The 72,089-nt window shown below is 46.4% G+C and overlaps 1 pseudogene; it reads left to right on the forward strand.

Moving 5' to 3' along the window:
• Positions 1-36,792: 36,792 nt before the first annotated feature.
• Positions 36,793-40,294, forward strand: LOC119279545 (annotated as a pseudogene).
• The last annotated feature ends 31,795 nt before the right edge of the window (positions 40,295-72,089 follow it).

Below are 72,089 nucleotides of genomic sequence, written 5' to 3' on the forward strand. Positions count from 1 at the left end.
TCGGGGAAATGTCACGCGATGAATACCGGAGTCCTGCTAGCCCGCTACAGCCCGGTTCACCGGAGTCCTGTTAGCCCAGTGCTACAGCCTGGATTCACTCGTTGATGACCGACACGTTCGATGCTGGGTCATGGATGCCTGTCCCTGTAAGTTAGTGCCACTTTGGGTTTACGACTAGCCATGTCAGCCCGGGCTCTTTATCATATGGATGCTAGCGACACCATCATATACGTGTGCCAAAATGCGCAAACGGTCCCGGGCAAAGGTAAGGCGACACCCGTGGGGATACCGTGCGTGAGGCCGCAAAGTGATATGAGGCGTTACATGCTAGATCGATGTGGCATTGAGTCGGGGTCCTGACAGCGCTGGTATCAGAGCCTGACTGCCTGTAGGATTACCAAGCCAAACCGGTCGAAGTTGAGTCTAGAAAATCTTTAGTTATGTAAGGGAATTAATTGTGGGTTGGAACGTAAGGCTCTTTTTACTCCTTATACCTCATGACCTTCTGATCTGAGTCGTCCTATCTTTCCGACGGGATTAAGGAACTAGGCTTCTTTTCCGTCTATCAGGATCACGTGTTACTACTCCGTAGTCCCCTAGGATTGGTTGATCAGAGTCATACCCCAGTTTTCGAGTACTTCCGGTGTAGTCTGTTTAGTACTATCTCAGAACCTTGAGTGATGATGATGAGTATGTTACCACCCCATTTCTAGTAGAATGTCTCATTCTGAGCATTTTACTGCCGTTATGCTGCCGGAATTTCCCTAGGAGTTCGAGATATACTAACTCCTTGTCCTACATTCTACAGTCTATAGTTAATGTTGATTTCATCCCTGGGTTTCGTTTCTCAGGATGTCATCAAGTTCTATTGCTCGTAGCCAGAACCACGGAGATGGTAGGGATGAGGATCCTCCCGACCAGCCTTCGTTGACAGAGTTCATGCTAGAGATGGAGAGGAACAAGCGTGAGTCTAACCGTTTGCTGGCACGTATCGAGGAGAACACTGCACATCAGTCCAATAAGTCTGCGACCATTCGTGACTTCATTCGCTTGCACCCACCTACCTTTCATCATTCCATCGAGCCACTCGATGCAGATGACTGGCTCCGTAGCATCACTCATAAGCTGCTCTCCGCGAGCGTAGCTGAAGATGACAAGGTCACTTATGCCACATACCACCTGGAAGGTCCTGCTAGTCTTTGGTGGCAGAACTATGAGGCTTTGCTTCCAGCTGGCCAGATTCCTACCTGGAAGGATTTCACTAAGGCTTTTCACGAGCATCACATACCCCAGGCCCTCATTGATCGCAAGAGAGAAGAGTTCTGTAGTCTCACCCAGAATAAGATGGCTGTTGATGCTTACAGCAGAGAGTTCGAGAACCTCGCCCGCTATGCCACAGAAGAAGTGTCCACGGACGCTAAGAAGCAGGCTAGGTTCCGAAAGGGTCTCAACCCCAAGTTGCGCCGTGATCTCCACCTGCATCATTGTGATACATTCCAAGCCCTTGTGAACAAGGCCATCAATGCAGAGACAGCTCAGCTCACTTACGAGGAGTCTCGTAAGCACAACCGTGATTTGGGATCCTCCTCTGGCTCTAGTTCTCAGAAGCGCCGGATTTGGGTTCCAAACTCTGCTCTTCCTTCCGGATATACACCGAGGCCATCCTATGTGGTGCCTCCTCCAGCTCAGTCGTATGTTCCACCCCTGCCTACTGGTAGACTGTTTGTCAGTGCGGGTCCACGTCCAACCTCAGGGACTGGCTTCACATGCGGGAAGCCAGGACACTATGCACGTGACTGCTCTCAGACTAGTTATGCTCCACCCAAGGCCGAGAAGACTGTTGGCTGTATTAAGCCATCACGCAAGATGATCAGTGTCAAGTCAGTTCCCACTGAACGTGGACGTGTGCATCACGTCTCAGCTAAAGACGCTCATGATGATCCAGATGTCGTTCTTGGTACACTCCTTGTCAATTGTCACCCGGCATCAGTTCTATTCGATACTGGAGCATCTCACTCCTTCATTTCTGAAGGCTATGCTCGTTTGCACGACATGTCATTTTGTGATATGCCAACTCCGCTTGAAATCCAAACCCCAGGGTCTAGATGGCAGACCACCAGAATCAGCCATGGTAACGAAATCCTTGTTGATAGACTTGTATTCCTTGCATCACTTGTAGCCCTCAAGTCCTCAGATATTAACATCATCTTGGGTATGGACTGGATGACAGCTCATCATGCCAAGATTGATTGTTACACAAGATCTGTTCAGCTTACACACCCATCTGGCAAGATAGTCACCGTCTCCACTAGAGTTGCAAAGCGTCAGCTCTATTCTCTTAATGCCAGCCCTCTTCCAGACCTTGAAGATATCCCGGTAGTCCGTGACTTTCCGGATGTCTTTCCAGAGGAACTGCCAGGTGTTCCACCTGACAGAGATGTAGAGTTTGTCATAGATCTTATCCCAGGAACAGCTCCAATCTCCCGGAGACCTTACAAGATGGCACCCTTAGAACTAGCCGAGCTTAAGAAACAACTCGATGAGTCCTTGCAAAAAGGTTTCATCTGTCCTAGTTCTTCTCCTTGGGCTTGCCCCGTCCTCTTTGTTAAGAAGAAAGACGGTACGGACCGGATGGCTGTAGATTATCGTCCCGTTAATTTGGTCACGATAAAGAACAAGTATCCGCTCCCCAGGATCAACGACCTGTATGATCAGCTCGCTGGATCCTCAGTCTTTTCCAAGATGGATTTGAGGTTAGGATACCACCAAATCAAAATCAGAAACGGGGACATTCCCAAGACAGCTTTTGTCACTCGTTATGGCCAGTACGAGTACACCGTCATGTCCTTTGGTCTAACTAACGCTCCAGCTACATTCTCCCGCCTGATGAACTCGATCTTCATGGAGTACTTAGATAAGTTCGTTGTGGTTTACCTCGATGACATTCTTATTTACTCGAAGAACGAGGAAGAGCATGCCGAACATCTTAGACTTGTTTTAGAAAAACTCATAGAGCACCGCCTTTATGCCAAGTTCTCCAAGTGTGAATTTTGGTTGCCAGAAGTGACCTACCTAGGCCACGTAATCTCTGGTAAGGGCATTGCTGTCAATCTCGAGAGAGTCAAGGCCGTTCTCGATTGGACTCCACCTGAAACAGTCAAACAAGTTAGGAGTTTCCTTGGGCTAGCCAGTTATTGTCGCCGCTTCGTTGAAAACTTCTCCAAAGTAGCCAAACCCCTCACGGAACTTCTCAAGAAAGATAAAAAGTTCGAGTGGTCCCCACAGTGTGAGTACAGTTTTCAGGAACTGAAAAGACGCCTGACTTCTGCTCCCATACTTGTGCCACCGGATTTCACTAAAGACTTTATTATCTACTGCGACGCCTCACGACAGGGACTAGGTTGCATTCTTATGCAGGATCGTCATGTGATTGCCTATGCATCTCGACAGTTGCATCCACATGAGGAGAATTATCCTACACATGATCTAGAGCTTGCAGCCGTAGTCTATGCACTCAAGACCTGGCGACATTACCTTCTTGGTAAACGTTGCGAGATCTACACCGATCACCAGAGTCTCAAGTATATCTTCACCCAACCGGATCTGAACCTTAGGCAAAGACGTTGGTTGGAGTTGATCACAGATTATGATCTAGGGATTACCTACACCCCAGGCAAGGCCAATGTCATGGCTGATGCTCTAAGCTGTAAATCCTATTGCAACAATCTCATGTTGCAGCAAGGCCAACCACTTCTCCATGAGGAATTCTGTAAGCTTAATCTTCACATAGCTCCTCGCGGATTTCTTTCTACCTTGGTGGCGAAACCTACCCTTGTGGATCTTATCATAGAAGCCCAGAAGCATGATACGGGGATTACCCGGATCAAGAGAAACATTAAGAAGGGAGTTGGTGGAGGTTTCTCTATGGATGATCGTGGTGTTGTTTTCTTTGAGAATCGCTTGGTGGTTCCCAAGAAGCAACATCTTCGGCAGTTGATTCTTAAGGAGGCGCATGAATCTCCTCTCACGATTCATCCCGGTAGCACTAAGATGTATCAGGACCTACGCCAGAGGTTCTGGTGGACTAGGATGAAGAGAGAAATCGCTCAGTTTATTGCTAACTGTGACGTTTGCCGTCGCATTAAGGCAGAGCATCAAAGACCTGCTAGCACCCTTCAGCCCTTAGCTATTCCTGAATGGAAGTGGGATAAAGTTGGTATGGACTTCATCACCGGCTTTCCCAGGACCAAGAAAGGGAATAACGCTATCTTCGTAGTCGTTGATCGTCTTTCCAAAGTGGCTCACTTCCTTCCTGTTCGAGAAAATATCACTGCTAGTCAGCTTGCTGACTTATATATTTCTCGAATAGTATCACTCCATGGTGTTCCACTAGAGATCAATTCGGACCGTGGCAGTCTTTTCACTTCTCATTTCTGGGAGAGCTTCCAAACTGCCATGGGAACCCATCTTTCCTTCAGTACCGCTTTCCACCCTCAGTCGAGTGGTCAGGTGGAACGGGTCAATCAAATTCTCGAAGACATGCTCAGAGCTTGCGTTATCTCATTCGGTATGGATTGGGAGAAATGTCTTCCTTTCGCCGAGTTTGCCTATAACAATAGCTACCAATCCAGCCTCAAGAAAGCTCCTTTTGAGGTTCTCTATGGACGAAGATGTCGAACACCTTTGAACTGGTCAGAAACCGGTGAAAGACAATTCTTTGGACCGGACATGATCCAGGAGGCAGAAGAGCAAGTTCGCATCATTCGTGAGAATTTGAAAACAGCCCAGTCTCGTCAAAAGAGTCAGTATGATCGTCATCATAAGGATATGACTTATGAAGTTGGCAAAAAGGCTTACCTTCGGGTTACTCCTTTGAAGGGTACCCATCGTTTTGGTGTCAAGGGCAAGTTGGCTCCTCGTTACATTGGTCCTTTTCGCATTCTCGCTAAACGAGGAGAGGTTGCCTACCAGTTGGAACTACCCCCATATCTTTCTCGAGTTCATGATGTCTTCCACGTCTCTCAACTCAGGCGTTGCTTCTCGGATCCCATCCGCGGAGTGGACCACGAAACGCTTGATCTCCAAGATAACCTCACATACCGAGAGTACCCGGTTCGCATTCTTGATCAAGCAGAGCGTGTCACTCGACGTCAAAACATCAAGTTTCTCAAAGTTCAGTGGTCTCATCATTCCGAGAGAGAAGCTACTTGGGAGCGAGAAGATCGTCTTCGACTGGAGTACCCCACTTTCTTTCCGTCAACCCTTGAATCTCGGGACGAGATTTTTTCAAGTGGGGGCGAGTTGTCACATCCCTAGTCTGGTATGACCTAGACTAGCTAGTCATTTGTGCATCATGTTTAATTTTCATTTAAAATTGAAATGAGGATTGATGGAACCCTCAGAATCATTTTTGAAAATGACCCAAATAAAAATTTCTCTAAAAGGGTCCAAGAAAATGCTCATGTTGCTCTCTGAAAATATTGGACAGAGATAAAAATCAAAACAATATTTTTAGGAGCTCATGGATATTTATTTTGGCCATTTGGATTAATTCGATAAATATTTGCATTGGAAATATATTAGTTATATATATTAATATGGTCCAAAAATTATGCCATTTATACAGGAGCTCTGGAATATTATAGCTAGCTCCTGCAAAAATTGGCATAAGGTAATAAATTGTTTTAGTATGTTATTAAATCAAAACTAATGTCAGAAAAATTAGAAAACAAAAAAAATAAAAGAAGGAGAAGCTTACCTAGGGCTTCCCCCTGTGCAGCCCAGCAGCAGCAGGCCGGCCCAGCCAGCAGGCGGCCCAGCCCGCCTCCTCCTCTGTCGTCTTCGTCCTCGACAGAGGGAGGGGAGCGTGCCCGGCGCGCGCGCGCGCCACCGCGCCACGCCACCTCCCTCCCTGCCTGCCTGCCTCTCCCCTCCTCGTCTGGATGCCCCGGACGACGCCATGCAGCCACCCCGACCCCCTCGCACTCTCCCTCGCCCTCGTCCTCTCCTCTGTCTCTCTCTCTCTCTCACGGCCGAACGCCACCGACGCCACCGCTCGCCGTTGCCGCGGCCACCACCTCCCCCTCTCCCTCGCTTCGAGTCCGGTAGCCCCGCCACGTCGTCCACCACCTCTCCGTCAAGCCGTGCCCCTCCGGACGCCCCGTGGAGCCGCCGCCGTCGTCTTTTCCATCGCCGGCCGCCGTGGATCCCCATCGACGCTCCGGCCGCTTCAGTGCGTCCCCGAGCCCACTTCGACTGCCGCTGCAACCGCGGTGAGCTCCGCCACCGCTTCCCCCTCTCCGTTTAACTGCCCGCGCGCCGTAGCACCGTTCCCCACCACGGCCGAAGCCTCTCGCCACCGTCCATGTCGCCGTCGCCGTCTCGGCCTGCCTCCGCCCAAACCGAGCCTTCCATTGCGCTCCCAGTGCCACGAGGGTGCCGCCGAGCCCCTCAGGTGGCCTCCCTGTGCCCCGCAGCCCGCTCCCGCTCGAAGCCGAGCTCCGGCCGCCGCCGCGAGCTTTGCTCCGGCGAGCTCCGGCTTCCCCCGCTCCTACCACCTGCCCCACCAGATGCGCGAGAGCCCGGGCTACGCCCCGGTGCTCTCTGACGCCGCCCCCGTGGTCTGTTTCGCGGACGCCGCCGCGTCCAGAGGTCGCCGCCGACGACCTCGCCGGCCTGACGAGTGGGCCCCGTCGGCAGGTGATTAGCTTAGTGCTAATCACCGTTAACTAACCCCCCCTGACACTGACAGTGGGCCCCAGCGCCACTAACTTTTAATTAGAACTAAATTAACCCCTGTTTAACCCCCCTGTCACTGACGTGTGGACCCCACACGTCAGGTTTGACCCGGACCAGCCCAGTTGACCACTGACGTTGTGCTGACGTCATGCTGGCGCAATAATATGATTTCTGGATTTAAATTAAATCAGAAAATTCCAGAAATTATTTTAAACTTCAAAAATTCATATCAATTCAACCGTAGCTCAGATTAAAATAAATTATATATGAAAAATTATCAGAAAAATGCAATCCTTCCATCTGTACTAGTTTCATGCATGACAAACCAACTTATACATGCTGAATATGAGAAAACACATTATGGCATATATAGGAGCTTAATTTGGAAATGCATTTGAACCTTTGGTTCAAATGGACTTCAAACCAAATGATTACTAGTTGCATTAGCTCAAACAGCATCACATCTGCATGCCATGTTCATGCATCATATTGTTGCATATGATTGTGTTTTGATTGCCGACACTGTTCCTTCTCGATAGGTCCTGCTCCGGAGTCTGTTCCAGAGTGCCTATCTATGAAGCAGTGCCTTCCTTGCTGATCTACCAGGCAAGCAAACCCCCTTGTTCATTTCGATAAAACCCTACTCTCTCGCTCCTGCTCTCAGTTATTGCATTAGGACAACAACGATTCATCTGCTACTTTGTGCTGCGGTAGTTGAACCCATTCCTCTGCATGACCTGTCATTGCCACAGTAAATAGTTGAAACCCACTAGCATGTGTAGGAGTTGATTGAAGCCACTGATGTGTTCCTACCATGCTATGCCTGCTATTGCTTAGAGTTGTGTCAGGTCTGGTTCATTGGGAATGAATTGGAGTGTTACGATATATTCTGATGCTGAGAGTGAAGTGTGTGAACACGATTTGGTAAAGGTAGCGGTGAGAGGCCATGTAGGAGTACATGGTGGGTTGTCTCACTAGAACCGTCCTTAAGCACTGAGTTCTATGTATGTTGTCCAATGACTCGATACTACCACACATTGGGTTCCGGTAACTCGACCCCTCTCGACTTATTAACCAACTTGGTCTCTGTCCAGGAGTCGCAACTAGTTTCTGGTGTTTGTAGGTAGTGCTATTTTTCTACCAAGTGGCACCCGGCAGGGTGGGCTTGGGACAGACTAGGCACACGTGGCCTGGTGTACCGAGTGGCACCCGGATGGTGGGCTCGGGAACCCTATACACATCATTTGGGGCCGTAAGCGACACCCCGGCCGGATCTCCTTGCGGATGGAACCCGAATAGGCGATAAACCTGGACTAGAGTCTTGTGTGGTTAGTCAGGTCGTGGCCGACACCCTCGCCAGGCTTCCGCTTGAAGGTTGCCGAGATACATGACGTGTACATGGCGGTAAGTGGCGAGAGCGTGTGTGAAGAAGTACACCCCTGCAGGGTTAACATGATCTATTCGAATAGCCGGGTCCGCGGTTATGGACTTCTTGGATGCTTACATGGTACATAGACAACTTGAAGTGGATACTCTAAAAGGCTCAAGACAAGTGTGAGTGCTATGGATGGCCTTCTCGTAGGGAGACGGGAATGAATCCATAGTAGTGTATTGTGTGGTGATTAGTGGACTCGTGTACGTTGTCTCACCTCCAGAATTTCTGGTAGTCTTAGAACAGGATAGCCACAGAGTCAAAGCTGGCTTGCTGCAACTAAACCCCACATTACCCTCTTGATACAAATGCATGTATGATAGGATTTGATGTAAGTCTTGCTGAGTACCTTTGTACTCATGTTGCTTTATTTATGTTTTTGCAGCGGAGACTTCGGTCTTAGTAGTGTTCTCGTGGACTTCGACTAGTAGCTAGTACCTCAGCTACGGTCTTGATCGGATGTTGTAGACAGTCAGGCTCTTCAGCCTTTTTCATTTGTAGATGTCTGTACCCAGACATGTAATGCTTCCGCTTGTTGCTTGTATGCTCTGTATGATGGGTTTTGTGACCCCTGTTTGCAATAAATGCTATGATGGCTCTTCTGAGCCTTTATCTATATGATTGTTGAGTTATGCTGTGATGCCATGTTGTACAGCACATACTTGCATGTTATGCGTACGTGTAATGTGTATTGCTATGTGTGGGATCTGACTATCTAGTTGTTTATTCTTAGTAGCCTCTCTTACCGGGAAATGTCTCCTAGTGCTTCCACTGAGCCCTGGTAGCTTGCTACTGCTCCGAAACACTTAGGCAGGCCGGCATGTGTCCTTCTTCGATCCAGTGTCTGTCCCTTCGGGGAAATGTCACGCGATGAATACCGGAGTCCTGCTAGCCCGCTACAGCCCGGTTCACCGGAGTCCTGTTAGCCCGGTGCTACAGCCTGGATTCACTCGTTGATGACCGACACGTTCGATGCTGGGTCATGGATGCCTGTCCCTGTAAGTTAGTGCCACTTTGGGTTTACGACTAGCCATGTCAGCCCGGGCTCTTTATCATATGGATGCTAGCGACACCATCATATACGTGTGCCAAAATGAGCAAACGGTCCCGGGCAAAGGTAAGGCGACACCCGTGGGGATACCGTGCGTGAGGCCGCAAAGTGATATGAGGCGTTACATGCTAGATCGATGTGGCATTGAGTCGGGGTCCTGACACGTTCCTGTTGCGGGGTACTCCGGACTCGCTTGACGGTATTCGGGGTTATTGTCGCCGGATTGGTGGTTTGTCAGAGAAGGCTGCTTTGTACTTCTGCCGCGAGGGCTGCAGTATGCTCTTCTATACAGAGAGAGTGGTCCATGTTTCCGTTGACCGTTATGACCCCGTGAGGTCCTGGCATCTTGAGCTTGAGGTATGCATAGTGTGGTACCGCATTGAACCGAGCGAATGCGATTCGTCCGAGTAGTGCATGGTAACCACTACAGAAAGGGACGATATTGAAGATTAACTCCTCACTTCGGAAGTTATCCGGAGATCCGAAGACCACTTCCAGTGTTATGGAGCCTGTGCAATGGGCCTCTACTCCTGGAATTACACCTTTGAAGGTGGTTTTGGTGGGCTTGATCCTCGAAGGGTCGATGCCCATTTTGCGCACTGTTTCCTGATAGAGCAGGTTCAGGCTGCTGCCGCCATCCATGAGGACTCGCGTGAGGTGGAATCCATTGATGATTGGGTCTAGGACCAATGCGGCTGAGCCGCCGTGACGGACGCTGGTAGGGTGATCCCTACGATCAAAGGTGATCGGACAGGCTGGCCATGGATTGAATTTTGGGGCGACTGGCTCCATCGCATAGACGTCCCATAGTGCTCGCTTCCGTTCCCGTTTGGGAATGTGGGTGGCGTAGATCATGTTGACTATTTTCACCTGGGGAGGAAATTTCTTTTGTCCCCCTGTGTTCGGACACCAGGGCTCCTCGTCATCATTGTTGTGCAGCCCCTTGTCCTTGTTTTCGGCATTTATTTTGCCGGCCTGTTTGAACACCCAGCAGTCTCTATTGGTGTGGTTTGCTGGCTTATCCGGGGTGCCATGAATCTGGCACAAGCGATCAAGTATGCGGTCCAGACTGGACGGTCCCTGATTGTTTCTTTTGAACGGCTTTTTCCGTTGCCCGGATTTCGAGCCACTGAATCCGGTGTTGACTGCCGTGTCTTCAGTGTTATCGCCGTTGTTCCATCGCTTATGTCTGTTGCACCGTGGCTTGCCGTTATTATCGCGGACATCTGTGGTGCCAGAATTTATTGGTGTGGTGCTACTGCGAGCCAACCAGCTGTCCTCGCCCGCGCAAAAGCGGGTCATGAGTGTCGTGAGGGCTGCCATGGACTTTGGTTTTTCCTGGCCGAGGTGTCGGGCGAGCCACTCGTCACGGATATTATGCTTAAAGGCCGTCATGACAGTCGACTATTTGGTTCTTTTTGGTTAGGAACTGAGTCCAGAATTTCCTGGCTAACTCTCCAGGCTGTTGGGTAATGTGGCTCAAGTCGTCGGTGTCCGGTGGTCACACATACGTGCCCTGGAAGTTGTCGAGGAATGCGTCCTCCAGGTTTTCCCAACTGCCGATTGAATTTGCCGGTAGGCTATTTAGCCAGTGTTGGGCTGGTCCTTTGAGCTTAAGGGGAAGATATTTGATGGCGTGTAGATCGTCCCCGCGGGCCATGTGAATGTGGAGAAGGAAATCTTCGATCCATACTGCGGGGTCCGTTGTCCCGTCGTATGATTCGATGTTTACGGTTTTAAACCCTTCTGGGAATTCATGATCCATCACTTCGTCAGTGAAACAGAGGGGGTGTGCGGCGCCTCTATGCCGGGCTATGTGGGTACATAGTTCGGATGAGTCTGGTTGGCTATGTTCGGCCCAGTCGGACTTGTCAATAGTGTGTCTGGCGTGACGATCATTGTCACATGTTGGGGGGCGCCCCCGCGATTCGTAGATTGATCTTGGCTGTCCTACCTTCAGTGTATCTTGCAGGACCTACCTATTGCCCCGGGCCATAGTGCATTGGTGTGGGGGTGCGGGCTGGTATTTGGGCTGATACGCCGTTTTATCCCGGCCGCGAGGTGGCCGGTCAGCCGCATGGCACTCAAGTCCATATTCCTCGGCTGCCAGGACTTCAGTCCATCTATCTGTGAGCAGGTCTTGATCAGCTTGGAGCTGCTGCTGCTTCTTTTTCAGGCTCCTCCCAGTGGCCATACGCCGGCGCTTGAAGCGCTCCTGCTCTACGGGGTCCTCAGGCACACCGAACTCGTCGTCGCCGAGGCTAGTCTCGTCTTCGGAGGGGGGCATGTAGTTGTCCTCCTCCAGGTATCCGTCCGTCGCCTGTTCGTCTGGGCTGACCTGCGCGTCTTCCTGTTCGGCCTGCTCGAAGGCAGGCTGATCGGGATTGTATTCGTCCTCGGCACCATCAGGACTGTTTCGTCTCCTGTGCCGGTATTGCTGTGGCGGGACTTGGAGCGGCGCCGACGCCGCCCAAGCTTTGCTTTCTTCCTTGAGGGGTTATCCTCCATTGCCTCATCGCCATTGGTTTCTTTCGGAGTGTCCACCATATATATATCATATGAGGAGGTGGCTGTCCACTGCCCCGTGGGCAGTGGTTCCTGTTCCTCTCCTACATCGTCGTCCACACCGTTGATGTCTTTGGAGTATTGTCAGACAGCAGGTCTAAGCCATGCTCGTCGTGATTGTTCGGCGCTTCTGGCATAGGCCCAAATCCGTCGAAGATCAAGTCTCCGCGGACATCGGCCGTGTAGTTCGAGCTTCCGAATCTGACCTGATGGCCAGGGGCGTAGCTGTCGATCTGCTCCAGGTGGCCAAGCGAGTTGGCCCGCAGTGCGAAGCCGCCGAACATGAAGATCTGTCCGGGGAGAAAAGTCTCACCCTAGACCGCGTTGTTGTTGATGATTGAAGGAGCCATCGAGCCTTGAAGTGACGACATAGAGGAACTCTCAATGAAAGCACCAACGTCGGTGTCAAAACCGGCGGATCTCGGGTAGGGGGTCCCGATCTGTGTGTCTAAGGCTAATGGTAACAAGAGGCAAGGGACACGATGTTTTACCCAGGTTCGGGCCCTCTCGATGGAGGTAAAACCCTACTTCCTTCTTGATTGATATTGATGATATGGGTATTACAAGAGTTGATCTACCATGAGATCGTAGAGGCTAAACCCTCGAAGCTAGCCTATGATGATTATGATTGTTCCTCTAAGGACTAAATCCTCCGGTTTATATAGACACCAGAGGGGGCTAGGGTTTACACAGGCTCGGTTACAAAGAAGGAAATATAATATCCGGATCGCCAAGCTTGTCTTCCACACAAAGGAGAGTCCCATCCGGACACGGGACGAATTCTTGAGTCTTGTATCTTCACGCTCCAATAGTCAGGCCATAGTATATAGTCTGGATGTCTGGATACCCCCTAATTCAGGACTCCCTCAGGGGGCACGCCCCCAGGCTTGTCGCTTCCTCGTGAAGCTTCTAGTCCTTCCTCAATGCTTCAGGGGTCTCTTTTGGTCCACAAAAAATCACCGTAAATTTTAGCCCATTTCGTGAACTTTTATTTCTGCACAAAAAGAACGATACCACAGTAGTTCTGCTAAAAACAACATCGGTATGGGTTAGTTCTAATCAAATCATACCAAAACCATATAAAATTGTTGCAAACATGGCATGAATACTTCATAAATTATAGATACGTTGATGTTGGAAATATGCCCTAGAGGCAATAATAAATTGGTTATTATTATATTTCCTTAATCATGATAAAGGTTTATTATTCATGTTATAATTGTATTGATCGAAAACTTAAATACATGTGTGAATACATAAACAAACCAAGTCCCTAGTATATCTACTAGACTAGCTCGTTGATCAAAGATGGTTAAGGTTTGCTGACCATAGACATGAGTTGTTGTTTGATAACGAGATCACGTCATTAGGAGAATGATGTGATGGACAAGACCCATCCGTTAGCTTAGCATATGATAGTTCATTTTATTGCTACTACTTTCTTAATGTCAAATACATGTTCCTTCGACCATGAGATCATGCAACTCCCGGGCTCTAGAGGAATGCGCCTTGTGTGTATCAAACGTCACTTCGTAATTGGGTGATCATAAAGGTGCTCTACAAGTATCTCTGAAGGTGTCTGTTGAGTTGGCATGGATCAAGATTGGGATTTGTCATTCCGTATGATGGAAAGTTATCTCTGGGCCCTCTCGGTAATACAATATCACAAGAATCTTGCAAGCAAATTGACTAAGGAGTTAGTTACAAGATAATGTATTATGGAACGAGTAAAGAGACTTGCCGGTAACAATATTGAACTAGGTATGGAGATACCGATGATCGAATCTCGGGCAAGTAACATACTGCTGGACAAAAGGAACTACATATGTTCTCATAAAGGTTCAACCAATAAAGATCTTCGTAGAATATGTAGGAACCAATATGGGCATCCAGGTCCCGCTATTGGTTATTGCCGGAGAAGCGTCTCGGTCATGTCTACATCATTCTCGAAACCGTAGGGTCTGCACGCTTAACGTTTGTTGACAATATAGTATTATATGAGTTATGTATGTTGGTGACCGAATGTTGTTCGGAGTCCCAGATGAGATCACAGACATGATGAGGAGCTCCGGAATGGTTCAAAGAGCCAAGGGGTAAGACCCACGGGGCTTTAGGTCAGTGAAAAAGGTGCAAAGGGATGTTTTGTGGAGGTCGGGAACCAGACGCCACAGACCCTGGTGTCTTGTGCCAGAATTTGAGAAGGACTCTTCCTTGCATTCCAAACCGACTTTGGAGAATCCCTCTCCCCAAGTAATGACCCCAGGGCTCAACATATAAATAGAGGAGGAGGGTTGGCCCCTAGAACACAAGTTTTTGTGCCTCCTCTAGTTGATCTAGTTCTAGTTCTAGTTGGTCCTAGTTGACTAATTAGAGCTGGCCCTAGCTACCTCTAATCCTCATAATTAGAATCCGAGTGTGGTTCTAATCTCCTCACTCTAGTTCATCCTCTACTCTGAATCCGTTGTGCTTGGCGAAGCCCTATGGAAATAGTTACACCACCACCGTCATCACACTGTTGTGCTGCCAAAACTCATTTACTACTTCGCTCCTCTTGCTGGATCAAGAAGGCGAGGACATCATTGAGCTGAATGTGTGCTGAACACGGAGGTGCCGTACATTCGTGTTTGATCAGAATCGATTGTGAAGGTGTACGACTACATCAACCGCATTGATAGACACTTCTGCTTAGTGATCTACAAGGGTATGTAGATGCTCTCCCCTCTCGTAGCTATGCATCTCCATGGATAGATCTTGCGTGTGCGTACAATTTTTTTTGTTTACCATGAAACGTTTCCCAACAGTTGGAGACGTATCAACTGCCTGAGATAGTTATCCCTTTGTTGTTTGCATCCTTTGATTGCATAATAGTCATTTATTATGGTGATCTCTCACAGTAAATATCAAGTTAAAAAGGTGCTCTTCCCACTGTTGCAACCGTTTATAACATCTAGCGTTCCGAAGTGCGTCATGTCCACATGAGTATAAACAGGACATGAGGTGTAAGGTGGGCGAGGTCAGACCGAGCAAGCAGATAACACTTGGTTGTCTTGAAGTTCTGGCAGAATCGTTCTGAGCTCGAAGCATGAAGCACCGAAATATGAACAAGAGTCATATGGAGATATGATCCACAAAAGTTTTCCCACCGGTCAAAATTGTCGTCGTCAGTGATGTCCACGTCAATGGCTGAGAACTAGATTTGGATCTTGAATCACATAAAATCACTTATGAGAGATATTGCTTTGAGTAGGAGCACAGTTATGTATTAATTTAAGTTTAATCATTGGTGCAAATTCATTATGAATTATGTCTATGTGTAGTTTGCATTATATTTTAGAATTATGGCTCACGGTTCCACCTTTTGTGTTGAAGTTGATTGACTGTTATTTATCTGGTTGAATATTTTACGACTGAGAGGATTGTCCTCTAAGAGAAACAAGAAGGATTTTGTCCTACTGCATGTTTGCAATACTCTCCTGCTAATGATATGGACCGCGAGACTTACATCTTTCAATCCAAAAAGGCTAGGAATTACATTACGGTATGCTTGCTTCTAAGAAACCCAAACTTCAAAATGTTTGGGATAGTTATTTGATATTCTTGGAACTAAAAATTGTTTTCAAAAACAAACAAAGTTTAAAAAATATATGATATCTAAAGAAGTGTTTTTGTTTGCAAGTTCTAGTGAAGTGTTTAACTATGTTTGAGACTAAAATGTATAAGATCCGGAAGAACACCAATCATGAGTTGATGGTGACAACTTCAAGAGAAAGAACAAAACCAAAGGATGTAATGAGACTTACATGCCTAGGGAAGTTCGAGGCACACGCCACTCTTAAAAGGTTAGGTAATTCTTCTATTGAATGGGAGAATACTGAAAGTAAAACTATAAGAAGTTTAAAGGCGGAAAGAAAGGAAGACTGAAATGTCCAGCTCAGGTATGAATGTCATACAAGTTATAAGATGTAGAGATAGTAAGTCAAGTAAAGTGTAATTCTTAAGAATTATGATTAAATTGTTAAACACTATATTCTTTGGGAATTGTGGTTAAAAGTTGATCACAAGGATACTGACCCGATTGCATGTTGTTGTAAATCAATGCAAGAATTACAATGTCCTAGTGACCAACAAATTAATGAGGTTAAAATATGTGTTGAAAATTTTGTAGAAGTTATGATACTTTTTCATCAACATATTACCTCTGAATTTATTGTCATAATTCATTTTCGAGTTTTATACACTCTAGCCCATTGCATAAAAGTTACAAGGAGGTTGTTCATAAGAGAACAATAGTCGTTCGATGTAATGAACGAAAAGGCCATACTCCTATTGTGAATAGGATGTAAGTTATGAATATTGATGATATAATTGAACATCCATAACACTAACAGTAAATGTCGCAAGACTAAAAGAATACCACATATGTGTGGCACCGCATTTAGTCACATTCCAGAAACCCACATGGGAAAAATTCCATAGTGATGGATTTTGGAGTCATATCATTACGAATCATCTGACACTTGCAACTTTCGTCCAAATAGTGAAGTACACTAAAATACTGTTCACAAGCCATAAAAGAATGAGCAGCAAAATAATTGGAAATATGCATATTGATGTATGTAGTCCAATAAGTGTTGTTGCAAGAAATGGGTTTATCAATCTTCAAAGATGACTCAAGTAGATATTTATATTTACTAATTGAGACATAAATCTGGACTTTTTGAAATATTTCGAAAGATTTTCAGAATGAAGTAGAAACTATTGTAACAAGAAATTATGCTTCTACAATTGGATTGCTGAAAAGACCATTTGAGTTGCAAATTTAGCGAATATCTAATGGGCTGTGAAAACTTTTTTATAGCTTGCACCTCCTAGAAACACTACTAAGAGTAGAGTGTTTTGAGTAGATGTAATCAAACTATGTATGACATAGTGCGATCAAAGATGACTGAGGGAGTCCTGGATTAGGGGGTGTCCGGATAGCCGAACTATCACCTTTGGCCGGACTCCTGGACTATGAAGATACAAGATTGAAGACTTTGTCCCATGTCCGGATGGGACTTTCCTTGGCGTGGAAGGCAATCTTGGCGATACGGATATGTAGATCTCCTACCATTGTAACCGACTCTGTGTAACCCTAACCCTCTTTGGTGCCTATATAAACCGGAGGGTTTTAGTCCGTAGGACGAACAACAATCATACCATAGGCTAGCTTCTAGGGTTTAGCCTCTATGATCTCATGGTAGATCTACTCTTGTACTACCCATATCATCAATATTAATCAAGCAGGAGTAGGGTTTTACCTCCATTGAGAGGGCCCGAACCTGGGTAAAAACATCGTGTCCCTTGTCTCCTGTTACCATCCGCCTAGACGCACAGTTCAGGACCCCCTACCCGAGATCCGCCGGTTTTGACACCGACATTGGTGCTTCCATTGAGAGTTCCTCTGTGTCTTCATCTTTAGGCCCGATGGCTCCTCCGATCATCAACAATGATGCGGTCCAGGGTGAGACTTTTCTCCCTGGACAGATCTTCGTATTTGGCAGCTTTGCACTGCGGGCCAATTCGCTTGGCCATCTGGAGCAGATTGAAAGCTACGCCCCTGGCCATCAGGTCAGATTTGGAAGTTTGAACTATACGGCTGACGTCCGCGGAGACTTGATCTTTGACGGGTTCGAGCCACAGACAAGTGCGCCGCACTTTCACGATGGGCACGATCTAGCTCTGCCGCTGGACAGTGCCTTGGAGGCCGCACAAGTGTCCGCTCCGACCCTTAGCTCAGAGCCGACTGCACCGATCGAGGATGGGTGGCTGGACACCGCCTCGGGGGCTGCTATCTCTACGGCGATGGAGCCGAATACTATCCCTATCCTCTGTAAGGCTCGTAACTCCAAGGTACCGGACTCCTCTCCAGACTCCGGACCTTCCGTGCCCCTGCCAATCAAATCCGATTGGGCGCCGGTCATGGAGTTCACCGCCGCGGACATCTTTCAGCACTCGCCTTTTGGCGACATCCTGAATTCACTGAAGTCTCTCTCTTTATCAGGAGAGCCCTAGCCGGACTATGGTCAGGAAGGTTGGGATGCGGACGATGAAAAATTCGAAGCCCACCCACCACCCACTTCGTAGCCACTGTCGATGACTTAACCGACATGCTCGACTTCGACTCCGAAGACATCGACAGTATGGACGACGATGAAGGAGACGACCAAGAACCAGCGCCTACAGGGCACTAGAAGGCCACCTCGTCATATGACATCTACATGGTGGACATCCCAAAAGATGGGAACGGCGATGGAACAACGGAGGATGACCCCTCCAAGAAACAGCCTAAGCGCCGGCGTCAGCGGCGCCGCTCTAAATCCCGCCCCAGCAAAGACGGTGATTCCGGCACGGGAGACAATAACACCCCGGAAAGTGCCGAAGACAACCCCCTCCAGCAGGATTCAGCACAGGAGGATGGAGAAGCCAGCCCTCATGAGAGAGCGGCAGACAGAGAGGTAGAGGACGACAATTACATGCCTCCCTCTGAAGACGAGGCAAGCCTCGACAACGACGAATTTGTCGTGCCTGAGGATCCCGTCGAACAGGAGCGTTTCAAACGCAGACTTATGGCCACGACAAGCAGCCTCAAGAAAAAGCAGCAACAGCTTAGAGCTGATCAAGATTTGCTAGCTGACAGATGGACTGAAGTCCTTGCGGCCAAAGAGTACGAACTCGAACGCGCCTCCAAGAGCTACCCAAAACGCAGGCTGCTACCCCGATTAGAGGAGGAAGCACTCAAACCTACATCACCAGCGCAGGATGCGGCCGACCGGCCACCTCATGGCCGCGACAGAGAGGCCTCTCGGCCCTCCACTCAAGCCGCACCCCGACGCCGCTCAAAAAATACCAAGGCACGGGGAAGTGCGCCCGACCTGCAAGACATATTGGAGGACAAGGCAAGGCAAACAAGATCGATCTACGGATCACGTGGGCGCCTCACTACACATGACGACAACCGTCATGCCGGATACAGCAAATCCGGCCGGGCCGAACACAATAGACAAAGCCCATTTGAGCTACGTCATGATATAGCCCAATACAGAGGCTCCGCACACCCACTATGCTTCACAGACGAAGTAATGGATCATCAAATCCCTGAGGGTTTCAAACCCGTAAACATTGAATCATACGATGGCACAACAGATCCTGCGGTCTAGATCGAGGATTATCTCCTTGATATCCACATGGCCCACGGTGATGATATACACGCCATCAAGTACCTCCCACTCAAGCTTAAAGGACCAGCTCGGCATTGGCTTAACAGCTTGCCAGCGGAGTCAATTGGTTGTTGGGAAGACCTGGAAGCCGCATTCCTCGACAATTTCCAGGGCACCTATGTGCGACCACCAGATGCCGATGACCTAAGCCACATAATTCAGCAGCCAGAGGAATCGGCCAGACAATTCTGGACACGGTTCCTAACCAAGAAAAATCAAATCGTCGACTGTCCGGATGCAGAGGCCCTTGCAGCCTTCAAACATAACATCCGCCGAGTGGCTTGCCCGGCACATAGGACAGGAAAAGCTAAAATCCATGGCAGCCCTCACAACACTCATGACCCGCTTTTGCGCGGGAGAAGACAGCTGGCTAGCTCGTAGTAACAACATGACCAAGATCCCTGGTAATTCGGATACCAAGGACAGCAATGGCAGGTCGCGTCGCAACAAGCACAAGCGCCGCATTAACGACGATAATGCTGAAGATACGGCAGTCAATGCCGGATTCAGAGGCTCTAAACCCGGTCAGCGGAAAAAGCCATTCAAAAGAAATACTCTGGGCCCGTCCAATTTGGACCGAATACTCTATCGCTCGTGCTAGATACACGGCACCCCCGAAAAACCAGCCAACCACACCAACAGGGATTGTTGGGTGTTCAAGCAGGCAGGCAAGTTACATGCCGAAAACAATGACAAGGGGCTGCATAGCGACGACGAGGAGGAGCCCCGGCCGCCGAATAATATAGGGCAGAAGGGCTTCCCCCTACAAGTGCGGACGGTGAACATGATATACGCAACCCACATACCCAAAAGGGAGCGGAAGCGTGCACTAAGGGACATATATGCGATGGAGCCAGTCGCCCCAAAGTTCAACCTGTGGTCCTCTTGCCCGATCACTTTTGTTCGAAGGGACCACCCCACTAGCATCCGTCACGGCGAATTCGCCGCATTGGTTCTAGACCCAATCATTGACAGATTTCACCTCACTAGAGTCCTGATGGACAGCGGCAGCAGCCTGAACCTGCTTTATCAGGATACAGTGCGCAAAATGGGCATAGACCCCTCAAGGATTAAACCCACAAAGACGGCCTTTAAAGGCGTCATACCAGGTGTAGAGGCCAACTGTACAGGCTCAGTTACACTTGAAGTGGTCTTCGGATCTCCGGATAACTTCCAAAGCAAGGAGTTAATCTTCGACATAGTCCCGTTCCGCAGCGGCTATCACGCACTGCTCGGACGAACCGCATTTGCAAAGTTCAATGCGGTGCCACACTACGCATATCTCAAGCTCAAGATGCCAGGCCCTCGAGGAGTCATTACGGTCAACGGAAACACCGAACGCTCTCTCCGAACGGAGGAGCACACAGCGGCTCTCGCAGCGGAAGTACAAAGCAGCCTCTTAAGGCAATTCTCGAGTCCGGCTATTAAACGTCCGGACACCGCCAAGCGCGCCTAGAGTAACCTACAACAGGACCGCCCAGCACGTTCCGAGCACGCGTAGAAATGCGGCCCCAACCCCAGACCTCGCGACATTGCGAAACCAGTACTATGCGTACATAATTACGCTCTGGAAATACCATGGGCATAGGGGGAGGGGCACGACCACGGCAGGCCCAGAATGCGGCTCAACCGCACCAGGGGCTCCCGATTGTGTAATTCTTTTTTCTTACTTTCAGGACTCCTTTATCAAGAAGCCCTGCCCGGTAGTAGAATCGCCGAACACACGATGCAACAGCCAGGGAAGCAGAAAGCTACGTCGAATGTCCAGGTGGTCTCTATAATGAGCAGTATACTTGTTTTACATATCATCCCGCAGCTCGCTCCTGGAGGGGGACATGTCAAATAGTCCCATCCCTTGCTTATCGCACTATTTGTATCGTTCTGCTTTTATCGCAGCTTTTTTAATGAACAATGCACAGCTTTTGCCTATTATTGCATCCCTCTTTCTTATCTATATATGTTCACTTATGACATATTGCATCCGTACGCTTTGGTACGGCCAAATACACCAGGGGCTTAAGTACCCCAAAATATGGTGTGATAAGTCCGAACACTTTCACAAGTGCGGCACCCCGAACTTATAGCATTATATGCAACGACTCCGAATCATGTCTTGGGTCAATAGTTGGGTTTGCCCGGCTCCCATGTTTTGGTACCTTACGTTCCGTTATATCGGCAAAGGTAGCGCTAGGAGAACCACTGCGATTATGCCCCGGTTGAGCTGGGTTGAGCACCTCAGTGGAGAAAGCTAAAACTGACCATCATGATAGGGCGAGAGTCGGTCGCTGTTCGAGAGGTTCTTCGAGTCCCTAAAGACTTATGCCGCTTAGAGCGAGGAGCCGGCTTTGTCCGGCCCAGGCGTGGATAGCGCCCCGAAATCGGTCTTCCGAATACTAGGGGCTTCACCGAAATTTAAAATTATAGAATTCTATGGCTAAGTGAGAGTGTTCAAGCATTATAGTCCGGTTGCCTTGTTTGTTGCATTGAGCGCCTCCCTCGAAAGGACCCAAAATGGGAACAAGAGCGCTCAAGTTTATCCCGAACACCCCAGCACTAGCGGCGTGGGGGCAGAAGCTGACGACTCGCCATCTCTCAAATTTAATAAATGGCCGCACAGAAGGTAATATTTTAAATCTACAAGCGTTGCTTAGCGCATATGAACAAGTTTTCAAGCGTACAGGATAACAAATGCGAGTTTACTCAAAAATTACATCTTTGGAACATTCACCCGCTATAAGGAGGGCACCCTTCAGGACGCCCGTATAATACATCTCGGGCGTGCGATACTCCTTGCCCGGCGGTGGGGCGTCCATCACAAGCTTCTCAGTGTCCATCTTGCCCCAGTGCACTTTAGCACGGGCAAGGGCCCTACGGGCACCTTCGATACAGACGGAGCGCTTGACGACTTCAATCCATGGACAGGCATCCATCAGCCGCCTCAACAGCCCGAAGTAGCTCCCAGGCATGGCTTCCTTAGACCACAACCGAACTATGAGGCCCTTCATGGCCTGTTCGGCCACCTTATGGAGCTCGATCAGCTGCTTTAGCTGGTCGCTCAAGGGCACCGGGTGTCCGGCCTCAGCATACTGAGACCAGAACACATTCTCCGTCGAGCTCCCCTCCTCGGCCCGGTAGAATGCGGCAGCGTCGGACACACTGCGGGGTAGATCTGCGAATGCTCCTGGAGAGCTCCGGATTCGGGTAAGTAACAAGTAATTCACTTTCACGTGCTTGCTTTGCATGAAGAATGCCTTACCCGCCGCTATCTTCTTCATTGCCTCAATCTCCTGGAGGGCTTTCTGGGCTTCGGCCTTAGCGGCTTTGGCGCTCTCAAGAGCCGAGGCAAGCTCAGACTCTCAAGTCTTTGAGTCACGCTCCAAACTCTCGTGTTTTTCCACGAGAGCCTGGAGCTCTTGCCGCACCTACGCCACCCGCGCCTCCTGCTTCTCTTGCTCGGTGCGCTCCGCGGCCGCATTGCTTTCGGCCTTGGACACCGCTTCCTTCAGGGTCGCCACCTCGTTCGTGGCCCCTGCAATCCTCACGTTATTCCTACTATTTTTTGCAACTACATCTTTTATATACTTCCATAAGGTAGTACTTACCTTCCTTGTCCTCGAGCTGCTTTTTGGCAAGGCCAAGCTCGCTCTCGGACCGCTCGAGGCTCTGCTTCAATGCATTAACCTCCGCAGTCAGCGCGGCAGAGGTCAGCAGCGCAGCCTGCGTTCCCCATATTGACATGCTTATGTTAGACTCCTGCGTACATCTTTTAGATCCTCAGTTCGGTTTTTCTTTCCGAACACCAAACTGAGCATCAGGGGCTACTGTCTATGCGGTAATATTTTTACATATCTTAAATACATACCTCAAAGCCTGTTAGAAGGCTGGCACAGGCTTCAGTCAGCCCGCTCTTGGCGGACTGAACTTTCTGGATCACCACACTCATAACAGTGCGGTGCTCCTCGTTGATGGAGGCGCCATTAAGCGCCTCCAGCAAATTATCCGGTGCCTCCGGTTGGACGGAGGCCACCGGTGTCGCAGTCTCGCCCTTCTTACGAAGGGGTCGCTTGCCGAACTCCAGAACCACTGAAGGTTCCGATATGGAGTCCGGCCCAGGGCCCGACTTAGAGCCCTTTGGGGTTTGATACCCCTTATACCCGGAGTCTGGGAGGTTGCCTTGCGGCACCTCCAGGACCTCCTCCTCCTGGCTGGGCCCCTTTTGGGACCCCACCTTGGCGTCATCCACAGCGCGAGGAGAGGAGGCGGCCAGAAGTGAAGTGCTATTCACGTCCGATGGAGCCAGGGAGCCACTCGTTGAAGTGTCAAGCCCGTCCTTGGGCGAGCTGCAGGGTTGTATTCAGCGTTAGGAGACTCTATACGACAAATGAAACGCCATGAGTTATTCTGGTATCCGGATACTTATGATGTCGCCGGGGGCTTATCCCTCGGTGGCCACTCCTCTTCGCCGTTGTCGGTGTTGGTGGAGTAGTCCGGAGGAAGGGTCCTTCCCTTCTTGGACCCTCCGGCCTCCCCAGTTGGGGCGGCCTTCCTTTTCTTCTCTCCCCCCGCTGGGGGAGAGGCCTCTTTTTCCTCCTCGACTTCGCGGGAGGAGTCCGCCTCAGAGTCATCGGACGATGAGTCCGATAACACCTGGCGCCGGGAACTCTTTTTAGTTCCCGTGGCCTTCTTCTCCGGCACCACGTGAGGTGCCGGAACCAGCAGCCCCATCAATCGGGCGTCCGCTGGGTCTTCTGGCAAGGGAGACAGACAGTCAATCTGCCCGGACGTCTTCTGCCAGGCCTGTCAAAGGTAAGGGAGTTTAGATCCCGCATAGAGTCAAACTATGGAAAACAAGTGTCCTGTAAAGGGTAAAATAGCTTACCTCGCTGGCTTGACGCTGCGAGCTGAATCCGCGATCTTCGGTAGAGGATGCGGGAGTCTCGGCGCCCTTGAACAGCACCTTCTAGGCATCTTCGTACGTAGTGTCAAAGAGCCTGCTCAAGGTTCGGTGCTATGCCGGATTAAACTCCCACAGGTTGAAGGCCCGTTGTTGGCACGGGAGGATCCAGCGGATGAGCATGACCTGGACTACGTTGACGAGTTTAACCTTCTTGTCCATCAGGTTTTGGACGTAGGTTTGGAGTCCGGTCACCTCTTCCGAATTACCCCACGACAGGCCCTTCTCTTTCTAGGAGGTGAGCCGTGTGGGGATGCCAGATCGGAATTCGGGGGCCGCTGCCCATTCAGGGTCACGCGGCTCGGTGATGTAGAACCACCCCGATTGCCACCCTTTGATGGTTTCCACAAAGGAGCCCTCGAGCCATATAACGTTGGGCATCTTGCCCACCATGGCACCTCCGCACTCCGCCTGCTGGCCGCCCACCACCTTCGGCTTGACATTAAAGGTCTTCAGCCATAAGCATAAGTGGGGCTTGATGCGGAGGAAGGCCTCGCACACGACGATAAACGCCGAGATGTTGAGGGTGAAGTTCGGGGCCAGATCGTGGAAATCCAGGCCGTAGTAGAACATGAGCCCCCGGACAAATGGGTGGAGTGGGAAGCCCAGTCCGCGGAGGAAATGGGGGAGGAACACCACCCTCTCATGGCGCCTGGGGGTGGGGACGAGCTGCCCCTCATCTGGAAGCTGGTGCGCAATGTCGTTGTGCAGGTATCCGGCTTTCCTCAACTTTTTGATGTGTCCCTCCGTGACGGAGGAGGCCATCCACTTGCCTCCCGCTCCTGACATGACCGGAGAAGGTTGAGGTGGGATGTGCGGACTTGGGCGCTGGAGCTCGAGTGCACGGAGATGGATAAGCAAAGGAGGAAGAAGGCGTAAATGGAAAGAGTGGATCCTTATCCCCTTATATGGGCGGATGCAGCTATACGTCCCCACCAGCCTGGTAAAACTCGCTTATCTCCCAAGCGCTGCAATCAATGGTGCGGTTGGGTTACCCACGCTCGTATTGATGAGAATCCCGGAATAAAGGGACATGATCTCTGCTTTGACAAGACGTGCCAAGGAAACCGCCTCGCTAAACGCGCTAAGGTGGGACACTAAAAACGATTCGAATAAAGGCTTGGCCATGGTGTGATGTCACACCACAGAATATGTGAGCAGATTGAATTTGTGTAAATATTATTCTCTCTACGGTGGTATGTGGAACTTATTTTGCAGAGCCGGACACTATCCTTGTGTTCAAAATCTTCTATGAAGTATTCGGAGGAGGAACCCGCCTTGCAATGCCGAAGACAATATGCGCGCTGGACTCGTCGTCATTGAAGCCTGGTTCAGGGGCTACTGAGGGAGTCCTGGATTAGGGGGTGTCCGGATAGCCGAACTATCACCTTTGGCCGGACTCCTGGACTATGAAGATACAAGATTGAAGACTTCGTCCCGTGTCCGGATGGGACTTTCCTTGGCGTGGAAGGCAAGCTTGGCGATACGGATATGTAGATCTCCTACCATTGTAACCGACTCTGTGTAACCCTAACCCTCTTCGGTGCCTATATAAACCGGAGGGTTTTAGTCCGTAGGACGAACAACAATCATACCATAGGCTAGCTTCTAGGGTTTAGCCTCTCTGATCCCGTGGTAGATCTACTCTTGTACTACCCATATCATCAATATTAATCAAGCAGGAGTAGGGTTTTACCTCCATCGAGAGGGCCTGAACCTGGGTAAAAACATCGTGTCCCTTGTCTCCTATTACCATCCGCCTAGACGCACAGTTTGGGACCACCTACCCGAGATCCGCCGATTTTGACACCGACAATGACATTAATTATTTCGCCAATATACTTTTTAATTTGATGCTTTAGAGAATGTGGCTTTTACACTGAAAGAGCACCATCAAATTTATTGAAATAAGTGCTACTATGTAGGTTATCCCAAATTTGTGGGTATCCCTTTATCACTCGCCAAGGCAAAGTGTTTTGCTAGAGGGTGCAAATTTTTTGAAGAAAACGTTTTCTGTAAAAGAGTGGGTGGGTGGACAATTCAACTCGATAAGATTGCAGAACCTTCATGATCAGGTCAAAGAAAAGAAATGCTAGAAGTGATTCTAGAATTTCCTACCACGACTGATAAGAAAGACTCTACATGAGATATAGAGTCTTCAGTTGAACTTGCAGCTGAACCATACAGGTTGAAAAAACTCGTACAGATCTTTAGGTATGCAACCGAAGTATTGTTGAAACAAACAATGAAGCTATATTACATAGAGAAGCATTGATGGGCCCCAACTCCGGAATTGGCTATATGCCAAAATAATCCGAGATAGTATCCATACACATAATTCAAGTTTAGAACTTGATGGACCCATTGAAAGACTTAAAGTCTAAAGTGTAGTGATGGATCTATATATTGACAAAGATAAATGTGTTTTATAATGCTTGACTTGTTGCAAATAGTTTATGACAAGATCAAGGAATTTATTATGACGAGATTGTCTCATCATAATAATACTTAAAGTTAGTTCGGATTAAACTAGCAATACTAAATATTTCAGTTATGAGATATAACAGATGGATGTCAAAATGATTCACATGAGATGGAAATAGAACCATGGTTGTATATTTGATATAGTCCATGGTAATTTTCTCGATCCAGAGGATGCTAGTAAGTGTGCAAACTTCAAGACATCCAGTAATGATCTGAGGTGAGCATATCGGAGTTGGAATCTTTGTTTTAATGAATCGGTCAAATAATATGATTTCATCGATAGAAACAAAGATGCTTGTATTTACAAGAAAGTAAGTGGGAGAATGATAATATTTCTAATCACTATGTGTGCATGACACATTGTTGATTGGGAATTATATAAACTAGATGATACCCCGCGCGTGGCTGCGGGGATTTGTAGCACTGTATAGTAGGATTTATGGAATGAGAAATAGGGGAATTTACGAAACGAACTATAAACATATGACTATTTGAACATTTGAATGGTATAAAAAGTCAGACAAAGTAATATATTGTAGAGTATCTCCATATTTGCACAATCAGAAGAATACATTGCCAACATTAAGAGAAACAACATATATTATGATGAAAATTTTCTCTTAACAATTTTCAGATAATTTCATTTGGTTGTCTATTAGAAGTGCATCGAAGCAAGAGACAAAGAGATTTCATACTAATTTGTGACCATCGCGGTGTTCATGCACCAGATAGGAATTAGCTTGCATTCGCCACCTCGATCCACTTATTGAGCGAATGATAATCAAAGCTATACAAAATGGCATGGTTCATGAGTAGACACATATGCACTCTACTTTACTACATCTTAATTATCACACTACCAGTAAACATATAGCAATTAAATTGAAGAACAATGAGAATGACCCATACTTGATCCTCTCTACAAGGGAAAAAACTCTTACGCTAGAATTGTTATCTAAGGTGCTTTATTTCAACCAAATATTTGTTAGTAAGCATGTCGTAGGGCTATAGGCATCATATAGTTAAACTGAATTTGAGAGAGAATGCAAGTATGTTAATAAGAGTACCTCATATTTCCTTTCATTTATATAGGCAGGTGATTGTTGTGACAACAGTAGAACCATGCGGTTTGGGAAGAACAAAAAATGTCAATTACACAATTGTATCACTTGAGTAATAGAATAGAATGGCCCATAAAAATCAGAATGGAATACTACTCCCATGGAACAAATTACCTGAAAATGAACTCAAATAATATGCTATGCTATATGTTGTGAACTTGTGACTCTACAAAACAATCTGCTGAGAGCAATAATAGTAAAAAAATACTAAACTAACATGTGTGAAGCGGGGGAGATAGAGAGATGCGGGATTGCAAATGGGCACAATATAGCTCGTGAGGGTGGACGCCTGGGCGTAGGTCATGGACCATCATAGTCCATGACGATGGGGATCACCAGGCTTCGAGAGATGTAGAGATAAAGAGAAAGATCACGAGTCACCGATCCGGTAGTAGTGTGTGGGTCTCTGACAGCGACGACCTGTGAAAGCTTGTACAAAGAGAGAGAGAGAGAGAGAGAGAGAGAGAGAGGGGGGTGGAGATAGATGAAACATGAGAAAACTGATATGTGTTTCTTCTTTTTCATGAGGGAATAGGTGGAGCTTTATTTGTTCAGGGAGATGAAGGAACCTTCAGGGGTTTGTTTATAAGATCATACTAATACGGTAACACGAAGGTTAGAAGATGGCCAATAAGATTCCTTCAGTTATGGAACAAAATTAGCGCACGCACAGTCATAATCCCTTAAAACCCGGACAGTTTCTGCATGTGCCCTCTTTCTCTCCGTTCCTCTCCCTAGCACAATCTACATGCACATGAATAGCTCAATCTAGGTCCTTCTTTCCCGCACATGCATTGGTATTTCTGTTGTTCCACTCATCGTCCAATCAAGGTTAGATTTATTCCTACAATAGCTTGCATGCTTCATTAATTCTCTAATTTTCCAGCCCTATAAATACGGACGCGGCTGTATCGGATTCTAACGATAGACATATATTTATTCCTAATTATTTTTTACACACGTGGAAGATGCATGCCTCACGAGTGGGTGCATGGATGAGCAACTGCTGATGTGGTAGGTTGATGACGTCGATAGTGTGCATGCTAAGAAAATTGCTAGTAGTGGGGATCAACTTCTTAAGAATGTTAGATTTCTTAACACAAACTAAGACTTTATTGAAACTAGTTTTCAGTAAAGTACTTAGGTAATATAGTCTAGTTATTAAGCATTATAATCGATGGAGATAGTAGTGTTTAATCAGGGCTTAGCCAAAATACATATTGACATAGTACTAAAGCAGTTTAGTAAGAAAAACGCCAAGAAGAGTTTCTTGACAAAGTCACATGGAAGGAGTTCTTAGCAAGAATCGGTATCTTGAAATATCGATGAATGAAATACCCAATTGCAATCACACTTGTGTTAATTCCATGGTATTTAAATAACTAGATATGTCCAGTACTCCAAGTAAGGTGTGAGTAAAGTTATCAGAATGGTCAAATTGTTGATTATAGGAAAACAATAAAAATGCCGTTGAGTACCAACGACCTGTTTCTTGCATACTGAGAAAATGAAGAGATTGTTGTAAGGAATTACATCAATACATGCTTGATGTAAGCAGTAATCAACAAAAATCTTCGATCGGTACTCCAAGCGAATTTTTTATTTCAGTTAAATGATTTATGGTGGCACAGTAAGTTGGAATTGGTCCACAGAAGTTATTGTGGTGAATTCTACAACATAAAGCTAAGCATATTGTCGCTTTAGAAGCAACAATAGAGGGTGATGAATCAAAGGTTCATTTATGAACTGAATATGGTTTCTAGATGATTGTGCAAATAGAACATTTTTCTCAATAGTGGTTTTATGTCTCAGTCTAAGGAATCAAAGGTCCTACCAAGTGATTCAATATGTACTAAGCTTATTTCACATAAATTATAATTCATGTGAAAGCATGAAAGATGCATTGACATGCAAATGATACACACGAATCTGAAGATTGTCATACTCGATAGGACGAAGTCTATACCACAAGCAAAGCATGGACTGCCACCGGATTACCATTGGCGTAAAAGTTAAAGTTCTAACTAGATTATTGACTCTAGTACAAGTGGCACGCTATTGGAAATATTCCCTAGAGGCAATAGTATTGTATTATTATATTTCCATATTCATAATTAAGTGTTTATATTTCATGCTATAACTGCTATGATCGTGGAATATACGATTCAGTTGAAAACTCATATGCACATGTGGAATAATAAACAATAAAATAATGGTTCCTAGTCTCGCCTCTAAGAGTAACTCACGTGTTGTTGGTGATCATGTTTTTTGAATCTCAGAATATCGTTAAGTGTAACGATAGTCCTAAAACAACATTGAGATTATGACGTTGGAAGAATGATCATATTGAATCGACCCAATCTAGTTTGTTATGAATTGAGTTAATATCGCCTATAATCAATTGTAATAACACAGAGTGTTAATGTGTGAATTTTCTCCTTAGACCATGAAAGTATCATGGTTATGTCTTATCGTATGGTAGGCTTTGGGGTTGCTCAAATGTCACTTGTAACATGGTGATTATAACGACAACCTAGAGGTTCATCGGAAAGTTTGACAAGTGGCCGAATAGCTCGAGAGTGGGATTTGCTCCTCCGGTGATGGAGAGATATTCTTACGGCCCTCTCGGTGTGACGAAATCTATCATCTTCTGGCCAGAAACAGGTGACTACGTCATGGGGATGCCGAAACACAATAACGAGAAAGAAGAACAAAACCGGTAACGAGGATTTCGGTATAGTGAGCATAGTGATGACTCAGGAGGATACCGATGCATCCCGGGTTTTGTGAAGTGTCACGAAGCAAAGGGAACATAACTTAATAACCAAGGTTCACTCGAATATCATTCATGTGATCATAGGGACCGTTATGGACGTCCATGGTCCCGCTATCGGTCATTGAACGAAGGGGTCTCGTTCATGTCTATGAGTTGCAGAACCTACGGGGTCACAAGCTTAAGGCAATCATGATCTGCTAAATGTTAATAGGATGGGAGTGATTTGAATATATTTTTAGGATTGTTTAATTAATATTCAGAATAGTTCCGAGAGGATCCAGAAGAGTTTCGGGGTCACCGGAAGGGTTTTGGTGAATATCGGGTAATACCGGGCATTACCGATAAATATATATGGGTGGAAAATGTTTTCGGGGATGTTAAATTATATATATAATAGTCTGAAAGTATTTATAACTATTTTATATTTAATTAAATTTCAATAGGCCTAAAAAGGCCAAGAGGTAGGGAAGGAGGCTTTCCAAAGGAGGCTTTCCCTCCTTGGTGGCAGCCCTCTTCTTCCCCTCCAACCTATATATACTTGGGGTATTGGCCACAACTGAACACACAAGTTTTGGAGCCTCCTCTGTTTCTAGTTCTAGTTGGTCCTAGTTGACTAATCAGAGCTAGGCTAATCCTCTTTCCTCATAACTAGAAGACCTGTGTGGTTCTAATCTCCTCCCTCTAATTCTTCGACGATGATTAGCTCTGGACGGTGAAGCGCTGCGGGTCGTGAAGGCTGCACGCTTGCAACCAAGTAGAGAGGTTGTGCTTTTGGTCTTAAGTTTGAGGGATTGTTCGTGGGCGGTATGAGGGATCATTCATCGATGGTTCGAGGGACTCCAAGTATGATCTACACCGACATGTTCTTCTTTCATTGCAACTCGGTGATGGTGATGATTGTGATCCCAACCCGTTATGCATCTTCATATTATCTTGGTTGTGCGTAGGTGCGATTTTTTTGTTTTCTACTATGTTTCCCAAATGTTTAGCCACGCACCAGTGAGTTAAACGCATGTTGCATGGCCCAAATTAAAATAGTCTGTGCAGGAGTATGTTCAGCAATATCAGATCTGCCAGAGGGCCAAGGTGGAACATTGCAAACAACCAGGGTTACTGTAGCCTCATGATATTCCTCCTGAACCATGTCATACTATTATCTGGAAGGGCTGACAGATCAAAAGGAGCAAATGCCATCCTGGTGGTTGTCGACAAATTGATGAAGTATGGACACTTTCTGCCCCTAAAGCATCCATACACGACACAACAAGTGGCTCAATTTTTATTTGATCAAGTGTACAAATTCCATTGAATGCCATCACAAATTATTTCGGATAGAGATCCAGTCTTTACAAGTGCATTTTGGAAGGAACTTTTCAAACTGTCAGATACCATTCTGAATATGAGCTCGGCTTGTCACCTAGAAACTGATGGACAAACGGAGTGCCTGAACCAATGTATGGAGGCATTCCTTCACTGCTTCACTCATGATGCCCTGACCAAATGGGCCAGCTGGCTATCGTTAGTAGAACACTTGTACAATACCTCGTTCCATACAACTGTCAGGACGTCACCATTCAAAGCCTTCTACGAGTATGTGCCTCGCTCGTTTGGAGTCACAACTTCTGCCTTGTCCTACATTCTGGAAGATGCCCTGAAGGAGCAGGCTTCCATGACAGAGCTCCTTCGCCAACATGTCCACAAGGCCAAGGTCCGGATGAAGAAACAAGTGGATACACATAGAATTGAGCGCTCTTATGCAATAAGGGATCAGGTTTATCTCAAGGCACAACCATATCTCTAGTATTCACTGACAGCCAAGTGCAAAAAGCTCTCTCTCAAGTTCTATGGGCCATATGAAGTGTTGCGTCAGGTGCGAGACACTGCAAAAAAATACACTTTCGTGATGATATGTGTTTTTCATAGTAGGTCACGTTTTCTATCATGCATGTACATTCATGACAATTTTATGACAGAATCAAGATAGTCATACTTGTGCTGCCGTAGAAGTCTTCCATGACATTACCAAAATTATCATCACGGAAGTGTCCACTTCCATGATGATAAATCACGCATCATAGAAGTGCTTTCTTCAAGGGTGACCGACATGTGGCATCCATCATAACGGGTCGCCTTGAGCTATTGGGTTCCGGTTTGGATCCAATAACCCGTTAACAGCCCGGACTAATGGGGATTTTCCATGTGTAAAATTCTCATCGGCTAAAGGAACCACATGTCGGCTCACCGTTGGGATAGATGTCATCCACTCATTCGACCGAAGGCGCCTATGATACATCGACGTGTGGTACGGCCCAACAGAGGCCCATTCCGGTGAAAAGGTCGGTCCGTTTGACTTGGTCAAAAGGTAGCGGGTTGGCCCACGAAAAGCCTGTTAATGGCTTGTTCGCATATAGCCCATTTACAGCCCGCTAAGTCACGACCCATTACGGCCTATCCGAATTAGGCCCAGTAGCGTCATCTGGTCCAACCAATATGTTTCCAGCCCGTTATAAATTCTGGCCCATGTATGGCCCATGACATCTTTCGGCCCATAGGAGGCCCTTTGTAACTCTTTGCCCATTAACGGCCCATGGTGAAACTGGCCCGTAATGAATAGTGTATTGCTTTATACCCATTAACAGTCCATTATTCCATTGGGCCGTTTCCAGCCCATGTTAACTTTCGGCCTTCTCAGGGCCCATTTATTGTTGGGCTCATTTCCAGCATTCGGTTACTTACGGCCCGTTACTGGCCTTTTCTGCTTGTGGGCCAAATTCGCCCCATGGTTACAGTCGGTCCGTTTGTGGCTCGTTAATCCATTGGGCCGTTTTCATAGCGTCATCAAATACGGCCAATTAACGATGGCCTGTTATGGTCGGCCCATGAACGGATGATTCCAATTCTAGCTCGTTTAAAGCCCATAATGCGGTCCTTTATTTGCCCATGTTTGGCCAATCGATCATACGGCCCGTAGAAGGCCCATTGATGCTACACCCCATAGAAGGCCCATTGTTTCTACGGCCTGTAGAAGGCCCATTGTTTCTACGGCTTGTAGAAGGCCCATGGTCACTACGATAAATATGTAGCCCATGGTTATTGTGGCCTAATTTTAAAAAATAGGTTATTGCGGCCACTAGCAAACCGCGGAAAATGAACTGCACTGACTACAAGCAAACAAATAAACAAGACAACAAGGAAATAAATAAGCAAGCAACTTACGCTAGGCTATTACACATATTACATCCACTGGGCATCAAAGTTCGCCACCAGTGCAAATATAGGGAACAAAGCAGCATATCACATACACTAGTTGTCAAAGTTGGAGACCAGTGCAAATAAATGTCGTAGCAAAACAAGTCCAGAACTGAAACCACTTCAGAAGAGCTCATAAAACAATATACTGGGTACCCATAATGCTGGCAAGATGCTTAGCAAACTTATCATCTTTCTCTTGTTTGGCGCTTAAATCCTCCAGCGCTTGCTGTTGCACCAGAAAGTATGCATCTTAATTCTGCAGGGACTTCCTCAGTCCTTCGGCTTCTTGCCACATCACAGTTGATTGATGCCTTTCAGCTTGTAGCTGAGACTAAAGAAGTAGAAGTGATTCAGGCAGCGAGTTCAAAGAGCTTGTGCTAGCGGTACTGATGCCTTCTTGAACTACGTCAGTATTTCCCCAAAGAGGAAGGAATGATGTAGCATAGCGATGGTAGGTATTTCCCTCAGTGATGAGGCCAAGGTTATCGAACCAGTAGGAGAACCACGCAACACAACGTAAACAGCCCCTACACACATAACAAATACTTGCAACCCGACGTGTTAAAGGGGTTGTCAATCCCTTTCGGGTAACGGTGCCAGAAATTGGCGATAAGACATGATAAAGTTGTGATAGATAGCATAAATAGATCATGAATAAAATAAAGTGCAGCAGGTATTTTTTGTATTTTCGGTTTAATAGATCTAAAAATAAAAGCGAAGGAAAATAGATCGCAAAGGCAAGCATGATAAGAAGAGACACGTGGGCCGTAGGTTTCATTAGTGGCTTCTCTCAAGAAAAATAGCAAACGGAGGGAAAACAATTACTGTTGGGCAATTGATAGAACTTCAAATAATCATGACGATATCCAGGCAATGATCATTATATAGGCATCACGTCCAAGATTAGTAGACCGACTCCTGCCTGCATCTACTACTATTACTCCACACGTCGACCGCTATCCAGCATGCATCTAGTGTATTAAGTTCATGGAAAAACGGAGTAATGCAATAAGAACGATGACATGATGTCGACAAGATCTATTTATGTATAAGTAGACCCCATCTTGTTATCCTTAATAGCAACAATACATACGCGTCGTTTCCCCTTCTGTCACTGGGATCAAGCACTGTAAGATCGAACCCATCACAAAGCACCTCCTCCCATTGCAAGATAAATACATTGAGTTGGCCAAACAAAACCCAAATATCGGAGAAGAAATATGAGGCTCTAAGCAATTATGCATATAAGAGATCAAAGAAGACTCAAATAACTTTCATGGATAAAAACATAGATCTGGTCATAAACTCAAAGTTCATCGGATCCTAACAAACACACCGCAAAAAGACTTACATCGTATGGATCTCCAAGAGACCATTGTATTGAGAATCAAGAGAGAGAGAGAGAGGGAGAGAGAGGGGGGGAGAGAGGACAGAGAGAGAGGGGGGGAAGCCATCTAGCTACTAACTATGGACCCGTAGATCTACAAAGAATTACTCACGGATTATCGGAGAGGCACCAATGGACATGATGAACCCCTCTGTGATGGTGTCTAGATTGTATCTGGTGTTTATGGAACTTGTGGCAGCTGGAATTGATTTTCATCGACTCCCCTAGGGTTTCTGGAATATTGGGGTATTTAAAACAATAATGAGGCTAGCCAACTCACCTCCAGAAGGCTCCCCCGACTGGGCCTTCGTGGGCCGTCAGATCTGGCTCTCGGACATGTCTAAGCCGTTAGATCTTCAGAACGGTCAAACTCGATTTTCACCTCATGATTGTTTTCGTTGGACAATGACTGATGGGATCGTCTCGCACGCTCGTTTGCTGGGTAAACTTTGTTCGTGTCCCCAAGGGAATTTTCCAATCCGCTCCGCCCGCGCGTCAAAACCCTAGCCGCCAGCCCTGCTCGTCCCCTCCTCCCCGCTCCCTCCATCCTCTCCCATGTCGCTGCCCCTCTTCTCCCTGCTCGCCTCGATAGCCTCCTCTCCTCTGTCGTGTCGTCGGCCCCCTCCCTCCTGCTACCTCCTCCTCCCTCCTCTCAGTCCCGTGCCAGCCGCCACCCAAACCCTATCCCCCGTTTCCCTCGATCCCCACAGTAACCACATCCACAGCCACCCGCTCCTTCTCACAGCCGCCGCACCATTCCTCCCTTCTGCGCCCTCCTCCTTCCTGGATCCCCACCACAGCGCCGACCTGCAAGCAAAGGGCGACGAAGAGTGGCAGACAAGGACAACGAGGGAGAGAAAGAAGGGGGATAAAAAGGAGGCTGACGGCGAGGCCCTGTGACTAGCGCCTCTCCGCCTCAAGCCCCGGCATCACCGCCACCAGATCCACCTCGCAACCTCTCTTCATCCCATGTCTGACTATTGCATGGTCGCGTCAGGCCCATGCCGGCGCCGTTGCCACCTCCGCAACCGCCGCCGCTGGATGGCTCCATCGGTCCCTCCCACTCCAGATCAGATACTAAGAGAGCGACGGGAGGGAAGAAGGGGATCGGGGGAGGGGAGAGCACGGGAGAGAAGGCGAGCTCACTGCTGACCACAGCGTGCGAGGCGGACGGGTGAGAAACATTTGTCATCGTGCCGCTAGCGGCTGGAGCTTTAGAATGCGACCGTGGCCACGGGCGGTCCTGGAGTCGAGATCGCATGCGTGTTGCCTCCAACCTGCTTTGCTGCTCCTGCGATCTCAAGGTATGGTATCGATCTGCTTTGCTGACCCTATTGTATTTTTTCTGACTAAAATTACTCATGACCTACTGCTTCTGTGGCTTAACCGCATTAGGATGTGCTCTTCCAATAGAATCAAGTTTCAAATTAGATATGTGCTGCCCATTTGAGGTTGTGCCTCCTGGGGGTTGATAACAGCTTTGTGGAATCCGTTGCAGTTAGGACTCCTGCAGCCAGAGTAGCTGACCCTGAACATTTGAATTGTGTATTTGTGATGGGACTCATGGGACATAGCTGATTCATTTGGCTGAAATTAGACCTTGACTTACCTCATCCAACTTCCCCGGTCGATCCAGGCACGACGTCGGATGGGAGAGAGTAGAGGAGGGCCAAGAGGCCAGCGGTGTGGGGTGGAGCAGCGAGGCCGAAGACCGGGCAGCGGACGCCTCACGGGGTGGAGGAGAGGCCGGCGATAGGGAAAAACAGCATCTTCATGGATGAGATCCTGACGGCTGAAGATGGTGCGCACGGGAGGAGCTTGGAAGATGTCAAGGTGAGCTTCTCTCAGTCCTTCTCCCCTTCACGCCCCTTGCAAATTTTTCTTGTTTCAGATCATATGAAAGTGAGTATAGTCTTGTTGGCAATTGCATCTGCTATTTCTTTCTTTGCTTTTTCCATTTCCTACAAGAAGATACCAGACATTGTCTCATGATGATTGTGTTGGCTGCAGGGGCGCCACGAGGAGTGGAGTAAGCTAAATACCTGACTGGCTGGATCATTTTTGGGCTCTTCACAGATTTGCCGACTTCAAATGGGTATCTCATAGTTGAAGCAAATGGTGGTCTGAATCAACAGCGTCTTTCTGTAAGTTCTTGGACCACGTTAGATACAGCAAGCAAGCAATACCATTGCTATTACCTATACAAAAGTCCAGTGTCGTATGAATCCATTGACACCACCATGTAACTTGAAGTCATGTACTATCACTTTGATTGAGACGGCTTTCATCAATAACTTTGTGCTGGAAAGGCATTAGTATTATCTTTGTACATACATAGGTGTATTATTCATCCAAAGATCACCGATATTTGCTTTCATCTTTTTGGTCACATGCCATCAGATCTTCTGTTGAAAGATATATTTCTTCTGACCTGAGAGCTTGAGAATTAGACTCTGGTCTCTACCATTTGCTGTGATGTGGATGTCTCATTTTGTGAAGTCCTCAGAACCTTCACACTATGCTGAGTAATAATTATTGACAGTGCAGTTCCATTTTTTTTCTCAATACAGATCTGCGATGCAGTTGCTGTGGCCAGCTTGCTTAATGCAACTCTTGTGATCCCAATATTTCATTTGAATAGCATTTGGCGCGATCCTAGGTAACTAATGCTATTTTGTTTGCTCGCTGCTTTGTTTCTTAACATTAGATAATTGCATTTTTATATGATGGATGCCTGTCTGGAGCAGTTGTCTCTTGCTCGTTGTTTTAGTGTCTGGAGCAGTTTGTTTGACTTCTAAAGTTCACTTCTGATAGTTATAAACCCATGAATATTTTTGAAATTCTACTTCTTGTTCTAATATGTATTGGTTCTTCCTGATGTTTTGTTTCTCAACAAATTTAGTGATATTTTTTATGAAGATCGTTTTATCGGGACACTCAGGAAACATGTAAGAGTTGTGAAGGAACTCCCAAAAGATGTTCTGCTGCGTTTCAATCATAATATAAGCAGCATACCAATATGCGAACTAAAGCCTACTCATCCCCAAATCATTATGTTCAGAAGGTGCTTCCGAAATTAATGGAGTTAGGGTATGGTAGACGCTCACCACCTCAGAAATAATAGGAAAGGCCTTGTTTGAGAATGGGTTTCATTATATATCTATTCTATGAAGGGTTGTGCGCATCGCCCCATTCTCAAATAGATTGGCTCAGTCAGTTCCATCGAATATCCAGGCCTTGAGGTGTTTGGTAAACTACGAGGCTCTGCGGTTTGGTGAACCAATAAGGGTTCTTGCAGACGATATGGTTGTTCGAATGATGAAAAAGAGTTCTTTGGCTGGTGGGAAATATGTCTCGGTGCATCTCCATTTTGAAGAGGTCTCAATATACTCTCTCTTGTGAGTTAACTATTACATAGTTCTTCCGTCACACTAAAATTTGCGCACACTGTTTAGGATATAGTGGCCGGAAGGAGAAAATTGAAATGGAAAATGCCCGTGAAAGGAGCTGGAGAGGGAAGTTTCACCGACCTGGTCGAGTTATCAATCCCGAGGCAAACAGAAGGGATGGGAAATGCCCACTTACTCCTCTAGAGGTTAGGAATTTTTTCACTGGTTAAAGCAGTTGTGTGGATATATGTACACCCAATGATGCATTCGTATTTCAGGACATTAATTAACATCACAATAGGCCTGTTATACTAGAATTGATGTTTGTTGCTTAGTTTGTGATGCTTCAGGTCAATAATAATAACCTTTAAGTTCAGTGCCATCAGCTGCGTCTCTTTAGTAGCATTCAGAACAAATTTAGAAGCTTTCAAATATGTAAATATACTCACTAGAGCTAATATGTTAACTGACTGAATTTGAGCAGGTTGGTATGATGTTGTGAGGCATGGGGTTTGACAGTACAACCTTCCTCTACGTTGCCTCCGGTAAAATATACAATGCTGCAAAATACATGGCTCCCCTTTGCCAGATGTTCTCTCTTTTACAAACCAAGGACACTCTTGCATTGTCTGAAGAGCTTGCTGAGTTTGAGGTACTGTTTCCGCCAGCCGGCCCATCAGCCTAGCTGGATGTCGTTCTGAATGTCAGATGAATATGCATGCGTTGAACTGTTCATCAATTCACATTGAATCTTCCTACCGTTACTCACCAACCTATTCTCTGTAGGGGTACTCTTCTCGGTTAGCAGCATTAGATTACACCGTCTGTGTTCAGAGCGAAGTGTTTGTGACGACTCAAGGGGGGAACTTCCCTCACTTATTGATGGGACACGGGCGTTACCTGTTAGGAGGGAATGCAAAAACAATAAAACCCGACAAACGGAAGCTGGTCTTATCTTTTGAAGACCCAAATATCAGGTCAGTTTGAGCTGCCAGTATATCGTCAACAAAGTATTACAAATCACACTGAATCAGTTTCAGTTTTGAGTATATGCTGGAATCTTTCACCAAATCAAACTGCTGAAGCAGTTCGTTGCCCTTGTTATTCCTTCACCATCCAAGATTGTAGCTATTGCCTACTTTTCGGAACGCATTAGCCATGTTAACAAATTTAAATACATCTCCGAGTTGACCTTCACATACATGCTCTAAATATTTTCCCATCTTTGCTTAACGTGTAAATGGATATAGTGGTATATGAAACTCAAATTGTTTCTTTGAACTGCAGATGGAGTCGATCCAAGCACCACATGCTGGAAATACTGCAGCATAGTGACATAAGGGGCATCGCATTTAGGAAACCTAATGATTCCATATACACCTTCCAAATGCCTGATTGCATGTGCCAACAAGATGGAATATGATCTAGGCGTTAGCATACATAACTGAGGGATGCATATCCTCTGCCTTTGTGCAACAAAGGCACCAAAGGCATGTTATTGTTGACTGCATGATCAGGATTTGATTGTCATGATGAAAACTAGAGTGAAATAAAGAATTTGGTGCTTCTCAGGAGATTCTGAAACCCTCTGGCATACCCCAAACCGTTCGATTCTGGATATAATGGTCAAAAGGTGCCTAATGACAATGAATTCCATAGGATCATAAATTGAGAGGATGCGAGGGATTTTTTAAAGTTAGTAATATGTAGGTAGTCCACCATATAGCAATCTCCATTTGTTCAATATGTCTATAGGTTGTAAAGAGAAAAGAGCTACGAGATTGGGTTGTAGATATGAGTACAACCTGAGTGCCTCGATGTATATTCAAAAAACAAGGGCTAACAACAACAAAGAAAGGAAATTTTTAGTATATCATTACTCATCAGTTCTTGTTCTCGCATTTCATCTTGCCCTTGACAATTCATATTTATGAGCATGTTCTTACAGTTCAGACCTAACATTCTTTTTTCTTTCCTTGGGCACTTCCTCAAGAATCTTGTTGAGGTGTTTGTTTCCCCTCTTTGTGTCATGAATGATTGTGATGGCTGCAGGGTCTTCGCAAGGAGTTGAAGGCATATAAAAACCAAGGATCCTTTGCTCCCCAGGCCGCAAAATGATCATAGTGATGTCTATGACCTCCTCCTAGATGTATTAATCTCAATCTCATGTTTGGTTTTCTTCCCTTTTCTCTTCTAATGATGTAATTTCTTTTACTAAGATAACACCATGTTTGTTGTAATGCCTTATTTGATGTAAGATCCCTTTTCTACTTTGAATGAATTTACTGTATATATTTCTTATTTAGTTTAGTTCATCATTCAGAGACGGTGGAATATTTTTGTCCTTCACAGGTTAAATGAGCATTGCGTAGTTCTTCATAGGTTAAATGAGCATTGCGTAAAAGTATGTCTAAGTTCTCTTTCTTCAAGTGCTTCAAGTAAATGAAATTGTCTATTTTGAACTTAATACCTTTTAATAATAATCATAATGAGAGAGGGGTATGCTTCTCTCTAGACCTGGCCATGGGAAACCCGGCCCGGACGGCCCGGCCCGGCCCGACCTTGCCCATGGGCCGGGCTTGGGCCTGATTTTTAGGCCCGATGGCCAGGCCGGGCCGGGCTCGGGCTTGCCATATTTGCCATTTAACGAAGAGGCCCGGCCCGTGGCCCGAGGCCCGTCGGGCTTTTTAACTGATGGCCGGGCTCGGGCCTGAAATCTAGGCCCGACGGCCGGGCCGGGCTCGGGCCCAGGTTTTTTGCAACGGGCTTTGTTTGGCCCGGCCCGAAGCCCGGCCCGGCCTCCTCTAAGAAATAAAAACTCTAGAAATGTGTTTGAATCGCACAAAAAGAGTTTGTAGTTCTTATTCATACTTGAAACACATGAGGCTCTGCAAATTAAACCATATTTTTTAAGGCGCATATGGATTTAGCAGACCACAACTAAACTGACTGTATATACATGGCCTGTCCTTAGTAAAGGAAACTATTTTCATCGCGAACATGGCTTTAGTTGAAGGTTCTTGCGGCATGAAACTATTTTCATCGACAACATGTTTTCAGCAGGTCTCTGCGCCATTTGGCGCAACAGGTCAACTAGTTTATAGAGCAAAGAGGCGGTGTGGGAGGCCACCGAGGTGGGCACAACCCACCTGGGTGCACCTGGGGCCAGGCGCGCCGTGGTGTCTTGTTCCCCCCTCGGGCTCCCTCTCTGGTACTTCTTCGGCCCACTGGATGTCTTCTGGTCAAAAAAATCCACAAAAAGTTTCGCTGCGTTTGGACTCCGTTTGGTATTGATTTCCTGCGATGTAAAAAACAAGCAGAAAACAACAATTGGCACTGGGCACTATGTCAATAGGTTAGTACCAAAAATGATATAAAATGACTATAAAATGATTGTAAAACACCCAAGAATGATAATATAACATCATGGAACAATCAAAAATTATAGATACCTTGGAGACGTATCAGCATCCCCAAGCTTAATTCATGCTCGTCCTCGAGTAGGTAAATGATAAAAACAGAATTTTTGATGTGGAATGCTACCTAACATGTTCATCACATAATCTTTTCTTTATAGCATGGACATTTGGACTTTTATATGGTTCAAAGCAATAGTCTAGTTGTGACATGAAGACTTTAATACTGAAGCATACCAACAGGCAACCATGTCTTTCAAAATATCGACACTAAAGCAAGTTATCCCTAGCCCATTATGCTCAATCATTAATCCATTCATGTAACACACTTGAATATTAGCTACAACCAATGCTCAAATACGATCATAGTGCCCCTTAGTTGGTGCTTTATAAAAGAAGATGGAGACTCAAGTTCAAAAATAAAAATTGCATAAAGTAAAAGAAAGGCCATTCACAGAGGGAAGTAGGGATTTGTAGAGGTGCCAGAGCTCAAAGAGAAAATTGAGAGATAAAAACATTTTGGGAGGCATATTTTTCCCACCAATGAAAACGACTTAGAGCTCCCAACAAATTCCATTCTAGATACATCATAGGCGGTTCCCAAATAGAAAATAAAGTTTATGAAGGAAATATGCCCTAGAGGTAATAATAAAGTTATTATTTATTTCCTTATTTCATGATAAATGTTTATTATTCATGCTAGAATTGTATTAACCGGAAACATGATACATGTGTGAATACATAGACAAACATATAGTCACTAGTATGCCTCTACTTGACTAGCTCATTAATCAAAGATGGTTATGTTTCCTAACCATAGACATGAGTTGTCATTTGATTAACGGGATCACATCATTAGGAGAATGATGTGATTGACATGACCCATTCCGTTAGCCTAGCACTTGATCGTTTAGTATATTGCTATTGCTTTCTTCATGACTTATACATGTTCCTGTAACTATGAGATTATGCAACTCCCGTTTACCGGAGGAACACTTTGGGTGCTACCAAACGTCACAACGTAACTGGGTGATTATAAAGGAGTACTACAGGTGTCTCCGAAGGTACATGTTGGGTTGGCGTATTTCGAGATTAGGTTTTGTCACTCCGATTGTCGGAGAGGTATCTTTGGGCCCTCTCGGTAATGCACATCACTATAAGCCTTGCAAGCAATGTAGCTAATGAGTTAGTTACGGAATGATGCATTATGTAACGAGTAAAGAGACTTGCCGGTAACGAGATTGAACTAGGTGTTGGATACCGACGATCGAATCTCGGGCAAGTAACATACCGATGACAAAGGGAACAAAGTATGTTGTTATGCGGTTTGACCGATAAAAATCTTCGTAGAATATGTAGGAGCCAATATGGGCATCCAGGTTCCGCTATTGGTTATTGACCAAGAATAGTTCTAGGTCATGTCTACATAGTTCTCGAACCCGTAGGGTCCGCACGCTTAAGGTTTCGATGACAGTTATATTATGAGTTTATGAGTTTTGATGTACCAAAGGAGTTCGGAGTCCCGGATGAGATCGGGGACATGACGAGGAGTCTCGAAATGGTCGAGAAGTAAAGATCGATATATTGGACGACTATATTCGGAGTTCGGAAAGGTTCCGAGTGATTCGGGTATTTATCGGAGTACCGGAGAGTTACGGGAATTCGCCGGGGAGAAGTTTTGGGCCTTATTGGGCCATACGGGAAAGAGAGAGTGGCTGCCTAGGGCAGGCCGCGCGCCCCCCCAAAGCCTAGTCCGAATTGGACTAGGGGGAGGGGCCGCACCCCCTCCTTCCTTCCCTTCTCTCTTCCCTTTCCTTCTCTCCTACTCCTACTACATGGAAGGGCTCCTAGTTCTACTAGGAAAGGGGGAATCCTACTCCCGGTGGGAGTAGGACTCCCCTAGGGCGCGCCATAGAGAGGGCCGGCCCTCCCCCTCCTCCACTCCTTTATATACGAGGGCAGGGGGCACCCCATAGAAACACAAGTTGATCTACGGATCGTTCCTTAGCCGTGTGCGGTGCCCCCCTCCACCACATTCGACCTCGGTCATATCGTCGCGGAGTTTAGGCGAAGTCCTGCGCCGGTAGAACATCATCGTCGTCACCACGCCGTCGTGCTGACGGAACTCATCCCTGACGCTTTGCTGGATTGGAGTCCGGGGAACGTCATCGAGCTGAACGTGTGCTGAACTCGGAGGTGCCGTATGTTCGGTACTTGGATCGGTCGGATCGTGAAGACGTACGACTACATCAACCGCGTTGTCATAACGCTTCTGCTTACGGTCTACGAGGGTACGTGGACAACACTCTCCCCTCTCGTTGCTATGCATCACCATGATCTTGCGTGTGCGTAGGAATTTTTTTGAAATTACTACGTTCCCCAACAGTGGCATCCGAGCCTAGGTTTTATGCGTTGATGTTATATGCACGAGTAGAACATAAGTGAGTTGTGGGCGATACAAGTCATATTGCTTACCAGCATGTCATACTTTTTTTTCAGCGGTATTGTTGGATGAAGCGGCCCGGACCGACATTACGCGTACGCTTACGCGAGACTGTTTTTACCGCCGTGCTATGCACACAGGTGACTAGCGGGTGTCTGTTTCTCCAACTTTAGTTGAACCGAGTGTGGCTACGCCCGGTCCTTGCGAAGGTTAAAACAGCACCAACTTGACGAACTATCGTTGTGGTTTTGATGCGTAGGTAAGAACGGTTCTTGCTCAGCCCATAGCAGCCACGTAAAATTTGCAACAACAAAGTAGAGGACATCTAACTTGTTTTTGCAGGGCATGTTGTGATGTGATATGGTCAAGACGTGATGAGAAATAAGTTGTTGTATGAGATGATCATGTTTTTTTGAAGTTATCGGCAACTGGCAGAAGCCCTATGGTTGTCTCTTTGTTGCATAAGATGCAAGTACCAAATAATTGCTTTACTTTATCGCTATGCGATAGCAATAGTTGCAAGAGCAATAGTTGGCGAGACGACCATGTGACGACACATTGATATAGATCAAGATGATGAAGATCATGGTGTCGTGCCGGTAACGATAGAGATCATGACAGTACTTTGGAGATGGAGATCAAAGGCGCAAGATGATCATGGCCATATCATGTCACATATTTTGATTGCATATGATGTTTATCTGTTATACATCTTATTCTGTTTTGTTTGACGGTAGCATTTTAAGATGGCCTCTCACTAATTATCAAGAAGTGTTCTCCCTGAGTATGCACCATTGCGAAAGTTCTTCGTGCTGAGACACCACGTGATGATCGGGTGTGATAGGCTCTACGTTCAAATACAACGGGTGCAAAACAGTTGCACACGCAGAATACTCAGGTTAAACTTGACGAGCCTAGCATATACAGATATGGCCTCGGAACACGGAGACCGAAAGGTTGAGCATGAATCATATAGTAGATATGATCAACATAGTGATGTTCACCATTGAAAACTACTCCATCTCACACGATGATCGGTCATGGTGTAGTTGATATGGATCACGTAATCACTTAGAGGATTAGAGGGATGTCTATCTAAGTGGGAGTTCTTAAGTAATATGATTAATTGAACTTTAATTTATCATGAACTTAGTCCTGGTAGTATTTTGCAAATTATGTTGTAGATCAATAGCTTGCGTTGTTGCTTTCATATGTTTATTTTGATGTTCCTAGAGAAAATTGTGTTGAAAGATGTTAGTAGCAATGATGCATATTGGATCCGTGATCTGAGGTTTATCCTCATTGCTGCAAAGAAGAATTATGTCCTTAATGCACCGCTAGGTGACGGACCTATTGCAGGAGCAGATGCAGACGTTATGAACGTTTGGCTAGCTCAATATGATGACTACTTGATAGTTTTGTGCACCATGCTTTATGGCTTAGAATCGGGACTTCAAAAACATTTTGAACGTCATGGACCATATGAGATGTTCCAGGAGTTGAAGTTAATATTTCAAGCAAATACCCGAGTTGAGAGATATGAAGTCTCCAACAAGTTCTATAGCTAAAAGATGGAGGAGAATCGCTCAACTAGTGAGCATGTGCTCAGATTGTCTGGGTTCTACAATCGCTTGAATCAAGTGGGAGTTAATCTTCCAGATAAGATAGTGATTGACAGAATTCTCTAGTCACCACCACCAAGTTAGTAGAACTTCGTGATGAACTATAATGCAAGGGATGACGAAAACGATTCCCGAGCTCTTCGTGATGCTGAAATTGACGAAGGTAGAAATCAAAGAAAAACATCAAAAGTGTTGATGGTGGACAAGATCACTAGTTTCAAGATAAAGGACAAAGGGAAGAAGGGGAACTTCATGAAGAACAGCAAGCAAGTTGCTACTCAAGTGAAGAAACCCAAGTCTGGACCTAAGCCTAAGACTAAGTGATTACACTACAAAGGAAATGGTCACTGGAAGCGGAAATGCCCTGAATATTTGGTGGATAATAAGGATGGCGAAGTGAACAAGGGTATATTTGATATACAGGTTATTGATGTGTGCCTTACTAGTGTTTATAGTAGCCCCTGAGTATTTGATACTTGTTCGGTTGCTAAGATTAGTAACTCAAAACAGGAGTTACAGAATAAACAGAGACTAGTTGAAGGGGAAGTGACGATGAGTGTTGGAAGTAGTTCCAAGATTGATATGATCATCATCACACACTCCCTATACTTTCGGGATTAGTGTTAAACCTAAATAAATGTTATTTAGCGTTCGCGTTGAGCATGAATATGATTTGATCATGTTTATTGCGATACAGTTATTCATTTGAAGTTAAAGAATAATTGTTATTCTGTTTACATGAATAAGACCTTCAATGGTTATACACCCAATGAAAATAGTTTGTTGGATCTCGATCGTAGTGATACACATATTCATAATATTGATGCCAAAAGATGCAAAGTTAATAATGATAGTGCAACTTATTTGTGGCACTGCCGTTTGGGTCATATTGGTGTAAAGCGCATGAAGAAACTCCATAAAGATGGATTTTCGGAATCACTTGGTTATGAATCATTTGATGCTTGCGAACCGTGCCTTTTGGGCAAGATGACTAAAACTCCGTTCTCCGGAACAATGGAACAAGCTACTGACTTATTGGAAATAATACATACCGATGTATGCGATCCAATGAGTGTTGATGCTCGTGGCAAGTATCGTTATTTTCTGACCTTCACAAGATGATTTGAGCAGATATGGGTATATCTACTTGATGAAACATAAGTCTGAAATAGTTAAAAGGTTCAAAGAATTTCAGAGTGAAGTGGAAAAATCATCGTAACAAGAAAATAAAGTTTCTGCGATCTGATCGCGGAGACAAATATTTGAGTTATGAGTTTGGTCTTCAATTAAAACAATGTGGAATAGTTTCACAGCTCACGCCACCTGGAACACCACAACGTTATGGTGTGTCCGAACGTCGTAACCGCACTTTATTGGATATGGTGCGATCTATGATGTCTCTTACTGATTTACCACTATTGTTTTGGGGTTATGCATTAGAGACAGCTGCATTCACGTTAAAAGGGCACCATCTAAATCCGTTGAGACGACACCGTATGAACTATGGTTTAGCAGTAAACCTAAGCTATCGTTTCTTAAAGTTTGGAGTTGCGATGCTTATATGAAAAAGGTTTTCAACCTGATAAGCTCGAACCCAAATCGGAGAAGTGCGTCTTCATAGAATACCCAAAGGGAACTGTTGGGTACTCCTTCTATCACAGATCCGAAGGCAAAACATTCATTGCTAAGAATGGATCCATTCTAGAGAAGGAGTTTCTCTCGAAAGAAGTGTGTGGGAGGAAAGTAGAACTTGATGAGGTAACTGTACCTGCTCCCTTATTGGAAAATAGTTCATCACAGAAATCTGTTCCTGTGACTACTGCACCAATTAGTGAGGAAGTTAATGATGATGATCATGAAACTTCAGATTAAGTTACTACAGAACCTCGTAGGTCTTCCAGAGTAAGATCTGCACCAGAGTGGTACGGTAATCCTGTTCTGGAAGTCATGTTACTAGACCATGATGAACCTACGAACTATGAGGAAGCGATGATGAGCCCAGATTCCACGAAATGGCTTGAGGCCATAAAATCTGAGATGAGATCCATCTATGAGAACAAAGTATGGAATTTGATTGACTTGCTCGATGATCAGCAAGCCATGTTAAATAAATGGATTTTCAAGAGGAAGACGGACATTGATAGTGGTGTTACTATCTACTAAAGCTCGACTTGTTGCAAAAGGTTTTCGACAAGTTCAAGGTGTTGAATACGATGAGATTTTCTCACTCGTATCGATGCTTAAGTCTGTCTGAATCATGTTAGCAATTGCCACATTTTATGAAATCTGGCAAATGGATGTCAAAACTGCATTCCTTAATGGTTTTCTTAAAGAAGAGTTGTATATGATGCAACCAGAAGATTTTGTCAATCCTAAAGGTGCTAACAAAATGTGCAAGCTCTAGCGATCCATCAATGGACTGGTGCAAGCATCTCGGAGTTGGAATATATGCTTCGATGAGTTGATCAAAGCATATGGTTTTATACAGACTTTTGAAGAAGCCTGTATTTACAAGAAAGTGAGTGGGAGCTCTGTAGCATTTCTAATATTATATGTGGATGACATATTGTTAATTGGAAATGATATGGAAATTTTGGATAGCATGAAAGGATACTTGAATAAGAGTTTTTCAAAGCAAGACCTCAGTGAAGCTGCTTACACATTGAGCATCAAGATCTATATAGATAGATCAAGACGCTTGATAAGATTTTTCAATGAGTACATACCTTGATAAATTTTTGAAATAGTTCAAAATGGAACAGTCAAAGAAGGAGTTCTTGCCTGTGCTGCAAGGTGTGAAGTTGAGTAAGACTCAAGACCCGACCATGGCAGAAAATAGAAAGAGAATGAAAAGTCATTCCCTGTGCCTCAGTCATAGGTTCTATAAAGTATGCTATGCTGTGAACCAGACCTATTGTATACCTTGCTCTGTGTTTGGCAAAGGAATACAATTTTGATCTAATAGTAGATCACTGGACAGCGGTCAAGAATATCCTTAGTGAGGACTAAGGAAATACTTCTCGATTATGGAGGTGATAAAAGAGCCCGTCGTAAAGAGTTACATCGGTGCAAGTTTTTACACCGATCCAGATGACTCTAAGTCTCAATCTGGATACATATTGAAAGAGGGAGCAATTAGCTAGAGTAGCTCCATGCAGAGCATTGTAGACATAGAATATTTGCAAAATACATACGGCTCTGAATGTGACACACCCGTTGACTAAACTTCTCTCACGAGCAAAACATGATCATACCTTAGTACTCTTTTGGGTGTTAATCACATAGCGATGTGAACTAGGTTATTGACTCTAGTAAACCCTTTGGGTGTTGATCACATGATGATGTGAACTATGGGTATTAATCACATGCAGATGTGAATATTGGTGTTAAATCACATAGCGATGTGAACTAGATTATTGACTCTAGTGCAAGTGGGAGACTGAAGGAAATATGCCCTAGAGGCAATAATAAAGTTATTATTTATTTCCTTATTTCATGATAAATGTTTATTATTTATGCTAGAATTGTATTAACCGGAAACATGATACATGTGTGAATACATAGACAAACATATAGTCACTAGTATGCCTCTACTTGACTAGCTCATTAATCAAAGATGGTTATGTTTCCTAACCATAGACATGAGTTGTCATTTGATTAACGGGATCACATCATTAGGAGAATGATGTGATTGACATGACCCATTCCGTTAGCCTAGCACTTGATCGTTTAGTATATTGCTATTGCTTTCTTCATGACTTATACATGTTCCTGTAACTATGAGATTATGCAACTCCCGTTTACCGGAGGAACACTTTGGGTGCTACCAAACGTCACAACGTAACTGGGTGATTATAAAGGAGTACTACAGGTGTCTCCGAAGGTACATGTTGGGTTGGCATATTTCGAGATTAGGTTTTGTCACTCCGATTGTCGGAGAGGTATCTCTGGGCCCTCTCGGTAATGCACATCACTATAAGCCTTGCAAGCAATGTAGCTAATGAGTTAGTTATGGAATGATACATTATGTAACGAGTAAAGAGACTTGCCGGTAACGAGATTGAACTAGGTGTTGGATACCGACGATCGAATCTCGGGCAAGTAACATACCGATGACAAAGGGAACAAAGTATGTTGTTATGCGGTTTGACCGATAAAGATCTTCGTAGAATATGTTGGAGCCAATATGGGCATCTAGGTTCTGCTATTGGTTATTGACCAAGAATAGTTCTAGGTCATGTCTACATAGTTCTCGAACCCGTAGGGTCCGCACGCTTAAGGTTTCGATGACAGTTATATTATGAGTTTATGAGTTTTGATGTACCGAAGGAGTTTGGAGTCCCGTATGAGATCGGGGACATGACGAGGAGTATCGAAATGGTCGAGACGTAAAGATCGATATATTGGACGACTATATTCGGAGTTCGGGAAGGTTTCGAGTGATTCGGGTATTTATCGGAGTACCGGAGAGTTACGGGAATTCGCCGGGGAGAAGTTTTGGGCCTTATTGGGCCATACGGGAAAGAGAGAGTGGCTGCCTAGGGCAGGCCGCGCGCCCCCCCAAAGCCTAGTCCGAATTGGACTAGGGGGAGGGGCCGCACCCCCTCCTTCCTTCCCTTCTCTCTTCCCTTTCCTTCTCTCCTACTCCTACTACATGGAAGGGCTCCTAGTTCTACTAGGAAAGGGGGAATCCTACTCCCGGTGGGAGTAGGACTCCCCTAGGGCGCGCCATAGAGAGGGCCGGCCCTCCCCCTCCTCCACTCCTTTATATACGAGGGCAGGGGGCACCCCATAGAAACACAAGTTGATCTACGGATCGTTCCTTAGCCGTGTGCGGTGCTCCCCTCCACCACATTCCACCTCGGTCATATCGTCACGGAGTTTAGGCGAAGCCCTGTGCCGGTAGAACATCATCATCGTCACCACGCCGTCGTGATGACGGAACTCATCCCCGACGCTGTGCTGGATTGGAGCCCGGGGAACGTCATCGAGCTGAACGTGTGCTGAACTCGGAGGTGCCGTACGTTCGGTACTTGGATCGGTCGGATCGTGAAGACGTACGACTACATCAACCGCGTTGTCATAACGCTTCCGCTTACGGTCTACGAGGGTACGTGGACAACACTCTCCCCTCTCGTTTCTATGCATCACCATGATCTTGCATGTGCGTAGGAATTTTTTTGAAATTACTACGTTCCCCAACAGTTTATTCCTTTTTCCACCATACTTTCACTTTCCAGGGCTTGTCCGTATCTATGGGTGCCCTCCATACCAATACTTTCCAAGGAATTTATTATTTGACAACATAAAGTAAATTCATTTTTTCATTTCGGGACTGGGCATCCCTAATACCTTTGTTGTACTCTTGTGCAATGACAAGTGAATAAACACTCATCGTGAGAATAACCCATCTAGCATGGAAAATATCGGCCACCCCTCACCGCCTCGCGAGCGGTACGAGCACACAAAAGAGAAATTTATTTTGAAAATTAGAGATGGCACATCAAATTTTCTTAGTACGGCACAGAAATACCGCATATAGGTAGGTATAGTGGACTCATATGGCAAAACTGGTTCAAAGGGTTTTGGATGCACAAGTAGTGAGCGTACTTAGTGCAAAATGAAGGCTAGCAAAATGATTGAGAAGCGACCAACCAAGAAACAAAAAATCTCATACCCAAGCATTAAGCATAAGTAACACCAAATAATGCACCACAAGTAGGATATAAATTTCATTGCATAACTATTGACTTTTGTGCTTGCATAGGGAATCACAAACCTTAACATCAATATTCTTACTAAAGCATAATTACTCATCAACATGACTCACATATCATATTGTCATATCTCAAAACCATTACTAAGAACTAAGTTTAGTTTGTCCAATGATCTTCATGAAAGTTTTTATTATATCCTCCTTGGATATCTATCAATTTGGGACTATTTTCATATGTTGCTTTTAATAAGCTCAAACAAATTTAAGTGAAGAACATGAGCATAATATTTCTTTCTCTCAAAATAATCTAAGTGAAGCAAGAGAGAATTTCTTAAAAATTCTACGAACTCCCAAATAAATCTAAGTGAAGCATGAGAGCATTTCTTCAAAACTAACAAAGCACACCATGCTCAAAAAGATATAAGTGAAGCACTAGAGCAATTCCAAGGCTCTAAAAATTTAAGTGAAGCATAGGAGAAAGCATAGCATAATTTTTGGCTCTCTCAAAAAGGTGTGTCCAGCAAGGATGCAAGATTTAAAACACAACGCAAAACAAGCAAAGACTCATATCATACAAGATGCTCCAAGGAAAACTCATAATATGTGACGAATAAAAATATAGTTCCAAGTAAAATACCGATGGTTGTTAGAAGAAAGAGGGGATGCCACTCGGGGGCATCCACAAGCTTAGTTGCTTGATACTTCTTTGAATATTATCTTGGGGTGCCTCGGGCATCCCCAAGCTTAGCCTTTTGCTAATCCTTATTCCTTCATACATCATAAGATCACCCAAAACTTGAAAACTTCAATCACACAAAACTCAACAAAACCTTCATGAGATCCGTTAGTATAAGAAAGCAAACCACTACTATAAGTATTGTTGCAAACCCATTCATATTTTATTTTTGCATTATATCTACTGTATTCCAACTTTTCTATGGCAAAAACTCTTCAAAGAAAATCATAGAATCATCAAAACAAGCACACAACGCAAAGAAAACAGAATCTGTCAAAAACAGAACAGTCTGTAGCAATCTGACTACTTCGAATACTTCTGTAACTCCAAAAATTCTGAAAAATTAGGACGATGTGTGTCGGTGTCAAAACCGGCGGATCTCGGGTAGGGGGTCCCGAACTGTGCATTTAGGCGGATGGTAACAGGAGACAAGGGACACGATGTTTTACCCAGGTTCGGGCCCTCTTGATGGAGGTAAAACCCTACGTCCTGCTTGATTGATATTGATGATGTGGGTATTACAAGAGTAGATCTACCGCAAGATCAAGGAGGCTAAACCCTAGAAGCTAGCCTATGGTATGATTGTTGTTCGTCCTATGGACTAAAGCCATCCGGTTTATATAGACACCGGAGAGGGCTAGGGTTACACAGAGTCGGTTACAATGGTAGGAGATCTACGTATCTGTATCGCCAAGCTTGCCTTCCACGCCAAGGAAAGTCCCATCTGGACACGGGACGAAGTCTTCAATCTTGTATCTTCATAGTCTTGGAGTCCGGCCGATGATGATAGTTTGGCTATCCGGACACCCCTAGTCCAGGACTCCCTCAGTAGCCCCCGAACCAGGCTTCAATGACGACGAGTCCGGTGCGTATATTGTCTTTGGCGTTTGCAAGGCGGGTTCTCCTCCATATTCCATGTGTTTGCCGAATAGTGTCCGGTTTCCTTATAAATGTTGCGCTCCTTGGCTTCCGCGTCCAATAATGGCCTTCTTCCACATGCCGTATGAATGCGAAAAGCCAGGGTATTTTTACGTTTTAGCCCCCTAGCTGCGCGAATAAGCCGCCTATAAGAGAGGCGAGAATCCAGATCCGAATCACACCATGCTCCTTCCGCAAGTACTCATTGAAGCGCATCTGACAAAAATCCATTCCAACATGGACAGTTGATGCGGCTCCTCCTCTCGCACTCCCAGTCCTTAGCCAGGAGATTGGGGGAGATGTTCAGTCCCGCATAGAGAGTTAGTGACGCTCCAAGCAGAGGGATACCTTCCCCCAGCCTTTATGGTTCCGGTTCGAGCCGGACTGGCCACCTACAAGGGTGGGAAGCAGGCGGAGAGCGTCCCCAATCCCTCTAAAGGAGAGCGGGTATGCTTCGTCCCCTGCCTAATAAGGGGACTCGAATTTCCCATGCATCCGTTTCTCCAGGGGCTCCTGGAGTTCTATGGACTCCAACTTCACCACCTCACACCTGCCTCCATTTTGCATATCGCGGGCTTTGTAGCTCTTTGCGAGCTGTTCTTGGGCATCGAGCCCCATTTTGCGCTGTGGAAGAGATTGTTTTGCCTCGTACCCTGTTGTCACGAGGGGTCGATATATCAAGTGGGCGGAGCCGAAATATGGCGCATCGCCGGGACCGGATATCTATCCGGAACCCCGAAGAAGGCGTCCGAAGACTGGCCTTCGGAGTGGTTCTATATGGAAGACGCCCCGTTGCCGGATCCAGTTCGGATCGGTCTCCCAGAGTTTAGCCACTCTCCTCTGAAGAAACGCCTGAGTTGGCGCCCGCGGAGCCCTCAACGGGAAGATGACAGGAGCGTCCAATATCTGATGGTCCGGATAAGGTTACTGGCCCATTCCGGATTGACCATGACTGGAGTCATGGCCACATGCATTATGCGAGAGGTGCAGCCGTTCCAATATAGGGGCCATCCCATGTGGGATTTCAACGGGGAGAATGACGCCACTCGTCATGGCCGCAAGGGGCCGGGATCGGCCGCCGATCTGGTGAAGATCCTGTCCGGCTTGTACAAGGGGGAGAAGGAGGACTTCCTCCGCACGAGTCCATTGAATGGATTCTCCATGAATAACCCTCGGAGCTGGGTAAGCAGACGTTTACATATCCGATCCGTGCTTTCAAAGATAAGTGTCTTACTTTATGACTTCGACGCAGGAACTGCGCCGGGATGTGGAGGGCATAGAAAGCCCGACTCCACAACCCGAGGATCTGGGAAGATCCCTTGATCCGACCTCCGGAGAGGATCCGAACATAATGGTGGAACTGATTGACGGGGTGTTCCACTAACTCAGCATAGACAATGCTCTAGTCGCCATTACGGCTGACTACCCCGGTTTATCTCCGGCTTCCCAGGTGAGTATGACCGAAGTCCTGACACCATTACCTTTTTAATGCTTATTTCTGACCACCATGTACCAACGGTGCTTCACAGGAGGTGCCTTTACGGCGGGAAGCCGAGCCTGCGGCGACTGACCAACCAGGGTCAGTGCGGCCCAGCAGGCGAAAGAGGAGTGCGGCACGAATCGAAACGTCGCCGCAAAGGTATGGTGCACCATTGTCTTTAAGGGAAAGACTCCTGGGAGGTATATTAATGCTCATGATTCTTCCAGGAGAAAGAGCGCTCGCTGGACTGTGCCCGGAGAGGTTGCCAACCAAGCCTCCGCCAGCCAGGCTCCAACACCTAGTCCGGAGGGGGAGGCGAGCGCAAGGCGCGAGCCGGATGCTCCTCCAACGGAGGATGCCGACAGGTTGTCCGCCACCAGGTCTGAGGTGAGGAGCGCCATGAATCACAGGCGCCATCGGACAGTTCTTCGTGACGCGTGTTTCTCCCCAGAGGCGTTGAATGCCTTTAATGCGGGAGACGCGCACCTCCGTGCTACTCAAGATGGTTTAACCAGAGCCACGGAGCAGTTTGTGAAAGACATACGGGTGAGGAATTTTAATAGTTATATATGCCAGTAGCCCCCGAGACTTAAAATAGTTAAACTAACTGATTTAAGGATCATCTGTTATGCAGGATCTTACGGAGAAGAATACCCACCTGTCCCAGGAGCTTCAAGAATGCAAGACCCAACTTGAGGCCGCACTAGCCGCCGCCGGGGGAGCCACAGAGACCCTCTCTAGTAATACATATTTCAAAAAGAGAAGTAGTTTATGAAGTGTGGCGTGTGTGTTTAGTCTGACAATAATATTGCAGAGGGTGCCGGACTAGATCCGGACAAGCAACATCTGCTGCGCCAGCTGAAGGCCGGCGAGAAGGTGCTTATGAGGGTGCAGCAGGAGAGGAACAAACTCCAAGATGCCAACACCCAGCTGGGCGAAGAACTAAAAGATGTTCGGGTCCAGCTGTCTAACTCCGTAAAGGAGAATCGGCGGCTTCGTCGCGGCATTTACAGTAAGTGCTTGAGCAAACTCTTTTGAAAAGAAGAGTTTGGCGAGGAAGTCGATTGACAGAAATGTGTCTGTAGGTGTGCTCACGGGTCGTCCGGCGGAGGAAATGCCTGGTTCCACGGGTGACCTTCTTCCCGAGCTGCTGCAACTGCACGAACATGTCCGGCAGGTGATGAGCGGCGTCGTTCAGGCCTTATGGCCTTCCGGCTCACTACCCGAGGGTCTTGGAGGGCTTGCTGAGAAGCTTCAGGGAGTACAGCAGCGCTTCCGTCTATGGAAGATATCGGCCTGCCGTCAAGGCGCCAGGGAGGCCTGGGCCATGGTGAAGACGCGGTACACGAAGGCTGATCCAAACCACATGGCCGAGGTCGGACCTATGGGGCCCGATGGGAAGGAGATCCCTGTGAGCCTGATGTACGGCCAAGTAGAGTTGGCCGCGAAATATTCCCAATGGGACTGTAAACTAGATAGCCTGTTAGATGGGATTGAAGAGGAGTACAATCAGTCAGTTTGACGATGTAATTTAAAATGACATATAAAATGCCTTCTAGCCAGATTGTAGATCGTTTGTCTTTGCGGACCTTTTCACTTCAACCTCGGGACCCAACAATCTGGAGTGTGTCTGAATACCCTCACGGTTATACAAAAACCGTGGCATGCATGGAGATCAGCCGTAGGGGTCATAAGTGCTTTATCAGACAAGTGCCCAACTAGCTATGTTATATTACATGGTTAGTAAGAAACATCTTCCAGGGAGAATAGTTCCATTAGGGGTTCCTTTCCCTGGGAGGCATGCCCTAAAGTGCATGTCCGGACTGTGAAAAGAGCAGAAAAAGCATCTGGGGGCAGATAAATAAATAAGTAATAAATCATCTTTCAAGTCACCGACTGAATATTCCCTTAAGAACGCTAGCCTTCGGCTTCACCCAGTCTGAGGTACACATCCGGCTGACCCGGCAGTAACAATCGCAGAGGTGCTCCCTTTACCTCCTAGCCGAACAATCGGGAACATAGGGGTAAGCACAGGAGCCAGGCAACCCAGCTTGGCCAAAATTTAAGTCATATCGATGCATATAATGGTGAGTAAAAGGTACATGCGGAAGTATGACACATGTGTTGGGCATGAGGCCCGTATAAATAAGCTTCTGTTAAAGAAGCCCCCAGGTATAACGAGTGCGAGTAGCACATCGAGTGTGTGCGAACAATGCGCAGATCAGCCCTCAAAGGCTTTTACTGAAAGAGGGAGGAAAAAGGAGGGAAACAAAAGGCAGCGGAAAAATATGAAAGGTGGACGGAGGAAGGAGATGAACTCTGAGTGCGGCGCTAGGCGTAGAATCTTCGGAGACGGGCTGCGTTCCATGGGTTCGGCTCGAGTCGGTTGTTAGATGCATTGCGTAGACGGTATGCACCGCCGGTAAGGACTTGGTCGATGATGAAGGGACCTTCCCATTTGGGCTTAAGTTTGTCCTTTTTCTTGTCCGACAAGCGTAGAACTAGCTCGCCAACATTGTAAGTTTTGGCCCGTACTTCTCTGCTTTGATATCTTCGAGCCTGCTGCTGATAGAATGCGGAACGGGTTTTTGCCACATCGCGCTCCTCCTCTAAGGCGTCCAAACTGTCCTGCCGATCCAACTCGGCTTCTCTTTCTTCGTACATGCGCACGCGAGGTGAGTCATGAATTATATCGCAGGGCAAAATTGCCTTTGTGCCGTATACTATAAAAAATGGTGTGAATCCGGTAGTGCGGTTTGGCATGGTCCGCAGCCCCCAGAGTATGGAGTCGAGCTCCTCTACCCAGTGCGTGTTAGATTCCGTGAGGGACCGCACTAATCTGGGTTTAATGCCGCTCATGATTAGACCATTTGCTCGTTCGACTTGACCGTTAGTTTGAGGGTGATAGACTGAAGCGTAGTCGAGCTTGATGCCCATGTTTTTGCACCAGAGTTTAACCTTGTCGGCAGTGAATTTCGTGTCGTTATCAGTGATGATGCTGTGGTGGACGCCAAAATGGTGTACTACCCCGGATATGAAGTTTATCATAGGTCCGGATTCTGCCGTTTTAACCGGCTTGGCCTCTATCCATTTGGTGAATTTGTCCACCATGACCAATAAGTATTTTTGCTTGTGGGTTCCCCCTTTAAGGGGTCCAACCATGTCAAGCCCCCAGACCGCGAACAGCCAAGTGATGGGTATAGTTTTGAGGGCGGTGGGTGGCATGTGGCTTTGATTAGCAAAGAGCTGGCAACCGACGCATCGTTGGACTAAGTCCTGAGCATCTGCCCGGGCTGTCGGCCAATAAAATCCTGTACGGAAGGCCTTGCCTACAAGGGCCCGGGCTGCGGCGTGGTGCCCGCCGAGTCCGGCGTGAATTTCAGCCAGGAGATTTCGCCCTTCCTCTTCGGAGATACACCTTTGAAGGACTCCGGTTGTGCTTTTCTTATAAAGTTCTCCCTCATGGACCTTGTAGGCTTTAGACCGCCGAACTATGCAGTGGGCCTCATTTTGGTCTTCGGAAGTTCCTGCCTAATTAAGTAGGCTAGGAATGGTTCCGTCCACGGGGCAATTACTGCCATTATTTCGTGGGCTGAAGGTGTTATTTCAGTGGCTGAGCCACCGATTGTGTCAGAATGTTCCGTGTTGGGTGGTGCAGTTGGTTCCGGGTTATTATTTCCGGACTCCTCTTCCCATAATACGGATGGCTTAAAGAGCCGCTCCAGGAAGATGTTTGGAGGGACGGCATCGCATTTTGCACCGATGCGTGCCAACACGTCTGCTGCCTGGTTATTATCCCGGGCTACATGGTGGAATTCAAGTCCTTCGAACCGAGCTGACATTTTTAGGACGGCGTTACGGTAGGCTGCCATTTTCGGATCCTTGGCGTCAAAGTCTCCATTTACTTGGGATATTGCGAGGTTTGAATCCCCGCGCACCTCTAGGCGTTGAATACCCATGGAGATTGCCATCCGGAGACCATGTAGAAGGGCCTCGTATTCGGCTGCGTTGTTGGAGTCCGTGTACATTATTTGAAGTACGTATTGGACTGTGTCTCCGGTTGGGGACGTCAAGACGACGCCGGCCCCCAAGCCAGCCAACATTTTGGAGCCGTCGAAATGCATGATCCAATTGGAGTATGCGCCGTACTCTTTAGGGAGTTCGGCTTCGGTCCATTCGGCGATGAAGTCAGCCAAAACTTGCGATTTTATAGCTCGCCATGGTTTGTAGGTTATGTCAAATGGTAAGAGCTCAATGGCCCATTTTGCAATCCTGCCCGTCGCGTCGCGATTGTTTATAATATCGTTGAGAGGTACTTTGGAGGCCACCGTTATGGAACACTCTTGAAAGTAGTGTCGCAGCTTCTGGGATGCCATGAACACCGCGTACGCTATCTTTTGATAATGTGGGTACCGGGACTTGCATGGAGTTAAGACAGTGGATACGTAGTACACTGGTTTCTGAAGAGGGAATTTGTGCCCTTCTGTTTCTCGTTCGACGACGAGTACCGCGCTGACAACTTGATGTGTTGCCGCGATATATAATAACATTGGTTCGCCCAGGTTGGGCGCAACCAGGACCGGATTTGTTGCCAATATGGCCTTAATTTCTTCGAGTCCGACCGTGGCAGCATCCGTCCATTCAAAGTGTTCGGTGCGCCGGAGGAGGCGATAGAGGGGCAGTGCCTTTTCTCCCAAACGGGAGATGAAGCGGATTAGAGCCGCCACACATCCAGTTAGTTTTTGTATTTGTTTGAGGTCTTTTGGGATATCCAATTGTGATAGAGCTCGGATCTTGGCTGGGTTTGCTTCAATCCCTCTACCGGATACAATGAAGCCCAAGAGCTTTCCGGCTGGCACACCGAAAACACATTTTTCCGGGTTGAGCTTCATGTCGTATGCTCGGAGGTTGTCGAATGTAAGCCTCAAATCGTCTACTAGAGTTTCGACGTGTTTGGTCTTAACGACCACATCGTCAACGTATGCCTCCACTGTTTTGCCTATCTGGGTAGCCAGACATGTCTGAATCATGCGCTGATATGTTGCGTCGGCGTTTTTGAGTCCGAAGGGCATTGTGTTGAAGCAGAATGGTCTGTATGGAGTAATGAATGCCGTTGCGGCCTGGTCTTTTTCCGCCATCTTGATTTGATGGTATCCGGAGTATGCGTCGAGGAAGCACAATGAATCGTGCCCTGCAGTAGCATCGATGATTTGGTCGATGCTGGGGAGGAGGAAAGGATCCTTTGGATAGGCCTTGTTAAGGTCTTTGAAATCGACACAAAGGCGCCAGGATTTGTCCTTTTTTGGTACCATTACCAGGTTTGCTAGCCAGTCCGAATGTTTTATATCTCTGATGAATCCGGCTTCTAAGAGTTTGGCTAGCTCCTCTCCCATTGCCTGTCTTTTGGGTTCGGAAAATCGCCGAAGAGCCTGTTTGACTGGCTTGAATCCTTTTAGGATATTTAGGCATTGTTCTGCCAGACTGCGTGGGATTCCTGGCATATCTGAAGGGTGCCAGGCAAAAATGTCCCAATTTTCCCGAAGGAATTCTCGTAGTGCGGCTTCTACATCAGGGTTTAATTGTGCCCCAATGGAGGCCGTCTTTGTGGGGTCCGTTGGATGGACCTGGAATTTGACTATTTCGTCTGCTGGTTTAAAAGAGGTGGACTTAGATCTCTTATCGAGTATCACATCATCCCTATCCACCATGGAGCGCAGTGCAGTGAGTTCCTCTGCCGCTAGGGCTTCGGGTAGTGCCTCTAGGGCTAGTGCGGCTGTCTTATTTTCAGCGCGGAGTGCTATATCTGGATCACTGACCAGAGTGATGATTCTATTGGGCCCGGGCATTTTAAGCTTCATGTACCCGTAATGGGGTATAGCTTGGAAAATTGTGAATGCCTCTCGCCCTAACAAAGCGTGATATCGGCTGCCGAACGGGGCCACTTGGAACGTGAACTCCTCGAACCTGTAATTGTCCAGTGAGCCGAACACTACATCTAGTGTGATTTTTCCTGTGCAGCGTACTTCCCGACTAGGGATTATTCCTCTGAAGGTTGTGTTGCTTCGCTCAATGCGGCTCCAGTCAATTTCCATTTTTTGGAGGGTTTCCTCGTAGATGAGGTTTAATCCGCTGCCGCCATCCATGAGTACCTTGGTAAGTCGAAAGTCGTCTACTATCCGACTGAGGACCAATGCTGCTGGTGCTCGGGCTGTTCGGAATTTAGGTTCGTCGCTGGCATTGAAGGTAATAGCCGTGTCGCTCCATGGATTTGTTGTTGCTACTTGGTAGACTTTGGCGAGGCTGCGGATTGTTCGTTTCCGCATATTATTTGATGTGAAAGTCTCGAAGACTGTTAATACCGTACTGGTACTGTTGGGCTGGTTACCCGGGGCTAGAAAACCTTCTCCACTTTTGGCCACCTGCCGTAGTATCCAACATGCTCGAAGGCTATGTGTTGGAGTGGCGCCCTCTGTACTATGGATTTTACAGGGTCCGTTGAGCCATCCCTCCAGTATGGTTCCGTGCCCTTTAGGGGGTTTTTGCTTTTTGGTTTTTAACCCAGGTGCTTGAGTATGACGCACCCTTTTATTTCGAACTAGGGTTGTGTGCAGGGCCGGATTGTCCCAAAACCTGGTTTCGTTTTCCAGGCACTCTCCATCGCACAGTATTTTTGTACTATGGTCGCCAGGTCGGCGAAGCGTGTAACTTCGCGACGACTTATGGCGTTCATGATTCCCTTGTCCGTGCAATTGTTGCAGAAAATTGAGATTGCGCTTTCCTCACGGCAGTCCTTTATCATGTCCATAACCAGGAGGAATCTGGCCCAGTAATGATGTACTGTTTCATCGGGCTCTTGCCGTATTTGAGATAGATCGCTTATGTTTGGGTGGGCGGGCGGAATTAAATTCGGAACCCTGCCCAATCTGAGGCTCAAAGGCTGAGAAGTTTCCGGATTTGGAAGCTTGGATTGCTGGATGTTATCCAACAAATCTGGTCCGATGCCTAACTTTAGGTTCAGTACTCGATTGACGTTCATCCCTTCGCGGGAATCCGGCATGGAGGGATCGGGAATCTGGACATAACTAGTTTTTAACATGGAAGAAGAGTCGCCGCGTTATTCCTCTACCACAACAACGTGGTGGGTAGCCTGGGGAGAGTTAATTTCTCTCAGATCGGTTTTAAGCCCAATCTGATCGTAGTCTGTAGCGACTCCCAGGGCGGCGATGCGATCCAAGAGCTCATTTACGGAGGAGAGCTCCATCGGATCTAGCTGCTCGGAAAATTCCGAGTTGACGTGAAGATTGCTTTTGATGACCTGAGAGGTCATTGTCGGAGCGGTGGCCCAACAGGCGGTCATAAGAAAACCGCCTAGCCGGATAGTTTGGCCAGTGGCCAAAGCTCCCTTAACGATGGCGCCGTCTTTAAAGACGGGAAAAGGCATCCCTCCTGATTGCGATGGCACAGAGGAACTCTCAATGAAAGCACCAATGTCGGTGTCAAAACCGGCGGATCTCGGGTAGGGGGTCCCGAACTGTGCGTCTAGGCGGATGGTAACAGGAGACAAGGGACACAATGTTTTACCCAGGTTCGGGCCCTCTTGATGGAGGTAAAACCCTACGTCCTGCTTGATCGATATTGATGATGTGGGTATTACAAGAGTAGGTCTACCACGAGATCAAGGAGGCTAAACCCTAGAAGCTAGCCTATGGTATGATTGTTGTTCGTCCTATGGACTAAAGCCATCCGGTTTATATAGACACCGGAGAGGGCTAGGGTTACACAGAGTCGGTTACAATGGTAGGAGATCTACGTATCCGTATCGCCAAGCTTGCCTTCCACGCCAAGGAAAGTCCCATCCGGACACGGGACGAAGTCTTCAATCTTGTATCTTCATAGTCTTCGAGTCCGGCCGATGATGATAGTTCGGCTATCCGGACACCCCCTAAACGCAGAACACAGCCCAATCTCAGGACACGGGACTCCCTCAACGTGTATAATTTGTTTGTTAATCTTCTGCGAAAGGAATCAACTCAAAATCACACTTCTGATAAAAACTAAAAATAATTTTGTGAGCGCAAAAGTTTCTGTTTTTCAGCAAGATCATATCAACTATCACCCAAATCTTCCCAAAGGCCTTGCTTGGCACTGCAGTTGCTTTACAAACTGCTCGTGTGGGGGTACTCTATGGTGGACATGGTGCTGTGTTATCTAGAAGTGGGTTACTATCCACTGGGGTTGGGGTTAGATGGTTTGTAGCTGGTTCTCTGTCCAACGGTGTAAGTGTACAATCTGGAAGAGTCTCGATTATGTGTGGTGGGGCTAGTTCGTGGGCCAGTACAACCATAGTTCTATCTGCATTGACGTGTAGCACCGTCTTTTGTGAAGAACAGCTTTTTGCTCCCTTAGAAACTGCCATCACCCCCTCCAATTCAAATGGCTGATAAACAAGAAAAAAATTGAACGTATAGACATTGTATGATACACAGATGTGGTAATTCACATACATGTTGTCTAACCAAACAGGACAACATGACACAATTTCACATATATGATGGCTAACTAAACATGATAGCATGACACAGTTTCAGATATATGATGGATAACTTAACAGGATATAATGGCATAATTCAACATATGATGAGTATCTAAACAGGATGACATGACAAAACTATATGATGTCTTACTAAAATAGTTTGGGATGAAATAATTCACATACATGTTGTCTAAGTATATAGGATGGCATGATATAATTGACATAATTGATTCATATACTAAGCAGTTGGCACTTGCATGTATGATCTCTAAACTAAGCAACGCAAGACACCATATGCATGATATGAGAATTATAAACATTGCAAATTAGAGCATACACCTCAGGTGGGATATAGGACTGGTCATATGTCTCTGAATCCTCCTCTAAGGAGCTACCTGTAACCATCGAGATATATGCTTCAACAGGTACCATTGCCTTCTCTGAAGACCTTGTTTTCACTCCTGATTTTTCCATAATCGGCTCAAATGGCTGATACACATGAAGAGTAGTTCAATATACACAGATTGTCGACAAATGGAATACGTAATGAAAAAAAGGATGGCATGAGATAATTCACATATATGATGCCTGGCTACATGGCGGTGCATAATTCACATATATGATAACTGGCTGAAAAACATGGCATTGCATAATTCGCATATCTGATATAGAAAGCAAACAGGAGGCATTCACACAAAGAATGTCCAATCTAAGCAGATGGCATGGCAATGCAAGACACCATATGCATGATATGAGCAATATAACCCTGCCAAGTTAGAGCATGCACCTCGGGGGGGATATGAGTAGTAATTTGTCTCTGAATCCTCCTCTGAGGACCTATCTATAACCAGCAAGAAATCTGCATCGACAGGTAGCACTGACTGCTCAGAAGACCTTATTTTCACTCCAGATTTTCCCATGACCGACTCAAATGGCTGATGCACAGGAAGAGTAGATGAATGTATAAACACTGTTGACAAATGGAATACATTATGAAGAAAATATGGCACAATAGAATTCACATATACGATGACTGGCTAAATAGGATGGCATTGCATGATTCACGTATATGATGCTTGGCTAAAGAAGATGGCATTGCATAATTCCAATATACTCCCTCAGTTCCTAAATATTTGTCTTTTTAGAGATTTCAAATGGACTACCACATACGGATGTATATAGGCATGTTTTAGAGTGTAGATTCACTCATTTTCTCCGTATGTAGTCACTTGTTGAAATCTCTAAAAAGAAAAATATGTAGGAAGGGTGGGAGTATGATATAGAAACCTAACAGGTGGCATTCACACAAAGCAAATCTAAACTAAGCTAATGACATATAAGATGTATAATGTAAGCAATGCGAGGCGCCATACGCATGATATGACCAACATCAGCATGCCAGGTTAGAGCAAACACCTCAGGGGGTAAATAGGAGTGGTCGGCTCCCTCTGAATCCCCCTTCGAACAGTTATCTTCCTCTGGGATACAATCTGGAATGGCGGGAGGGGGGGCACTTAGCCCACCATGGAGCGGCGTCTGCATGACATTATATTCCCACACAACGGTCTTCTCTTTTCCTCTACATGTTCAGTATGATTGTGTACAATAACTAACATGCATAATAAAAAAACATAGTTAGATTATGTAAGGCCTAAGGGATGCATGCAGAAATCAAGACTGATGGTAGCAAACAAGTGGATAGATCCAAAACTAATGATAACAGGTAGATTGTAGCTTCAGTTTAAAAAGATAGACGATGGATCATCTACTGTTTTTTGCCCACCCAACATGAACCACATAGAAGACCCCAGATGAACCAGATAGTAGACAGATACTATTTGTTGCTGCCTCGATATGTGCCCCATGGGCATTTTAAAACTCAAGTTTGACCATTAGTTTGGACCTAACTCAGAGTCTAAGAGGTGAACGGGACAATAAAGTAGTAGGTAATAATAACCGATGTATAACGTAAGCAAACACGAAAGAGTGCGACCTCTCTTCTGAAACTGTGTAGTCCTCAGGTTCATCTGCTCAGTTGATGATGGTAATGCAGTTTGCGTGGCTGCCAGCAATGGGGAAGATGATCTAAGGTGGCGAAAGAAAGTCTAAGGGGGAATCTCTGCTGCAGTGAACAAGTGGATAGATCCAAAACTAATGATAACAGGTAGATTGTAGCTTCAGTTTAAAAAGATAGACGATGGATCATCTACTGTTTTTTGCCCACCCAACATGAACCACATAGAAGACCCCAGATGAACCAGATAGTAGACAGATACTATTTGTTGCTGCCTCGATATGTGCCCCATGGGCATTTTAAAACTCAAGTTTGACCATTAGTTTGGACCTAACTCAGAGTCTAAGAGGTGAACGGGACAATAAAGTAGTAGGTAATAATAACCGATGTATAACGTAAGCAAACACGAAAGAGTGCGACCTCTCTTCTGAAACTGTGTAGTCCTCAGGTTCATCTGCTCAGTTGATGATGGTAATGCAGTTTGCGTGGCTGCCAGCAATGGGGAAGATGATCTAAGGTGGCGAAAGAAAGTCTGAGGGGGAATCTCTGCTGCAGTGAACACTTCCGTCGATGGTGCACCTCAGGTGGGGTGGATGACGGCACGACAGGAGCAGGACATAACACACAGAGTTTTCTTTGACACCTATCTGAAAATGAAGTAAATCTGTAAGGGCTCCTTAGAATTAGAGGATTATATAAACGCGGGGATAGGAAAAACACAGGAATAGGATAGGAATGCACGTGCAAAATAGAGCATTTGCAAACATAGGATTTCTGTCAACCTGGGTGTTTGGTTCACATGAATTGAAAGAGCACAGGAATGGAGAAACATGGTCAAATTAAAGTCAATCCACATGAAAATGAAAAAAAATAAGAATCTTATTATGCTAGTAATGCAATTAGATGTTCTCCATGCATATTAATTTGAAAAGGATATCCAAGTGGATATTAAAATTCCTACGTTTTTTCTTTGAAAGAGACACCAAAGGAAAGAAATCCTCCAGTTTTGCTTTGCTCCATTCCTTCTAACCAAATGCACGAATAGTAGTACCATAGTAAAGTTTCCAATTCCTATGTTTTCCTTCACTTTTTCTTTGAACCAGTGGCAATTCTAGTAGGCAGTCTTCAACAAGCTGAAGCCTGACCTCGGAATATTTTGTGAACCTACATTTGGTCCACATTAGTATCATATAATGGCTATCTTGCTAAACCGATTAAAATTGTGGTTCAAAAGAGCATTTAGTTTTCTCCCTATTAACTTTGTGACCATGATTCATTTATTTCTAGATTTGCAACTGCTTTGAACCAAAGGATCCCTGAGGGGTCGACATGAATGCGGAGTAACAAAGTGATGCGACAAGTATACAACCTCTTTGGCATAGCATTGTCGACCTCAACATCATTGGGTTGGAAGTGGAGGATAGTGATGCTGGTGTGACTGTCGGAGGTGGGGAATAAGACCTGCGGCCTCTGGATACGGTGCCGAGGGTACTGCTCCGCTATGAATTGTGATGGATGGTTCCATCGTCGGAGCAGCTTCGGTGAGGTGTACGACGGCAAGGCTGAAGCAGGACAAGAAAGACAACGTTAATCTGAAGTGGGACTCTAATGTCATCAGCAATAGATGATCTAAAATACATCACCAAAAAGTGCTAGATGTAAAATGCATCAGCCGTGCCACGACCGCTCCAACAGATGTTGTAAATATTGTTCACTCTGAACTTAACTGAAGAAACTGAACTTTACAGTCGAAACTGAATTTTACTGTCGAAACTGATTGAACTAGTAGCAGAGCATTGCAATAGATGTTTAGGGTGTTCGAGCAATATAGCAGAGAAGCAGTGATCTAAATCAGCAGCCGCTCGAGCAAGGAATGCACTAGCAGAGAGCAACTTGTGCGGCAGCACCACGAGCGAGTGCTAAAGCAGCAACTCCTGTAGCTGTCGGAGGTCGTGCAGCAGCAGCAGCGTGAGCAAGAGCAGGGCAGCAGCATGAATGAGAGCAAGAGCAGAGTAGTTGCACTACCGACAGCAATAGCAGAGCAGAGCAGCAGCACGAATGAAAGCAAGAGCGGTGCAGTAGCCCGACCGACAGCAAGAACGGAGCCGCAGCGCGAGCGAGAGTCGGAGCAGCAGCAGCTAGTGCCAGTGTGGAAGTCGCCACCGAGGAAGCAAGATCGACTAAAAGATAAAATGCAGCGGTGAGTGCAGAACCTCCTTGGTGGCGCCGAGTAGGCCTCGGCTTCATCAGAGGAATTGGTGAGGGTGTTGCGGTTCCGGTGGGTCAGGTCAAGATGACACTATGGGGATGGAGGTGGCGTGATAGACGAGGTGAATGTCGGGGCAGCTCCTTGGAGGTGGAGGACGGGGCGGCTGATCCGGCAGGACGATGATATCAATGATGGATCCTCATCCGGTGCGGTGGATGAGGGACGATGAGCTGTTGCAGTGGACGACATCGTCTAGGAAGAGTCTCCGGCTGGGCGGCGGATGGGAGGCTGACGGAGGAGCGTGGGGTTTCTCTGGTTTTGGCAACCTCGGTGCACGAATGGGGGGCAAAGGAGAAGGTAGGGGGAGCCATGGCTTAGGTACGCGCTTGTCCAAAATCTAGGGTAAGTTACGAACGTACCCCCACCGGTTTTGACCACGCGACGTTGAGGCAGCATTTCCGGCTGAGGGGTGGAAGGGGGATTTCGTGTGTCTAAGCTACAGGACCGATTTCGGATGAGGAGGGAGTTTTCACGCGGATCAAAATTTCAAGATAACAAGGCGCAACGCGGGATGAAGAGGCGGGAGTTTCACAGCAGAAGAGACAAAAGATACTCGAGCTTAAAATTTTGGGATAACAAGGCGTGAAACCCATGTTCGACAAAACAAACTTAACGTGTACAAAAAAACAATTCATACAACACACAAGAGATTCATGCCCCTTCTACTGTATTGCTATAAATGCCATTGAAAAAACTACAACAAAAATGTAAAATAAATCAGGAGAACAAGATTACCCTGTATAGTACCAAATCAATTCGCACTTCCCTCAACAACAACAAAAAACAAATCAATTCCCACCACAAGAAAGACTCGTGTCCCTTTTTATATGATTACAAATGCTCCGATGAACCAAAGTTTACATTTTGTTAAATTTTGGAATTATTCCGGGTTCGTTTGGCCTTTTTATACATTAATTGAGTTTCTGGACATTAATGTGCATAATTCAAATTTGAACAGCAAGCACATGCTCCGGTGCATGAAAGTTGGTTGAAAAATAACATGTGTGTCCTTGGGTGAATTTCTAGGTCCCATGCAAGAAATGGTAATGAAGTTCAAACATCTTGCAATCGTAACTCAGCCGAGAACAATGAGTAACTTGGTTTTTAAATTCCTGTAAATCCAAAACTTGCCTGCAAATCATGAAACTTGGCATGGTGTCATGTCATGGCACAAACATGTTGTGGTAAAAAAACTTGGCCGAATTGGAACAAGTTTTGGTATAAGCTTCTTGCAAACCAGAGCTTCTCTCAAGAAGGCTCGTGGTTTTGAGAGGGAACGTGTCACCTTTGTGTGCGAAACGATATACGATGCCCTCTTGATTTTCTATACAGAGGTAACATTGTCACATCCCTAGCTTCTGGTAATGCACTAGGCTAGACCTCTTGCTGCATCATGTTTAAATTCAAATGAAATTTGAATTGAGGAATTTTCAAAAGCCTCAGGAACCTCTAAAAATAACCAACAATTAAATCTTCTCAAATGTGTCCAAGAAAATGTTCCTGTTATCCTCTGGAAATATTGGCAAGAGGTAAAAATCCAAACCAATATTTTTGGTGTCTCAGAAACATTTAATTTGGGCATTTGAATTAAATCAATAATTATTTGAATTGGATTTATATCTACTATTAAATAAATATAGGTCCAATAATTCTGAAATATTTTGTGGAGCATTGTTTTAATTCTTTTAGCTCCTAAAAATATTGTCAGAAGCAAAATAAATTGAATTGGTTTCAAAACCAAATTCAAAACAAACCTGCAAAATAGAAAACTGAAATAATTAGAAAAAAAATAAAAAGAACAGAGCCTACCTGGCCTCACCCGTGCAGCCACCAGCCGGCCCAGCTCCCCCACCAGCGCGGCCCAGCCCACCTTCCCCCCCTTGTCCTCTTCTTCCTCTGCCAGTAGGCAGAGGCGAGGCGTGGCGCGCGCCCGAAGAGCGCCGACCACCTCCTGCTTCGCGCTGGAGGCCTCCCCCTTCGAGCCTATCCATGCGTGGAGACGCCACGCAGCCGCCCGGAGCCGTCCAGCCCTCCCTCTCTTCCCCTGGACCCCGTTCCCTCCTCTGCTTCCCTCCCGCGCACACCACCGAGCGGAGCTCGCCGCCATCGTCGCCGTACCCATGGCCACCGGCCACCCCTAGCCTCACCGACGCCCCAGGAAGCTCCGCGGGTCCTCCCTCTACCTCCTCAACGAGCCACGAGGCCCCGGACGTGCCGCATCGCCGCCATCGACGTCGTCTTCTACCTCGGACCCGCCGGCCATCTTCGTCAAATTCGTCGGCTCCGGTGCCTCCCCGAGCTCGCCGAGGCCACCACTGCACCCGCTGTGAGCTCCTGTGCTGTTTCCCCCTCTCCGTTCTCTCGTTTGCACACCGCAGCTGCCACTTTGCCGACGACCGGAGCTCGCTGCCGCCGGCCATGCTGCCGTCGCGGCCATGGCCTGTTTCGGTCGCGTCCGAGCACGGCTTTGAGCTCGTGGGGCTCACAGGAATCCCATGTGCAGCTCAGCTTGCCCAAAACCCCACCAGGGCCTCGCGCCCGTTACCACCCGAACTCCGGCGCCGCCGCGAGCCCCGTTCCGACGAGCCCCGGCGTTCCCGCAGCCTCCCACCTACCCCATCAGATGCGGGAGAGCCCGGGCTACGCCCCGGTGCCCCCAGCCGCCGCCTCCGCCGCCTTTAGCGCAAGTCCGGCGCGTTGCCGCCGCCATTTTGGTCGCCGCCGGCGTAAGTCCGGCGATGATGACGTGGGCATCATTAGCGGCTAACCCCCCCCACACTAATCAACCCCCTAGGCCACTGACAGTGGGCCCCACCCCTGGTCAAACCCCAGTCAGCGCTGGGTTTGACCGGGATTAGCTCCTATGTCACTGACGTGTGGACCCCACACGTCAGGTTTGACCCGAGCCGGCCCCAGTTGACCTGCTGACCTCAGCCTTACGCCATGCTGACGCAATATTCCTTTTCTGGAATTTAGTTCATTTCATAAATATTCAGGAAATTCCAGAAATTTGTAAAAACTTCTAAAAATCATAGAAATTCAACCGTAACTCCAAATTAGATAAGTTATATATGAAAAATTATCAGAAAAATTCAAGGAATCCATCTGTACCATTTTCATGCATGTTAGAACAACTTATAGCTGCTGTTTAGCACAAATCAATTAAATGGCATTTGAATAATCACATATGGAGTTTGAATTTGAATCTTGTATTCAAACCAACTTCATTTAATCTGTTGCTAGTTGCATTAGCCCAAAACACATTCATTTTGCCATGTCATGATCATGCATCATATTGTGCATTGCATTGATTGTGTTCCCTTCTGTGTTGCCGGTATTTGTCCCCTCTCGATAGACGTGATACCGATGATGTGATCGTTGACACTGATGAAGACTCAATGTTATCTTCAGAAGTGCCAGGCAAGCAAAATCCCCTTGTTCATTCCGATACAATCCTACTCTCTCGCTCCTGCTCTCTTTTACTGCATTAGGACAACACCGATTCATCTGTTACTTGCTGCGGTAGCTGAACCCCTTTATCCTCTGCATGACCTGTCATTGCCACAGTAAATAGATGAAACCCACTAGCATGAGTAGGAGTTGTTTGAGCCCTGATGTGCCTACTCATTCATGCTTGTTTGTCATGCCTGCTACTGCTTAGAGTTGAGTCAGGTCTGATTCATCGGGGATGAATCAGAGGCGTGTGAACATGTCCTACTGTGTGTGAGCTAAGTGTGTGAACACGATTTGGTAAAGGTAGCGGTGAGAGGCCATGTAGGAGTACATGGTGGGTTGTCTCATTGCAGCCGTCCTCAGGTACTGAGTTCTGTGTTTGTGATCCATGATTCAGCTACTACCATACATTGGGCCCTGAAATATGACCCCGCTCGACTTCTTATTCACCCTTGTCCTCTGTCCAGGAGTTGCAAGTAGTTTCTGGTGTTTGTAGTATGCTGGAGGCCGTGGAAAGCGCTGACCGTAGGGGTGGGCTGTGATGCGGTAGGCACGTGGCCGGGTATACCGGGCGCCCGTTTGGTGTCACGGAACCCTGTTCACATCGTTTGGGGCTGTGAGCGAAACTCCGGCCGGATCTCCTCATGGATGGAACCCGAATAGGCGATAAACCTGGACTAGAGACTTGAGTGTTTAGGTAGGTCGTGGTCTACACCCACGTCGGCTTTCGCTTGAAGTCTGCCGAGCACATGTCGTGTGCAGACGCTAAGTGGTGGAAACATGTATGAAGAAGTACACCCCTGCAGGGTTAACATCATCTATTCGAATAGCCGTGTCCGCGGTAAAGGACTTCTGGGTTGCTTATATCAGTTCATAGACAAGTGAAAGTGGATACCCTAAAATACGCAAGATAAGCGTGAGTGCTATGGATGGCGTTCTCGTAGGGAGACGGGAGCGGATCCATAGTGGTGTATTGATATGGTGATATGTGGACTCGTGTGCGCCACCTCAAAAGAGTTACTTGCAGTCGTAGTTCAGGATAGCCACCGAGTCAAAGCTGACTTGCTGCAGTTAAACCCCA

Source organism: Triticum dicoccoides, chromosome 3B (genome assembly GCF_002162155.2).
Source record: "Triticum dicoccoides isolate Atlit2015 ecotype Zavitan chromosome 3B, WEW_v2.0, whole genome shotgun sequence".
Lineage (NCBI taxonomy): Eukaryota > Viridiplantae > Streptophyta > Magnoliopsida > Poales > Poaceae > Triticum > Triticum dicoccoides.